This window comes from Ahaetulla prasina, chromosome 8, assembly GCF_028640845.1.
Source record: "Ahaetulla prasina isolate Xishuangbanna chromosome 8, ASM2864084v1, whole genome shotgun sequence".
NCBI lineage: Eukaryota > Metazoa > Chordata > Lepidosauria > Squamata > Colubridae > Ahaetulla > Ahaetulla prasina.
Window position 1 is genome coordinate 57769739 of NC_080546.1, and position 72089 is coordinate 57841827.

At 41.3% G+C, this 72089-nt stretch overlaps 1 protein-coding gene and 1 long non-coding RNA gene across 3 annotated transcripts; both read left to right on the plus strand.

Moving 5' to 3' along the window:
* The first annotated feature begins 6221 nt into the window (after positions 1 to 6221).
* Positions 6222 to 48271, plus strand: HPGD (15-hydroxyprostaglandin dehydrogenase). 2 transcript variants are annotated; one of them, XM_058192471.1, is made up of 7 exons: positions 6222 to 6544; positions 7569 to 7692; positions 20301 to 20419; positions 24946 to 25042; positions 40071 to 40147; positions 41336 to 41499; positions 47741 to 48271. In XM_058192471.1, the coding sequence occupies exons 1-7, from the start codon at positions 6452 to 6454 to the stop codon at positions 47856 to 47858; spliced, it is 792 nt and encodes a 263-aa protein (XP_058048454.1). In that variant the 5' UTR covers positions 6222 to 6451; the 3' UTR covers positions 47859 to 48271. The 2 variants fall into 2 exon arrangements, with proteins under 2 accessions (XP_058048454.1, XP_058048455.1); XM_058192472.1 differs by having other exon boundaries at positions 6227 to 6544; positions 20313 to 20419.
* On the plus strand, positions 11683 to 15646 carry LOC131202896 (uncharacterized). The gene is made up of 2 exons (XR_009156244.1): positions 11683 to 11782; positions 15183 to 15646. It is a non-coding gene; the product is annotated as an uncharacterized LOC131202896 (long non-coding RNA).
* Positions 48272 to 72089: the final 23818 nt, after the last annotated feature.

Here is a 72089-nt window from a genome sequence, read left to right on the forward strand (position 1 = left end):
TTCAGAGGTCTGATATTGTTCTATGTACAATTTTTGTTTTATTGATTTCATGTAATATTCTAAGATTGTGAATTTGGGGTTTTTATGAGCTGTAAGCCATAATCATCAAAATTATGATAAATCAAGGCTTAAACTATCTTGCTTTGCATGTAATGAGTGTATCTCATATATTAGTTTCACCTTTTAAGTTGCATTGCTGAAATAAATGAACTTTTGCACTATATTCTAATTTTTTGAGTTTCACCTGTAGATCATACGATCTACAGTTAAACTTTGTACCTGAATAGGTCAATAAAAGACGTATCTGCTAGGCTTAGCTTTTGGGGAATACAGGTTGGACTGCCCTATCCTACTACATACTGTTTGAAAGAAGCATATTCCAAAAGAAATAAATTGTCCTTCATTTTGCTTTCAGATCCTGTGTTATTTTTACAAATGTTGGGTGCAATGAAGAGCAAGAAAGATGATAAAAGGTCTGGAGCTAGATATGTCTAGTCTATAGAAGATATGTCTAGTCTATAGAAGAGAAGGATTAGTAGGACATGAAAAGTACTTGAGGAGTATTCTAGTACTTGAGGAGCTGTCACAGAGAAGAGGGGATTGACTCATTCTCCAAGGCACCAGAGGGCAAGACAAGAAGTGGTGGGCTAGATGATCCTGCAGATACTCAATCTTAAAACAAGGGGAGAAAAAATGCTTTTGCAGCAGCAATCCCTTACCTTGTAGCAGCTAATTGCCTGAGATCAAGCTAGCCCTCACGCTTTTAAATTTTAGAAATTAGCTAAAAACCATAATCTTCCGCAGTGCTTTGAGAGTTGGGTTTTAATGTATTATAGGAGAAAATTTTAAAAACTTAATAATTTCAACATATATGCAATAATCAATTGCAACATTGCAAGGAAGAAACGAGAAAAATATAGTGAGAAGTTTGCTTCTGACAAGGAAATTAATTTTGGCTGCTATCAAAAATGTTATTCTGGATTCACTTTCTCTTCTAAATTCCCATATTCCTACATGCTCTGGAAATTAGCACAGGAAGGCTTCTAGAAAAAGGGAGTGTAATTTTCTGTTTGTTTACACCATCTATCTGGGAATTTGAGCTCAAAATCCTTGACTTCACAAATAGAAACTGTTTATCTTGACTACAGAATCTGTTCTGGAGCAGCTTATATTTTATTTCTGGTTTTGTGGAAAAAGAGGATGTTAAGAAGCGTGACACAATTAAGTTTTTGGTAGGATCCTCAGCTTCACTGTCTCATCTGTTTCTTCACCCCTGGAACTGGGAACTTACAACAGTTCTGCAATGATTCAAAACATCCAAAATTGCTTTCTGCAGCTCTGCTGCTTCAGTACTTTACACTTTTGGCCAAGTTGGGAAGAAAAGAAAAGAAAAAGAAAAAGAAAAGAAAAGAAAAGAAAGCAAAACAAAAGAGAAGAAAGAAATCCAGCAGAGTATAAATCTACTCACATGCTTATCTCCTGATCAGAGATATAGAGAGTAAGTAACTTAATAGTGAATTTAGAGATGCTTCAACTCTTAGGGGGTTCCAATTCATTTTGACCATACTGTTTGTATGTTTGTCACATACTGAAATTGTTCATCCTCCTGGACAATCAAAAAGACCCTGCCTACCAATTCAAAGATCAGGTGCCATCCTGATATTGGAGTAGCCTTCATGAAGGACTGGACAAAAAGAGGGTTTTATTTTTATTTCTTTTATTTATTTCATCAAGCATGTATTTTATGACAGTACAAGTGTAAATATAATTATAAATACAAGTAAAGGATACTAATAAAAGAAAACATTACGACAGGGATGGTAGGCATGCTGGTGCGCTCATGCATGTACCTTACAGACTTCTTAGGAATGGGGTGAGGTCTACAGTAGACATTCTAAGGTTAAAGATTTGGGGATTTGGGTTTTGTTCCATATTGTTTCAAATTCTGGTATTTTGCAATTGATCTTTTGTTGTTGATGATTTCTCTTGCCAGCCATTAGACTTGAGACAGGCATTAGCTAAGAACATTTTAGGCCAAATTCTATCTCGTTACAAATAGTTTGAGCCCCTTGTTGAAGGAAGTTCTAATAAAGGAGAGGCAAGCATGTTCAGAGATTGAACGTAAGGGTGCACTATTGCTTTATGAAATGACATTGGTTGGGGTCAAAGATAAGCTTGGAGGCTGAAATTTCTTGATGAGACAATTTCTGCATATCAAGGCAGCCCTTCTTTCATCTAATTTCCTACAATAACTAATCTGTATTTTTAATTGATTTGTTAAGTAGTATTTAGTAGTGAGATTTCCATCTCTGCTTCATATTATCCTTAAGTTATTTGAATTTCAATATGTCCACCTACCAAATAAGACTGCCTTGTCCTAGACCTAGATAATTACATATATTGTGTGCTGGTTTGTACCACCAGAAATAAATTGAAGGTTTTCATACAACTGAAATCCCCTTAGAATAACCTCTTTGACCCATCAAGTTAATTACTGTCCAAACATTTTATATTACTATAAGGTCACAAGATATTACATTAGAAGCAATTCAGAATGATCAACCATCATGCTGGGGTTGTCTGCTCTAAGAATACTAAGGTAAAGGTTCCCCTCACACATACCTGTTAGTCGTTCTTGACTCTAGGGGGTGGTGCTCATCTCTGTTTCAAAGCTGAAGAGCCAGTGCTGTCCGAAGACGTCTCCGTGATCATGTGGTCGGCATGACTCAATGCCAAAGGCGCACGGAACGCTGTTACCTTCCCACCAAAGGTGGTCCCTATTTTTCTACTTGCATTTTTTATGTGCTTTTGAACTGCTAGGTTGGCAGAAGCTGGGACAAGTAATGGGAACTCACCCTGTTATATGGCAGTAGGGATTCAAACTGCTGAACTGTCGATCTTTTGATCAACAAGCTATGAGTCTTAACCACTGAGCTACTGTGTCCCTGTAAGAATACTAATACAATATTCTACAATGTAGAAATTTAGTAGATAATAACTAAATTTAACAAGAATACTAATACAATATGTTAAATTTAGTTACTATCTACTAAATTTCTACTTTGCAGAATCTAAATACTATGCAGCTTTGCTTATCCAGCTTTACACAGAATTCAAATATATGCATTGTCTGTGCGGCATTTCAAGCCATGTATGTATATATGAAATGTATATGCCTCCCATCACACTCTGAAAAGGAATTCTGAGTGGTTTACAATTAAAACACAAATATCAAAACACAAATATCAAAATACTAAGAACATATACACAACTTAAAAATCAAAGGCAAGGATGGTACCAAGGTGACATCATCCCTATTAATCCACCATTGGGGGAAATATCAGAAAAGTTTATATTGTTACAGATTTTGTTAAAATGAATCAATTGCTAATAGTTCTTTGCTGAACTCAGGTTTTGGTTGTTTTTGAAAACTATGAAAAATATACTGGTAACTGTTTTTCATAAGTTTGCTATTGGCATTTCAAAGCATTATTGTTAATTATATTCTTGACAGCTATGTCAGCTATTTTTTTAGCTTTGGAATGAAAAATGAAAAGACAAAGAAGTTATTAAAAATTGCCATTGTTCCCTATAGTAGAACATTAGAAATATTTGAAGTTTTCTTCCATTAGAACACAATCAACTTGAAACATTCCAATAGAAAATTTAAGTGGAGTTGTGCTGTTCTAAACTAAGGCAAAACTTGTTTGCTTTTATTTTCTGAACATTCCTACACCATTAATAAACTTTAATTCTGTAGTTGTTATGGAACTTTATCCTACCATTCACAATAATATATCCAAACCACAAGTTATTCATTAAGATAGGAAAAGCCTGTTTATACTTGAGGAAATATTGTTGAATTCGAAGATAACTTTTTGATGTTGTAAGAGTTTAACAGTAACAAAGTTGGAAGGGACCTTGGAGGTCATCTAATCTGCTCATGCAGGAGACCTGTACTAGGGACTTGAACCGCTGAACTGCCAACCTTTCTGATCGACAAGCTCAGTGTCTTAGCCACTGAGCCACCTAGTCAGGCTAATTTCCCAAGTAACCATTCAGCCAAGATGTATATATGTATAAAGCATATACCCCATCAAAGCAATTGAAAAATACTGTTGTGATTCCCAGATAATCCAACAATTAAAATTCATGCAGGATATAATAGTTTCAATGAGTGTGATTGCTACTTAGCAAAATCCAGGGATTCTCATAATGGAAACAAGCCCTTCCTTCAATTCTTTAATTCATTCCTCAAAATAAATATTTTGTGAAATAAAAAAATAAGGAAGAGCCAAAAAATATAAATTATATTACTCAAATGAAGTGGCTCTAAGTAATAAACACTGCCCCCGCCTCAAACAATTATTTAAGGGAGAAAAAGCCACTTTACTATTTTGTCACCCAGAACTGTGAATAATGCTTTAAAATATAATGGCATAGTTAGATTTAGAAAGCTGTGCACTTTACTATACTATTTGCCTAACTGCTGATCAGCTGTTGGTAGCTTTGTTTTGACTGCAAGTTAAGAACTGTTTTAAAATTTTGTGTGCTGGACAGCTGATCTATAGAATAATGAAGGTAGCACTTCTCCTATATTTTTAGCCCTACAGTAGCATTGTTTGGGTAGTAGATTTTGTGCCTTTTTGACAGAACATTATATCTGCCTGGCTTCATCAGACATTTGCTCTCTTCCCTCATCATCCTGTTCAATAGGCTTGGAGAAATATGGTTTTGATGGTGTGCTAAAATTGTAGAAGTGTATTCCTACCAGTTCATGTTCAGAAAAGTGGACAGCAACAGACCCAAAGAATTTAAGCAATACTTTAGTTGAACCATGGGAAAAGATTCTGAGTAGCACATTTGAACATCCAGGATTGCCTCTATACCTCTGATATTTTTTTACTATCCTGTGAAGTTATCATTTTTCTCCAGCATCCTTTTTATGACACTAAACTTGACTCTTCTATTGTTTCCAGTAGAGATGAGAGACTTAAAACCAAGAAATTTTCCATTTTATTCCATTTCATTATTTTTATTTCTATTTTAAAACAGTTGTGTTACCTTATAATTTCTACAGGAAATATTCTAAAACTGGACATTTGGCACCTTTAAAATATATCGTTTGAAACTGAATATGGGAGACTTAGTGATCAGTTCTTTTTCCAAATCTCTTTTTTCTTTCAAGAGATCAAAAAAGAGATCAAAGGTATCAGCTCTTTTGAAAAAGTATGCATATGGGAACGTGAAACTAAAAACAGCCCTGCTTAAGGCTAAGGCCCATCTTAGTTTAGCATTCTCAGAGTGCTAATTAGTTGTGTTGTGTCTAATGCTACTTGAAGGCATGCTGTTACCTAGAGGTAACACTGAAACTTTTAAGACCATTGATAGACATCTATGAATTTATCAGTGACCTCAGCTAAAGTAAAATTTGAGAAATTAAGCTTTAACTTGAATTATTAGAACATCAGTTCATACTACCAGTGGAACATGCTGACAGATAGCCCTATTTCCTTCCTAGGTTAATGTTTAAAAATGAACAGAATAAAGGGGCAAAATTATCAAAGAATGAAATTTTACATTTTCATTTGAATGATCCAAGCAGCCTTCTCTGTTTCAGGATCAAAGTAAGATTTCAAAACGTGGCATCCTCGATATGTACAAGTTGGTGGCCATAATGCTGTTCCAGAGCTATACTACCGCGATCAATCAGCAACATAACTTTACTTTTAGTAGCCCTCATTTGATTCAAAGGTCACTTTCCATGGTCAGCCACATAATGGTGGCTAATGGACTAATATCAGCATGAATTTTAAATCACAAAGAGCTGGCTCTAATTTTCTTCAGGACTATTTAATTTTTCCCCCCACAGAATCTATTCCTTGATTTATTTATCAGACATTTTTTATAACATTTGGAGATGGACCCGGGTAGGTCAATGACCCTTCTGCATGCTCTTTCATTTTTAGGGCTCTTCATTTTACATAAATGTCTTCTTTCAAAGCTTTGTTCTAACCAGATGGTTCATTCCTTCCTGGAGGGCAGGAATAGCCTAAGGCATTTGTTGGCTCATCAAAATGAGGCGTAGGAAGAGCGAGATGAAATGGGAAGGGGACGAGACGACAAAGATAGGCTGCTTCTTTATCTCCGGAAAGAAACAAAACACAGAGCCCGACACACGAAATTCAGCCTGGGGACAGCCAGCCGGACAGTCACCAGAAGGGGAAGCCGCGAGTGGAGGTGCAGGGAGGGAGGGACAAAGGGAGGCAACTTCAGTGCAGGTGACACCAACTTCGGCTTGCACGGGTTGGATTCAGTTTTCCTTCAGAACTCCGAGCCTGGAGGCTGTGGGGAGGTTAATACCAGCAGCCGAAGGAAATCGCCGGAGCGGCCGCGCAACTACAGGGAGCCGGCAACGACCCTCGTGGACGAAAGTGCAAAGAGAAGCAAAATGCACCTGAAGGACAAAGTGGCTCTGGTCACTGGGGCAGCTCAGGGCATAGGCAAAGCCTTCGTCGAAGCTCTGTTGGAAAAGGGTTGTAAGGTAAGGGCGCCAACTGCGCGCTGCTCGAGCACAGTGGAGGTGGAGTAGCTGGGGGGGGGGGGAGGGGGCAGAAAAGGTTCGCTATCACTGGCAGCCAGTCCACTCCTGCGTTGCTAGCCTTCTCACCCGCGCTGTGGAGCAATGATAGAAGTTCCTCTCGGAGTTCGTAGGATCAAACTGGCTCCTCCTTTTTCTTGAACATGCAAGTACCTCGGAGCTATTGGCTTTGTCTCTCCAGCACTGCGAGATCCGCAGCTGCTCTCTCTCTTTTTGGGGGGGGGGGAGGGAGGGAGGGAGGGAGGGAGGGAGGTGGAGCGGGTTAGAAGCGACAGAATGGATGGTGCCAGTTTCAAAGTGAAGCATATTTGTTGATATGTTCGGATAATGGATAAAATCTTCCTTTAATTCTCTTTCGAGAAGGGGCAATATAAAACACATTACTGTACTTTCCTGGGCCTATTTGAAGTAGGGTTTGGTGTTTGTATTCACAGTTTCTAATTTTAAAATTATTTTAACATGCATTGATAAAAATAGACATGCATGTTTTCTCCAAATCTCTGAAAACACTACTCTTCCATATAGATAGGCTGATAATGTATTCCATGTGCACTTAATGTCAAGCGAAATTCAACTGGCTGGCTTTCAGGAAACTTTATATTCCTTCATTTTTTATGTTGTAAAATCTAGAACTTCTAGGGAGTGACACATTTCAAACAGTTGAAACTTACTTAGCCTCCCTTTGAAATGCCTTTGAGGATTTATGTCCTCAAATAAGTTATATAATTCAAAATGGTGAGGTAATATGCTTCCAATTTCTACCACATTTGTTTCATATAAAGCTTCATGTTTGTACAAATGTAGATATTATATCAGCTAATCACTAGTCTCTAAAACAGCCCTTCTTTCTTTCTATCTCTCTCTGTTTTATGTCTATCAAAAGTATAACTAATTTTTTATGTCTTCTATGTCAGGATATGCACCTAATTTCAAAGGTCTGTGTGCAACACTGTTTCCTTTTTCCTAGGTGGCACTTGTGGATCTGAATGCAGATGCCGGCAAAGTCAGCAAAGATGCCTTTGATAAGCAGTATGATCCACAGAGAACTATCTTCATTCCTTGTGATGTTTCAAATGAAGAAAAACTTAAAGGTTAGAAGTTTTTTTCTAAAAGGATTTTAATGCCTTATTTTAAATGTCATGAAGCTGAAATAATAACAAGTCTTGATCTCCATCTAGTCGAACAGATACATGTTGTTATTTCAGTTTGCAAATACAGTCTGCTACCTTAATAAGCCAGGGAAAAATGCTGAAATCTCCTGCCATTTATTATATGGAAAATCTATTTATGATAAATAATTTTTGCTAAAAGGTCCAAAATTTATACACAGCTAATAGATGATAATCAAATTGAACAGGTCATGACCTTGAAGTACTTAGCAGTATAGTTTTATTTTTATTTCCAGTATACATGGAGGTGACATTAGAACATGTTACAGGGATAGTAAGAAGTTGTGCCATGTCAGCATTAGAATTCTGTACAGTAAGAAAATCATATAGATTTGTAGCCTTAAATATATTCTTTTAAAAAAAAACAAGGGGAGAGGGAGAAAGAGATGAGGGCTGGGGCTAGGGGGTTAGAATTTCAAACTATTAAAAAGAATGCAATCTAAATTCTAAACAATATTTTAAGGATATTCCCAATGCAAACACATTTAAAAAAAAAAAAAGGACCACCAAAGTAGACCAGGAAACAGAAGAAGCAAAATCCAGGACTATCTTATTGAAATGGACAACTAAAATTACTGTTTGATAGTAGTGTTTGTACTGTCCTCGTACAATATTTTGGAATAATTACTAATTTTCCTGGAACAAACTAATGGAGCGAACTCCACTGGTATGGTTTTACTCTAGTGCAGTCATGGTGAATCTTTGACACATATCACAAGTGACATGTCATGTCATTTTTGACGACATGGCTAGAAGCCGTACAAATTTTAGAGGTGTGTGGGAACAGTGCTTTCTTGTGTGATTTCCAGAGGCTTTGGAGGCCACAGAGAGCACATCATATTCTTGAGGAAGCTCTGCAGGATCCAAAAAGCATGTTAAATTCTCACACAAATTTTTGGAGTCTCCAGAGGCTACACTATATTGTGCTCTCTGAAGCATCCAAAAAGCAAGACCATTTTCCAAAGTTCCAGGCCTCATGAGACCCAGAGCTGACTTGCATATGCATTTTAGTTTGAAAGATGAAGACAAATAAAAAAATACTTACAATTATATAAGTATTTATTTATTTAATTTCATTATCCAAAGCAACTCTTTGTTATGAATTGTTTTGCTTTTGTCTGGGAAAGTGGGGAAAGTGACATATCAGCAGAATCAAGTTAGGCATTTTTCAAATTTTTGACATGCTAAACCCAAAAGATTCTCCATCAATGCTTTAGTGGCTATTACCACACTGAATAAAGTAATTAAAGAATGAATTAGAAATATTGGTATTTAAATGATGTGAAGCTCACTGTAAAACAGGAGTGTTGTTTCTGATCCTAGGCAGAGATTCATGATAGAATTTTTTAATGGTCTATAATCTGTTGGACCTGGAAATTTAAAGTACATGTACTAAAGAGTAATAAACTAATATAGTAAATTGTATAAAATAATATACTGTAGAACAGTATTGTAGAGCTGTTTCCAGGATAAATGGTTTTAGAATCAGTTCCAAAAGGCTCTCTGGAAAACTCAAGTCTTTGCAACTTTCCAAAAGGCTACAAAAATTGAGGTCATCCTCATTCTATGGGTATGTTGTTGCACAAAATGTGAGACTCTACAGAGTGTTACATGACATGCTTGGTAGGTGGGCAGTCTACCCATTTTCTGGCAGTCTGATTAGTTAGACAGAATTATCTGGGAAAGACGGTCTTTTAGCTAACCAGACACTGAGCCATGTAGAGTTTTAAACATGATGACCAACATCTGAATTGCACTTGAAAACACAGTGCATTTTAGATCAGTTAAAGCTTCTGAAGGATTCTGAAAGACAAACCCTTATACAGCAAATAGCAATCATCTTTGCAAATACAACAGGTTTGTTTTAAGTGCCTCCTGATCCAGATTTGACTATAACTGGCAAACGCTAAAGCAAAGACTCTGGCCGCGACTCCTACTTATTCAGGATCTATGAGCCCAGAAGGAAGTCCATATTTTGAGGAAGAGAAAGAGAAGGATGTACAGGCCAATGAGACTTGCAAGATTCTCTTATTAAAGCCAATCTCAATAAATGTAGTTCATAGGTTAAAGTTGAGGTTGATTTCCTAGTCTGATTTACCAAGTGAAGCTGACAATATGTCAGCCTCCGCTCTAATCTTCGTATACTTTTGAATAGTTTATAGCAGTAGATAGAATGTGAAATGTTTATGCTGTATTATCTAACAATTATAGGAATCAGATGTATCATATCACTGTACAGGGTAGGGGAAGGGAGCCTATTATGAGTGTCGGCTGACATAACCTTGTGGGGGGGGGATTAACGGCTGAGGATGAATAACGCGGGTTTTTCCTAACTGAAACTGCATTCCTCGAATGACTGACAACTAGAGACCTGTGGAAGAAGATTACCACGAGGGGCCGAGAAGGAGTTGGCATTGGACCAGACCAGCCTGACCTCCTGAAGGAGGAGGGACAATTGGGGGGGATATGATGTGTTAGCCTTATTCTGTTTCAGATCCAACTTTATACGCTGCCATCATGACTGTAGCTAGTAAAAGTACTTGTCTTTAATTCAAATGAAGTCAAGGTGTTTTCTTTCTTAGCTATAATCAGAGGTAGCCTGACATTAAGTTGGATCTCACAGCATGTCTTCTAACCAGGATTGCAACCGCAATACCGAGGGAGGAGAGTTTAAAAATGTGAGGGAGAGCCAGTCGCTGGCTGAATCGGGGGAGGCGTCCGGAGGAATTCCTGCTGCCACTTTTAACCCTGAGCTGGAAGATTGCAGAGATCGGTGGATGGAACAACTACAGCTGGAAGATAAAAGTTGGAAACCAGACACAGAAGAGCTTCCCTCTGGAGTGACAAAAAGGAAGAAAAAAGAGAAGTTTAGGCTTTCGGATTGGCAGGGAGAGCAAGAGATAAAGGACAAGCTCCAGTTAGAGGAAGCCTTGCGTCTTTTCCGTGAAGTGAAAGTAAGGCAAGCAGCCCGTCAAAGGTATGGAACCCCAACGCGGGCCTCCTGGGGGGAGGGAGAAGAGGAGGAAGATGACACAAGGGGGCCAGCTGGAGGGGATTCCCTGGGCAGAGAGATTTCCGAAGAGCCAGAGCCACGAACCCTCTCCCCAGAGGAAGCTGAATTGGATGTGGGTCGCGCGCCACCTGCTGACCAAGCAAGGCTGCGCAGGGGAAGGAAAAAGCCAAAATTCCCCATATTAGAAAAATTTGATGGAGATGCGAAGGAGCTGGAATTGTTCCTGGCGATAGTGAATGACCACATGTTAGACTGGGGAGATTATTGGTCACAGGCAGCACAAGTTAGAGCTGTGACCCACAATTTGACCGGAAGAGCAGCTGCATGGTTTGTGTCGCTGTATAAAAACCACTCCCCCCTACTGCAAAATTACGAGCATTTTATTACGGCACTAAGGAGGAGGTTTGAGGACCCCCTGGCGGAGCAGAAGGCCAAAGGTCGAATGAAAACCATCAGGCAAGGGAGGAGACCGGTGGCTGATTATACCCAGGAATTCAGTGATCTAGTCCCCTTGATGAGAGGGTGGTCGGAGGTGATCCTGGTCGACTTTTACAAAGAGGGCCTGAATGGAGATCTCTATGAACTGTGCCGGGCACGGCGTCTCCAACTACATTGTATGGCTGGTATACCCTGGCAGCAGAGATGGAAATTGAACTAGCGAAGGACCGTAGCAGAAGGCAGCGCACTGGAAGACCGTACCGGCCCATTCTCCTGGGTGGCCCTCAAGGGACACGCCTAGACCAGAGGAGGAGACAACGATCGACTGCGTGCTACAGATGTGGAAAAGAGGCCATCGGGCAGCCGACTGTCGAGTGAAGTTGGTTCCAAGCACGACCCTGGTGGTGGGAAGGAAGCAGTGAAACCAACTGCTAAGGCGCGAAAACCGGCCAAAGTGGAGGCGGCATTGCCAAGAAGGGCACGCCCATCCAGGAGGACCGCGAAGCGTCGACCGACACTGATGACAGCAAAACCACATCGGAGTCCGACGAAGACTTTCTGGTGAGTTGGGCACGGGGCCCCTTGGACATTCCAGTTAACCTGCATGTTCCCTCCTCGGGCAACAAGGGGGAAATGTTAGCATTATTAGATTCGGGATGTACTAGATGCATGATCAGTCCCGAACTAGTAGAAAAAATGGAACTAAGGTTGAGAACCCTAAGCAGGCCCATAGCATTTGCCCAGTTGGATGGCAGTGTGGCAGGGGGAGGACCCGCCCATTTCGTGACAGAACCCATAGAAATGGAAATTGGAGACCATCGCGAGATTTTAAACTTCATAGTAGCCCCTGGAATGGACCAACCTTTGGTACTAGGACTGTCATGGTTGGAAATGGAACCCCATATTAACTGGAGAACGGAGTCTAACGGTCCCGCCCAAGAGCGTTAAAAGGAGGAAAAGGGGGATCCAAGAAGAGTCAGACTATGGCCATGCCCCAAGATAAGTGGGGGGCAATGGTTGAACGGATAGATGGGGAAGAAAGGATACCTAAGGAGTACTGGGACCTGCGGAAGTCTTTAGTGAGAAAGCATCAGACGTTCTACCTCCCCATAGGCCTATTGATTGTGCCATCGACATCCTACCGGGGTAAAACTTCCAAAACCAAAAGCTTACCCCATGACCCAGAAGGAATTGGGAGAGCTGCAGTTCATAGACAAAAACCTAGAGCGGGGCTTTATCCAACCAGCTAGGCCTCGCGTGGCCGCACCTGTGATGTTCCGGGAAAAGAAAGACGGCTCATTTCGTCTTATAGTTGACTATAGAAATTTAAACGCAGTGTGCGCCAAAACATATACCCCATGCCGCTCATGAAAGATATGTTAGCACACTTAGCGAAGGGGAAGTTCTTCACCAAATTGGACCTGCGAGAAGCTTACTACAGAGTCCGTATAAAGGAGGGGGATGAATGGAAAACCGCTTTCAACTGTCCACTAGGGTGGTTCCAGTTTAGTACTGCCTTTTGGTCTACAGGGGCGCCTGCAGTTTTTATGCAACTGATAAATGAAATACTCCATCAGCATTTGTTCAAAGGGTTCTTGTCTACCTTGACGACATACTCATCTATACAGAAACTATGGAAGAACATATTAAACTAGTAAGAGCAGTTCTCAAAAAGTTATTATCTGCTGAACTGTATTGCAAGCTATCCAAATGTGATTTCCATCAAACTAAAATAGACTACTTAGGGTATCGCATTTCAGCGGATGGATTGGAAATGGATCCAGAAAAGGTGAAAGCTGTTTTGGAATGGGCCCCCCCACGCACCCGCAAACAGCTGCAAAGTTTTTTAGGATTCGCAAATTTCTACCGTCAATTCATCCCCTCCTTTGCTCAAATTGCTTTGCCAATCACCAACCTCCTAAAAACTAAAGGAGACACTAAACCCAAACCATCACTGCCCCTCGAATGGACAATGGAATGTCAAGCAGCATTTGAAAAATTGAAACGACTCTTTGCTGCCGAACCAATTTTGAAACACCCCGACATGAATGTTCCTTTTGTAATACAAGCAGATGCCAGTGATGTAGCAGTCGGAGCCGTTTTGCTCCAAAACAATCCTGATGGTAAACTACAACCCTGTGCTTTCACTTCTCGGAAATTGACTGAAACTGAAAGACGATGGGCTATTTGGGAAAAGGAAGCATTTGCAGTTCATTGGGCCCTACGAACATGGAGACATTTCTTAGAAGGTTCAAATCATCCGTTTGAAGTTTGGACTGACCACAAAAATCTAGAGGCCCTAAAAACTCCTAGAAAACTTTCACCTAAACAAGCCCGCTGGGCTCAATATTTTAACCGTTTTAATTTCACCTTACATTACATTCCGGGAGGAAAAAACTTCTTAGCAGATGCTCTCTCACGGTTGCCCCAATACAATTGCACTCGCTCCGAGGTAGTTCAGCCAATACTTCCCGTGCAACAGTTGGCAGCTCCAGCTATAACTAGAAGCCACTCCAAACCCGAGTCCTCTCTCCCAGATGAACTAACCAAGTCATTTAAAGACGCTTTAAACACCGATGACTGGTACTTAGCGCATTCCCATGAATGCACACTCCGTGATGGACTAGCTTGGATTGGAACAAAACTATACGTTCCTCTCTCACTCAGAGAAACCATCCTACTACGTTGCCATGATGCCAAAATGGCAGGACACTTTGGATTTGTAAAAACCTTACATCTTCTTAAAAGACAATTCTGGTGGCCAAGTCTTAAAAAGGATGTACAAGCATATGTAGCAAGTTGCCCTATTTGCGCATTGTCAAAAAGACCTCCTGGAAAGCCTCCTGGACTACTACAAACGGTAGCCAGGCCAGGAACCCCATGGAAAGAAATATCCATGGATTTCATAGTGGAACTACCTGAAAGCGCAGGCAATACAGTTATATGGGTTGTAACTGACCTTTTCTCCAAACAAGTCCATTTTATTCCATGTTCAAAAATACCCTCCTCAAAGACCCTAGCAAAATTGTTTGTACAACACATTTATAGACTCCACGGAGTTCCTGACCGCATTATTTCAGATCGAGGAGTTCAATTCACTTCTCACTTTTGGAAAGAATTTTTACGACTTATTGGCTCCGCCCAGGGATTAAGCTCCGCCCATCATCCCCAGACTAATGGAAGTTGTGAACGTTCGAACTCTGTACTAGAACAATATTTACGTTGTTATATTAATTACCAGCAGGACAATTGGGCAGACCTCTTACCCTTCGCTGAGGTTGCCTATAACAACTCAGTTCATAGTAGCACCGGATTTACTCCTTTTAAAATAGCTTCAGGTCAAGATTTTGTACCTATCTCTGAACTTCCAAAAGAAGAAACCACAGTTTCCTCTTTGTCAGAATGGATAGATCAAATACAAAGCACCTGGAAAATGACTTGCAAGGCAATTGACGATGCTCACCGTGCACATAAACAACAAGCAGATAAGAAAAGATCCCCTGAGAACAAATACAAAGTGGGTGATAAAGTTTACCTTTCCACAAAATATCTTCAAACCACCCAAAAATCTAAAAAACTTGGACCCAAATATGTGGGACCTTTCTCCATAGTGAAAATCATCAACCCCGTGACTGTACAACTGGACTTGCCAAAAACACTTAGGCGAATTCACCCCGTTTTCCATGTGAGCTTGTTAAAACCAGAGCATACTTCCACTCTTCGTGCAACCCATACACCCTCCTATACCTATTCTCATAGAGGGAGAACAGCATTTTGAAATTAAAGAAATATTAGATTCACGGAAACATAGAAATAAAATTCAATATCTCGTTGCTTGGAAACACTTCCCCTTATCCCAAGCTGAATGGGTAAACAAAGAAAATGTTCGGGCTTCCGAAAAGATAGCACAATTCTATAAAAAATATCCTGACAAACCCTAACTTCTCTTTTTCCTTTCTAGGACTGACGTCCTTGTTGCAGGAGGGCCGAATGTCAGCCTCCGCTCTAATCTTCGTATACTTTTGAATAGTTTATAGCAGTAGATAGAATGTGAAATGTTTATGCTGTATTATCTAACAATTATAGGAATCAGATGTATCATATCACTGTACAGGGTAGGGGAAGGGAGCCTATTATGAGTGTCGGCTGACATAACCTTGTGGGGGGGGGATTAACGGCTGAGGATGAATAACGCGGGTTTTTCCTAACTGAAACTGCATTCCTCGAATGACTGACAACTAGAGACCTGTGGAAGAAGATTACCACGAGGGGCCGAGAAGGAGTTGGCATTGGACCAGACCAGCCTGACCTCCTGAAGGAGGAGGGACAATTGGGGGGGATATGATGTGTTAGCCTTATTCTGTTTCAGATCCAACTTTATACGCTGCCATCATGACTGTAGCTAGTAAAAGTACTTGTCTTTAATTCAAATGAAGTCAAGGTGTTTTCTTTCTTAGCTATAATCAGAGGTAGCCTGACACAATACACCACTCTGAACCTAATAAATGACCTTACCAAGTGAACAGGAAAAAGAATGAAGCTCGATGAAATCCCATAACAATTAGAGGGCCCACTCCAATACCACTGTCACTACTGACTGGACTGCCTACTTAGGATGGAACAGAACCATGTGCTAAAATGATACCTCCAACTTCCAGTCATGGCAATCCATCCAAAGGGATACTATGGTGAACAGTATCCAAAATTGCTAAGAGATCTAAAAAAAAGATAGTTGTGTGCCCTCTTCATCGAATTCCTGTTGGAGTTCATCTAACAGCTACCAGCGCATTTTCTACTTCATTCCAAAGTTGAATCCAGATTGCCCTACATCTAGATCATTTATATTCTCCAAAGCCCTCTGAAAAGTAGTTTACCACTTTCTCAGCAATCTTGCCAAGTAGTAGAACGTAGAGATAACTAAAGTTATTCCACTTCCATGGCTGGACATTTTGCAGAAATGCTAGAATTTCATTGTCTCTCAAGCAAGTTTTATGTACAGGATGGATCCATTGCATTGGACTCTCATTGGCTCTTTTTTCTAGGAAGATGGGCCAGGATTCCATGCACAAGTGACAGAATTAAGATCAAACATTATTTTGTACATCTCATTGGGATCCACAAGCTCAAGAATCTCCTACTGTAAATGTGACTACATTTCATTTCATTTAATTTCATTTATTAAATTTCTATACCGCCCTTCTCCCGAAGGACTACAAGATGTATCTCCTGTCATCTTAAGGGATTCCATCCACCCACTTCCATCTTGGAATGAAAGCAAATAATTTTCTTCATGAAATGTTTGGACAAACAACTGATTGATTTATATTCAGTTGTTATTCCAGCCCATTCCTCCCTAAAAGGGTCAAGGACAATCATATATATATATAGAAGTTATTTCCAGTGTTGCATGTCTTCACACACTTGATTTCCTAAAATTTCTCAGAGAAGTAAGGAGCTGCTCAGAAGCAATGGGTGAGGAGAGACCACTCAGGAGCAACTCTATCAAACAACCTAGTCAACTTTATATTCTGAATCTAACAAGGCATCCTATAGAACTCTCCCTCAGATTGCTGGGTAAATCTACAAATGGCATTTGGAAGTATTTGAAATCTGTCAGCAGTCTTAATCAGAACCTTCTCATGAATAGGTTAGTGCTTCCAGTTAACCCCAATATCAGTTTCTTGTTGGTCCTTTAGTATGAAAGATTCAAAGCAGCACACTATTTGGATCAGTGTTTGCTATGTGGAGGTGATAAATTTGAAATAGGAAATAAAGTTGCTGGATCATTCAAATTCTAGAGATGACTATTGTTCCTGTTAGCCAGGCTTCCAGGAAGTCTGGGGCATCATATGTAAAAGTTTTATAAAAGCCTGCACAGCAAAGAAAATAGCTTTTGTGATAAAGTTTTGTTCTTTGTAATAATATGTAAACTAATTGTGCAGATATATCTGCACCAGTAGGTAGTAGAGATAAAGTGATATGTATATATTTTGAATCATGAACATATAAAACTTCACTAAAACACAAACGTTTTTTATTACTTACTGATCATAAATTGAAATGATGTTTTCTATGTCAATATGCAGTTATAGTTTCTAGAAAGAAGTTTGCATCTAACCAGGGTTTATAAATGCAAATTGTGAAATATTAGCAATATTGACATATTATGTAAATAACAAGTATAGGTAATTTCTGAACTTTGAATCAAAATTTGTGTATGAAATTTAAAACTGTTGAAATACAGTCTTTTCCAAATGTAGTATACTGTGGACATTGACATTTAAATGTTATTGTTGCATTATATATATTCATAAAGAAGAGACCATTTCTTTCAAATAACTTTTTTCAGGATTTGGTAGCTATAACATAAAAGTTGTATTTTCCCTTTTACATATCCCTTTGTCCCTATTTCACAAACTAGATTTGAACTTCTTCAAGTTTTAAAAATGGTTCAAAGCATAATTTAGGCAGCTCTGTAAATTGCAGAGGAGGGGAGGAATCAGCTTTGCTGACAACTGGGTGGCTTGGTATGATTTTAAACCTATTACACTTAGCAATGCCCACTGGCTTCAAAGGGTTTTTTAGATCCTAATGTATAAGAACAATGTATTCTCATGAAAAACTATTTAAAGCAAAGATAAAATAGGACAAGAGTTGAAATACATTTAGCCAAGAAGCTTTCCTTGAACCAATAGGCTGAATCTTTTCAAAAGTTACAAGTCTAATCATTTGTACTTCTTATCTTTCTGAGACACCTTTGTGAACAGTTTCCAGAGGAATAACTGTTAATCTGCTGGAGAAAAAACAAGAGACACTCTTTGTATATAATTTGTAGTATAAGGACAATAGTTTATTATTATTGGCTTACAAAAGTATTCATGAAAATAGAAAAACATTTTAAAAGGTTTCTCAACAGAGACAACCTTAAAATTAAATCTCGAGTTTACCGCCACTTTTCTTAATTGAGAGATCCTAATGTCAGTTTTGTGACATATGGAGAAAAAAATGATGTTCATTTTCTCAATCCATACTTTAATAATGCTTTACTCTATCCCTTTTTACTCACAGTTTTCTAAGTCAAATATCCCCAATGTTTTTTTCTTCAGTTCTAATTCAGCTTCATCATTTTGGTTCCTTTTCTGATCTTTTTCACCTAAATTTTAAACATATTGCAAACTAGAAACTGGTCAATCTATCCAGCCAGGTTTTCTTCAGTTTTCATTTTTCCAGTTTAAGTACTCAGAAGCATTTTTCATACTTCCTTTAATATCTAGATGTTTATGTATTTTTTAAAAAAGCAGTGGACTCTTGTGGATATTTTCTATAACCAAATTATAACTTATTTCAAACCAAATATTTTTTTTCTGCCATACCTTAAAAAGACCCAAAATTGCTGGCAATACTCCAAGAATAATCATTCCATGTATTTATGTGAAGACATTTTGATATTGATACTTTTTAACCTTTTTTTCATGATTTTCTGTCTGAGATTTGCCTTCCCCAGTAGTTACACAATGAACCAATATTTTCACTGAGCTTTTACTAGTGTCCCAACTCCCTCTTCTGGTTAGTCACAAACAGTTAATCTATGAACATTAGACCTCCCTGAAATGAAAGTCACACACTGTTATTTCAATACCCTTTCTGAATATATAGGAACTTCTTTTACTTCTTCCTTTTCCACCTTTAAACCAAACCTAGGGCATAAATAAAATATTTCTCACCCACTATTATAAAATACATAAGTTTTCTCCCAAATGAATTCAGCAAGGTAATATTTAGTATTTATTATATTAAATAGTACAATATTTATTTATATCTGGCCTTTATTATTTTTACAAATAATTGAAGATGGTGAACATATCCAGCATACCTTCCTCCACCTATTTTCCCAACAACAACTCTGTGAAGTGAGTAGGGCTGAGAGATTGACTGGCCCATAGCTAGGGCTAGAATTCACAGTCTCCCACTTTCTAGCATGGTGTGTTAAATATTAGACCAAACTCCCTAATATCTAAATGATAGCATTTTAATCCTGTCACACTTTCCAAACACTTTTCAACTAATCCCTTGAAATCCCTGCATTCATTCTTGCATTTTACTCTTTGGTACTGTAACAGACAGTAATTTTCTGTCATCAGATGTAGATGCGATCTTCACACTTAAAGAGTTTGCACAAGTTTAAGATCCTTAAGCAAACCTTAAGTTTTCTCCTTAAGCAAACCACTCCTGCATTTTAGCATTTCTTCAGCTGCTTTGTTAGACATGCAGCATTAGTATTTTTCAACATTTTCATGTTTATCACAACTTTCTCACTGACCTCTTTCTGAAATACTAATATTTATAACATCTTCTATTTCATTCATTGTTATATCACCAAATATCTAACTGATATTTCTAAAATCCTGCTCCTAGCATTCCCTCATTTCAGTTCATACAGCTTCTTTTCTTTCTTTCTTCCAAGTTTCATTTTTTATATTTTCCACTAATTCTGGATATATTAGTTTTTCACTTGAGTCCTTATAGGCTATCTAGGACTTATGGTAGAGTAATATCTTTGCCACACAGAAGTAGTTTGGGTTAAACTCAGTTGTATTTACTAGGATTTATATGTAGAAATACACACAGACAGACAGACACAAACACACACACAGAGACAGACACACACACGATGCATACCCATCATTCTATTTATTTTGGGGCTAATCAAGAGAACCATAGAAAAAGAGTGGGAAGTAGTAACCTAAGGTAACTAAAATTAAGTGATATGAGAAAAGAAAATGAACTCTATTCCTTACTTTACATCCGAAAATAATTCACTACAGTTTTTTCATAGCTTTCTATCTTTGCAAACCATTTTTACTTTGACCACATCCATTCACCAATATGCATAAATAAAATGTCTATATATTAGGGTATGCATTCCATTGATAAAAGTTAAATCAATATATATGATGAATGATTGGAAAAGTCATACTTATAACTATATCACTGTGGAGTCACTCGGTTAAAGCACAATCATAGTTCTGATGGTATTGTGTTCAATCATTACATATTATTCTATGGAAATAAATATCAGATTTCCTTACAGATGCATTTAAGAAAACAATTCAACATTTTGGAAATCTGGATATTCTGGTCAATAATGCTGGAGTGAATGATGAAATGAACTGGGAAAACACCATTCAAATCAACTTGGTAAGTCTTGTGCATATATTTTTAAAAGAAAAAAAAAGAAGTGTAGTTAAAAATCTAGAGGAAAAAATGTTTTATTTTTGGGGGGTTAATTTTTTTATTTCCAAGTATATATAAAATTAATAATAATTAGATTTGCTATTTTTTTTCTGCAAGCATATGTTTTTTAAACAACTGTTGAATGTGGATGTTTGAGAACAACTGAATATTTTTATATTATCAAGCTTCCTAAACTCTTAGTTTTCATGTAGAAACCTATTAGAAACTATTCTAGAGTTGGATTAACAAATCTGATAACTTTTCATTAATATGAAATTAATGTGCTGGTATATCAATTTGACCTTATTTCACTAGGAAAAACAGTTTAAGAAATTTACTTAGGTCATCTTGGCTTCTGTCTCTAAACCAACAAGCTCACCTAGCTCCTGCGTATTTCTTATTTTTTTTTCTTTTGTCCCTTTTTGTTACAACTAGAAAAGACTGGATTTCAGAATGAGTAAAGCCAAGTACACCTTACTTCTCATTTCTGAATCTGAACAGAATAAATTTGCAATTGTATTAAATCCATACTTCTGAATCATGAATTAAGCTTGTTATGCTGAATGTAATTTTAATGAAGTGTGTGGTGTGGGTGGGTGGGGGAGAGAGGGAGAGAGAGAGAGACAGGAGTCAGTTTTGATCCTTGCAAGTGCTTAGATATGTTTTCTTGCAACATTTTTAAAAGTAGTTTTGTATTTCCTTCTTTCTGTAGCTGACAGAGAATGAATAACCCAAGGTCACTCAGCTGGCTTTGTGCTTAAGAAGCTACTAGAACTCATGTGTCCATGCCTCTTGCTCGGTTCCTTAAGTTTTACACCAAACTGGCTTAGTAAGATTAATTGAACATACAATAAATATAACATAAAATTAATTTTATGATTAAAATAGAGTCTAGCTGGATTCTAATCAAAAGCATTCATCCTAAACTCACACTTGCTTTAGTTTAATATGTTCTTTAAAAATAAAATGAATTATAAAATATTTTGTTAACAAAACTGTTGGTGCAAACCTGGCATTATTTTATTTTTGGTTTATTAAAATTCCTGACTGCAATTAGAAGACCTCTCTCCTCTACCATCCCAAAGATCTAGTTATGATGAATGTTTTAAATCTTCCTTCAGAATCTAATATAATTATCTCCCTCTTTTGTGCTAGGAATAAATACCAGAAATAACTTCAAAGTGTATGTAATATAATTAACATTATATTAGATAAGTGCCATATCAGCAGCAATCATGATAAATGTCACTATTTGTCTAAAACTCCCTTTCCAAGACCTCAAGTGTTATATCACTTCAATATAGTACTACTTACAAAATACTGCTAACGGTTAACACTGTAAGCATGTTTGCTTTCTTCTTCCTTTTAATAATATAAAAGAAGTGTACCTTTCAATACATAGATAAATATATATCTTTATAAGTACACATAAAGTTCCTTTTGGGGAGGAGGGATGGCCATATAAATTTGATAAATAAATAACTGCAAGCAGGTGAAAAAGAAATACATAGATCATAATTTAAAAACTATTGTTAATAATACTGATATTAATCAATAGTGAGAGGAACAAGGGCAATGAGGACAATCACGATAATGTTTATAATTCTTAAATGAATGAGGAGTAGGAGATACACGTAGTCCTCGACTGAAGGCCACAATTGAGCCCAAAATTTCTGTTGCTAAACGAGGCAGTTATTGATTGAATTTTGTCTCATTTTACAACCTCATTGTGCATTAGGATCATGTGATTATAAATAGGTCTCTGTCTTAGTTCATACCATATCCATATACCACATTCTGCTGTCCAGAAAGTATATTTCAGGGACACAGCAAAGTTATATACAAAGTTTGTACAAAAGAAGTCACATATGTGGATAGGGTACTGTAAAACATGGGACCAGGATAATGTTCTTTCACCTGTGGTTAAAATCCTGAAAGGATGTTCAAGTCCCACAGCCCCATTTGATATTGTTTTGGAATGAACAGCAACAGCAATAGAGACCTAATTAGACTAGACAGATAGTCTAGTCTTGTAGTAATGGTTATAAATAATTTCCACATGGCAACCATTTTGTCAAATCACTTCCAAATGTTGTCAAGAAAATTTCAGGTACTTGTGCTGAAAGTCATCAGAAATCAAGAATGTAAAAAGGCACATCCATGCATGTGGGGAGAGAGGGTGGGGGGACAGAGAGACATAAAACTTATACTAAACTGTAATCAGACTTAATAATTATTAGTATTAATAATAACTATTTATTATTTCTCTCCTGAGTAGTTATAAAAATGCATATACAGACACGCACATTTAGGTTTGTGGTTATGTAGATGTGATTGTGTGTGTAAAATTGAAATATTGCTATTCCAAGTTAAATTAATGAACTATATATATATATTTCATGAAAAATGAAGAATGTAACTATTTACAACACGTTAGCATTGTACTCTGAATAATAGATTGCTGATTCTCAATACCTTTGAGCTAGGAAATCAGATTTAAATTAAGGCCATCTGAATTTATTTGTTTTCTGCTACTATGATATTGTTAGACGACTTAGATGAGGTAATAGAAGGAGAATTTACCAAATTTGTGGATGATACTAACCTGGCAGGAATATCAGGGCTGTCAAACTCGTGTTGTCATGGTGGTGTCACGTGACATATTGGGACTTTTCCCCCCTTTGCTAAATTGGGTGTGGGCATGGCCAATGTGTGATGCATCTGGCCCCTGGCCACGAAATTAACAACCCTGCCCTAGATGATAGGCTCAAGATCCAGATGGATCTTGACACCCTTGAACACTGGGCCCTATTTAACAAAGTGAAATTCAGTGTAGAAAAAAGTAAAGTCTTGCACTAGGCAAGAAAAACCAAAAGTACTCATATAGATTGGGTGAAACCAGGTTTAATAGCAGTAACTGTGAGAGGGATCTTGGAGTCTTAGTGGACAACCAATTGAATATGAGCCGACAGTGTGCAGCAGCAGCCAAAAAAACCAGTGCAATCCTAAATTCCATTACAATCAAGATCAAGTGAGGTACTAATATTGTTTTATAAAGCCTTAGTAAGACCACACCTAGAATACTCAATTCAGTTTTGGTCACCACACTATAAAAAAGAAGTTGAGACTCTAGAAAAAGTGCAGAAAAGAGCAACCAAGATGATTAGGGGACTGTAGGCTAAATCATACGATGAACGGTTGCAGATATTTTGCATGGCATGTCTAGTGAAGACAAGGACCAGGGGAGACATGATAGCAGTGTTCCAATATTTATGGAGCTATCACAGAGAGGAGGGGATCAAGCTATTTTCCAAAGCACCTGAATGCCAGACAAGGAATAATGGATGCAAATTAAGGATAAATTTTCTGAGAGTGAGAACAGTCAACCAATGGAACAGCTTGCATTCAGAGGTTGTGAGAGTGTCATCACTGGAAGCTTTCAAGAAGAGACTGGACTGCCATCTGTCAGAAATGGTGCAGGGTCTCCTGTTTGAGTGGGGGGTTGGACTAGACTGTTGTCCCACAAAGACAATTTCATTTTTAAAAGATATTCATTTTCAGGTTAATTATTTCCAGTGCTGACAGTTGACTTATATAGGTCTGCTCCTCCCAATACATACTTCCTTTTGCTTGCTTATTATTGCTATTGTTATTTATTATGACAAATTATAATTGCATCAGAAGGATTATCCAATCCATCCAAAATGATTGATGAGAGAGTATTATACTGTTTGATGACTAACTACAAAGAGTTCTTCCATGTCTATTGTTAAGAACAAACTGGCCCAGAAATAGTCATTATGCTACTAGCTCAGGAATGTCAGCAGAGGGAATAAAAAGTATGATAGATTAAATAATTAATTCCTAGAATAATATACAAAATGTGATACATTGAATCTCTGACACTTTCAAAATAACTTCCTCAATACATGCTTGGTTTTAGCTGCATGTCCACCTGTTGATATATTTTTTTTTATGTGTGATCTCCCAATCATGAAACCATTCAGTTTTGACTGAAACAAAAATTATACCATAAAAGTGATAATAGTCTTCAAGACTATTTTAGTTGCTTATCACAAGGAACTATTGCTTTAAATGAAAGAATAACATGTGGTAACAGATAGTGTGGGGACATGGGGGAAATTGATAAAAAGCTTGAAACTTCTACATGATAGCTACAAGTGCCTTGGCAGTTTGAAAGGTGTAGCTAACTGGCAGTTATAAAAAATGCCTCTGGCATCTATTAAGCAATCAAAGAACACTCAGAATCACATATATATTAAAAAGAAATATATATTACAAAATTGGAAGGAGATCAAAAAAAAGATTCCGCATAGAATAAGAAATAATATTAAACGGGTCACATAAGAGGAAAGAAGCATTGGAAAACCGTTCTTAAAATTATTCAAGATGCACAGTGAAACATTATTTTAAAAAACAGCTATAAGAATGAAATATACTTGATAATTCATTTGTATTTTCTATATCAGATTTCAGTGATTAGAGGAACATATATTGGACTAGAGTACATGAAAATTGAAAATGGTGGAAGTGGAGGGGCTATTATTAATACCGCATCATTAGCAGGTAAAAATATACTTTATACCTTATTTTTAAGGGCATGAGTTAAAATTTAATTCCCAAACACAATGTAAAATCTACATCCAAACCATTGCAATCATCTACAGCAGCATTAAAACCTGCAATAATTAAGATTTGGAGGGCCCCCTTTCTTTTCTGATGCTTTTTCTAATATAGTTTAAGTAGACTGGTAAGTTCCATAACCATCCATTATGCATTTAGCTGGCCTTTATTTGTGAAATTATCAAAGGTGGAAAACGGGCATTGGTCTTACCTGATATGCTCCTTCTCAGGGTTTGGGGAAGATCATCCAGATACGGGTAATACTCTGCTTCATACTTGGAGACCGAGTTAATTTTCTTTGGCCCGAAATGAGGAACCGGTTATCCATAGGTATCGCCGGAATCAACAGTCACTCGGTGCTGCAACCGTTTCCGGAACGAGGTGTGTGTGTAAAACTACCTGAAGTCTGTACGGTGGGAAGACACTGAACAGAAGGCGAAGCTCTTCTGCCGTGCCAAAGACGAACCGTATCCCTTTCCGACTTAGGAAGCCATGCCAAAGCTGGAAAGGAAACCATGGGCCTGTGAGGCCAAATTCGAAAGCCCTGTTACCTGTGTACCAGACAGCCCTCTAAGGGCGGAATGTTTGAAAACACCCCAAAGGGAACTGCACCTCCCAGGATCCAGATGTACAGGTGGGCAGTACAAGCCCTATACCACGAATGGATCAGGCATCCCGTGGGCTCTTGGCGATGGAGTGAGGCACTAATAGCCAATTAGCAGGAGTAGAATCTCATGAAAGCGTCGCCACGACTGCCTCCCCTTGCATAGCCCCTAGAAGTTGTGACATGCCGTGGGGCATGTAAGGTTAGTTTGGTTACTTTAATATAATTTAGATGTTCTTGGTAAGTAAGGTTTTGTTTGTTTCATCATACACCAGAACAGTGGAGCCCAAGTAGACCAGGGTGATGCAGGGGTCAAAGGAAAACTGTTATCAGGATCCAGACACCTCCTAGGGAATGGGACAATGGAGATTGAAAGGACCATCCTGGGACTGTGGAAGTTCTGAGGCCCAAGGGCTCTACAAGAGTTAAAGCCCTCTGGACATGTCGAGACATGGGATGACCATCTGTGATGGCGATGTCTAACCAGCCAATTAAGTCGAGAGCCAGCCTTGGAAGGCATGGTCCAGGCCCTAGGGTCACAGCTGTATTAACCCGGGAAACCACCACACCACCCCCGCGGAGGTGGGATTAGAATGACTGGTAAGCCCTACAGCTGGTCAATATGGGAATGTCATTGTACCCCCGAAAAGTGGGCCACTAGAGACCCCAAGGGAATGGAAACCAAGACCCTCTGTCAAGTCTAGCAAGGGTAAGGCCACGGAACCACAGTATGTACATCCTAGGTAGTCACATTGGCTCCTAAATTACAAGACCAGAACAAATACCTTGTGCTAGTATATAATTGTTAGATGATTCCAATAGCAGTGTAACCTAAGTCAGTCTTTAAGGTTATGTTCTGACTTGACTACGGAATCAAAGCTATGTTACTCCCCATAGCAACTGGGCGGGGAAGGTAAAGGACCGAAGCCTGGATTGTTCACAATTGAAGAACCTCATTTCTACTGTTTCAATGTAAAATGATGAAGTGAACTCATTGGGAGCTGCAGAGGAAAGGATTAAAGCTGACAAGGTAGAAACCAAAAGTTTCCAGGTTATAAACCTAGTCACGTCTCTGTCGCAGGTGAGATCAGCCAAACCACCCATGTTGATCTGTTCTCAGTGACCTGTCCTGCACACATTAAAGTGAAGGAGTAGGGTGGATGACCTTGTCCCCGACACTGTGGACAACTAGGGAGCTGCCAGGACACCAATAACCTGCCAGTGCCTGAAGTGTTATTCATAGAAGGGCACTGGGACCTCTAAACTAAACTGGAGAGAGTAGAGGCACACTCCAACCCCTGGAATTTAGGGACCCTGAATAGGGTGACTAATTGTGCCGTATACGGTCCCAAACCACTGGAACCACCTCCCCCATCAGGCAAGTGGTGCAAGCATTTGCCGAATGCCATGGCAGCATATAAGCCTAGTACTAACTGAAAGACTGAGGCCCCTTGGTTCCGACGAATCTACCACATTAAGGGACAGATCAATTTCAACATCGGTCTGCCAAGAGGAAGGACAGGCTTGCCAGGCAATTAATCTGTGCAGCCATGAAGGTTAACACCAGGATGTCAAGTACCTTCTCCTCAGAGGCGGAGAATTCCTCCTGTCAAGGGCTGCCAGGCCAACTATCACTTACCCCCCTTTCCAGCAAGAGCCGGCCGTGGGATTATCGGAGAGTAATGGTCCTTCCCGGATATACAATGGAAATGGGCCTAATGCAAGCAGTATCGATGCCAGACAAGCAGCCATATAGAACGACTGAATATATCATGGGGCAAGGCAGCCATACACTGATAAAAAAGACCAGTAGGTCAGGAACTCTCCATCATATGGATACGTCGCCCGTAGAAGGCGGATCTGGCCAGGGAATGGAAGGGTAATACCAGGAGTAGAACCTCTGCCATGAGGCTAAACAATAAGGCCGAGGGGCATGTATAACTAGCTCACCTGTGCGTGACAGTGCGAGTGGCTGGATGGACCCTGTGGTCCAGAGGAACATGGCCTTACCTGCCCCTGTGATGTAATTGCGGTTGAGCCCTTCTTTCGTGGAGTGTGTCCTCTGTTATCATGCCAGACTGACTGGAGTCACCACTGGTGTGGTCTGCTACTACAAAACTAAAATGTAGTTAAAAGGTCATGCGATGGCCAATGGCCCACCACACACAGTGATTGAAAGGGCTCTTGTATATCTGCCAGGATGGCTGGTTTAGTGTCTAGGCCAGAGGAAGTCAGGCCCTATAGAGACTAGATCTGTATATGACAACAACGACTGACTCGAGAGGTCAAATGGTCCTGATCCACATTGTTCTTAACAGTAAATGGACCTGGGAGGTCATCTAGTCAAACCCCCAGCCCAGGCAGGAGACCTGTACCAGGTATTCAACCACCAAACAGGCGTTCCGTCCAATTGACAAGCTCAATGTCCAGCCTATGAGTTAAATAGTTAGGCCGTCCATAAACTGTCCAGTAACTGATCTGATCCATCGAGCCAACCCATAAATAAGTGAGGGTATAATGTCATAAGGCAGCTACAGACCAGGCGTTGCGTTTCCCTGAAAGGAGGCCCTCATTTTGGCTGGGCAGGTGCGCACAAAGTGTGACCTCCTATAGAAGTCAGGTTCCTGATGTGAGACCCGATAACTGCTTTGCAGCCTAAGGGAACATAATGTCCCCCATAATTTAATGAAGGTCTGCTGCCGAAATTCAGATGCGATAAAGGCCAGGTGTCCACAGGTAAAATACCCTGCACGATAAGGAAAACCAAACGCCATGGATGGGAGAGTGCTCTTAGAACTATCCCTGATCACCATGTCAGGTCCATCTATCAGTCTTTTTTTAAAATTTATTTATTTATTTATTTATTATTTTTATTGAATTCTATGCAAATGTCCCTTGTATTCTTCGGCAACCCATGCTCGAGGTCAATACCAACTTGGCTGGAGGCAGAAACACTGCTTGAGATCACTAGGGCTCTAAGTATGCCGGGCAGAATGCCCACAGGAAGTTATGACCTCAAGGAGGTAGCTGTTCTGTTTCCCTCCCCCCAATACTCCCAGCAAAGAGTCAGTCAGAGGCCTTCTTTTCTCCTTTTATTTACATAGATATATGTCCTGGCCACGTCTACCCACGGGCCTGCCAAGTTTCTGGAGATAACGAGGAAATTATAGATAAGGCCAGAATTACTCACGAATATATTCTTCCCTCCATTGAGACAGTTTGCCCGCGCCAATTCATTGCTTTGTCCAAGACAAAAAACCAGGAAGTCCCGCCTCCTATTTATAGTCTCTGCAGATGTCACTGCATGACAATTATGACTTGGCTTTCCCCCAACACTGCTTCTGCTGCGCACGCCAGTCACGCCTGCGCAGCCTTGCATCACTCCAAAAGTGTTCTTGGGGCGTTGCCAAATCAGAAGAAGGCTCCAGGGAATCAGGTCTTGCCGGCCCCTCCTCCTCCCTTTGAATGGGTGCCAGGGAGGGAAAGGGCTCAAGAGAAGCAGGGCTTGCCAGGTCTTCTCCCTCACTTTCTGAATCATCCGAGTCCAGGAGTCCGGGTCCAGGAACCTGGGTCACAACAGTAGCTAAAGGAAATTGAATCTGCCGCTATTAGCGATCGCTGCCCTGTTAATGGCTGGATTTAATAAGCAGGTATGGAATAGGCGCTAATGTCTAAAAAGTTCCCAAAGAGTGGGAATGTGCCATAATAACCGTCAAAATGACGTGTAGAACTGGCCCCATATCTGACGAGGTGTTGCATACGTCACCGTTAAGAAAAAGGGCGACAATATTCCCACCGTTTTCCTGTCTTGGAGGGAAATTCGGTTTAAATCCAACCATCCCGCTTCTGCCATACCTGACAAATTGGTTGAAGGAAGCTCCCCTGCAACGCTGTAACAGTGATGGCTAAATAACTCAAATTAGCCCAATAAGCTCCACGGTGATGTTGCCCTGTGGAAAGCACCACCTGAAATGAGACTGGCTCAAGGGGCTCCCCTACCATTGCCGAAATGGCGTTGGCGCTGTGGATCCATCCCCACTTTTAATAGGCAGATCGGCTCTAAAAGCTCTCCTACCACTTCTGTTGGAGCGGTGAAGTCAGCCTGTGAAGTGCTTAGGGACTCACTCAAGGGGGCCTTTCAGCCTCGGCTGTCAAATTTTTGTGACTCCAAAGACATTTGTCCTTGTCCTTGTCGAAGGGGAGCTCAGCGATTAAGGCTGCAATGGCACGTTAGCGCAGTAACTTCCTGTAACACTTGGAAGATCACAGCCCTCCTAAACAAACGATCCAGTCACTTTTGCGATACGTCCCGGGCTCATTACCTGTATGGTTGGGCAGACTGGCTCATGAGAGCACTCCTGCCATGGCTGCTAAATCGCTGAGCGTCGACACCACTGAGGTGGCAGAAATAGGCAGACCGGCTTGAATAGAGCGCTCCTGCCGCGGCCATGCAGTAGCTGATCGGCGACGCCACTGAGGTGGTGGAATAGGCAGACCGCCTCGAATAGAGCGCTCCTGCCATGGCCATTAAATCGCCAAGCATCGACGCCACTGAAGTGGCAGAATTAGGCAGACTGGCTCAAATAGAGCACTCCTGCCATGGCTAAAAAGGTTGAACTCTCCCCTGCTCATGAAGCTGAAAGGAAGGTCCTCCGTCGTGGCTGCAGGGAGCCGAGTGCTGTTGTCACTTCTGTCAGTGGAAAGGGGCGGTCTGGCTCTCAAAGAGCACTCCTGCAGTGGCGGTAATGGCGCCATTCTCCTCAACCACTATCTACTGTAATTCAGTGGATTACAGTGCAGACTGGCTCGCTGTGAGCACTCCTGCCGTGGCTCTTAAATGCACTCACACGCTTGCCGTCATCAGTATGCCTGGATGATACCAGCAGGGACTGAATCCCACTCTGCCTTCGCAGAGTATGCCAGGGGTAGCCCATTAAAGGACAAGCCCCCTCTGCTAAGCGCAGGATCGGCAGGGACCTCGGCTGATTTTAAGCCGGTAGGGAGTAGTACAGTGACTGGTAACCTCTAATATCGCTTTCTGCAATCTTCAAGCCTCGCTCGGTAAAATATTTCCATTAAGTTGATTGAAGTAGCTGAGCCTCATTTTTCTCAGTCTCACTTGTTGGAAGACCAAGTCGAACTGGGGAGGACCCGGGCAGAGTAGGCATGGCCAAAGAAAATTAACTCGGTCTCCAAGTAGTGAAGCAGAATATTACCCGTATCTGGATGATCTTCCCCGACACAATGGAGAAACAATATTATTTGGTCTACACACCCAGAATTTCAGACTGTGTGACTTTGCATTTATTGATTTGATTTGATTTGATTTGATTTGATTTGATTTGATTTGATTTGATTTGATTTGATTTGATTTGATTTGATTTGATTTGATTTGATTTGAATTGATCTGATTTGATTTGATTTGTGTGTTGCTCATCTCATCTATAGGCAGCTCTGGGAAACTTAAAAACATTAAAAAATAATAAGCATTAAAATGTTAAAACAATAAGTAATAATAATGATAATTTATAGTTGAAAGATGGGGAGGGGAAGAGAGCACCAAATACACTGGAAGAGATGGGAGGCTTTTCTTAACCCAATAGGCACTTCCAGAGTGTTGCACCCCTGTTGGGGCCTTAGACCAATTGGTAGAATCAGATCTTCAGACCCTCACGTAGATGGGTAGTTCTCACTTTGGGGGGAGAGGGATGTATACTGTTCCAAAGGGCAGGAGGCTTGGCAGAAAAAGCTTTTCTCTTGGATCCCACCGGCTAAAATGCCCTGACCAACACCCTCAGCATGCATTTTCTGCCAGCATGGTAGGGTGAACCAATCTCATTGAAGTGAAATGATTCCTCTGATGGCGTATATCTTGTTCTCTTATCTTCTCCCGCAGCAGTTAATATTAACGTTTTCTTGCTCTTGGCCAAGCATCTCTTTCTGATTTATTAGTCCTTCGTTGTTTCTCTGAATCTTGACTTTGGTTAGAGCTTACTTGTGCATATCCAAAGATAATCATTATGGAAAATATGCTTGTAAAGAAGAAGTTACAGCATTAATTATGAGATTAAAGATATGAAACAGTAGAACATTTCAAAGCATTAAAAGATTTTAGTGGGGAAATATAGTTTTCTGATTACTAGGTTTATGCAGAGCTTCAAAGGAAAAAATATTGATTTATAAGGCTTTAAGAGAAGCATTCTTTTGAAACTGCTTTTAAAGCAATTTCCCCCTCTATGTTTAACAATAAATTCCAATCAAAAACCTTTATAATATTTAAGCCAGTAAACACTACAATAAAAATATATAAACCTATAATTAACAAAACTAGAAAGTAGACATAAGATGCAATAAAATACATAAAATAAAATAAAATGAACAATAATAAAGTGACAATCACCAACATTTGTACTAAACTTCATTCATAAACTGAAATGATAGCACAAAATCAGGCAAAAGTGGGAAATATATGTCAGGGTCCTGTTGGACAGAAGCAGTGAAAGTTAAGCCTTGTGTTCTCTACCAGGATAGTTCTTCAAAATGAGATCTATATGTTCCCCTGTAGAAAGAGTCACAAAGGAACATGAGGCTGAGGGATTCCTACAGTCATCTCCAATGGGCATAATCGCTGCTGAAAAGGAATGTGGAATTCTGGAGGGTAGTGCATACAACCTGGACAAGGTGAAAGCCCAACAAAATTTCAGAATTAAAATTGAGGAGAGATAATATGATTATGCTGCTTCACTTGGCCTGTCTAGTGTAGCCTACTCAAAAAAGTTACAACAATCAAAGGAAGAAGCTGTATTTTTGCATGACTACTGTCTAGAAACTGATAATCAAAGATTAAAGCACATTTAAAAGCACATTATTATGGCAATTTTTGTTTCTTTGCTTTCACTATTGGAACTGCTAGTTAATAATTAACTAGGCAATGCAGAGGACTTTATCAAAATTAATCAAAGCTGCCTCAAACAAATCTAATGAACTTTTGCCATCTGCACTTCCTTCCATTAAATTTGTAAATTTTAAATCTGTATTACTTTTAACATTGAAATTGCTGAACAGTTCCCTCCTGTGTGAAGTTATCTAGAGCCTAAGAAAGGTCTCATCTAACGTTTCTCTTAAGGTTATACCATTAATAATTTAAAAAACATAGGGGAAAAATGAAATAGCTAAATCCAATTTTTTTAATGGAGACACGGGTATCCTAGTCCTAAACCCTTTGAGGTGCATGGAATCTCTGAAAATGCTGAGTATGTTCAGGTGATTTGCGGTTCAGATTATCCATCTGAAGTACATAAAATATATTGTCAATCAGTGAGTTAAAATATATACTGTACATCAGAAATTAACTTATTCCAGTGGTGGGATTCAAGTAATTTAACAACCGGTTCTGTGCCCTAATAATTTCTTCCAACAACCAGTTTGCTAAACGGCTCAGAAAGTTAACAACCGGTTCTCCCGAGGTGGTGCGAACCACTGACTTATTCATAATAATAATTTCCCTCCCCCACCTGTAAGTATTAGGTAGAAACTGTTTACAAATGTAGCTAAAATTTGTAAATCAAGTTTATATTTGCACTGGACTTTTGGAATTAATGCATAAGATGTAACAGTTTCTAGAACACTACAACTTCTATGTAAATATAGATCCACAAGAGACCCCTAATTTTTCTGTTGATAAATTGTTCCTTGTGCTTTGTAGCTTATAGCTTTAGCAGAAACATGTTTTTACCATTTGGTTGAGCCATTTTAATGCTGGACAAAAGGTCCCTAGTGAGCTCTCTTCTAGCAATCACTTTAATTACAAATGCCCATGTTGAATAGAATATAACAAATTAAACTATAACCTGTTGATCCCATGATAACCTGTAGATTATGATTCTCAGGCATAATTAACTGTCTGCTGTTTAATTTTATATGGTTGTAGGACACTCCAGGTTTTCTTACACAGCATGAGAATGTAAATATGACCTAAATATGAACACTTTCTGTTATATAATATAGACTGCTGTTCTAAACAAAACTGTAACAAAACTAAAAGTCAGCAACTTCTCATGAATATTATAGGCTATATGGATCTCTTATTTTGGCTTCCATTTGTCATTGAATAATGTTTTTCAGTGTTAATTAAAATAAAGAGGACTTGTTGGATCTTCCCTTAAAGTTTACGTAATAATAGTTTCTCCATTTCATATATTAGTGGTACGCTCCATCGAGTTGCCCCATCTCTAGCACGAATTAAGGTTCATAAATGGGGCATAAATGAAATATAATAGTAGCATAGTATAGTATAGTATGGTATGGTATAGTATGGTACGGTACAGTACGGTATAGTACGGTACGGTATGGTATATATATAGTATATTATATATAGTATATTGTATAGTATATATAGTATATAGTATATATAGTATAGTATGTAGCAACACAGCCAACCAATCAGCTTGCAACCGCTAGGCCATCATTTCAAAAAAAACACCCCCACCAGTATTTATAGAGAAACAGCAGTTAAAACCACACTTTGCTCACATAAGAACAAAGCCAAAAACTCCAGCCTGAAGATGATGAGTGAGACCTCATCGAAACGTTGCCTAAATACTTTCAACCTTACACGGGAAAAGACCCGAACATACCAAAACCTGCATACATACATACATACATACGTATATATATTTGTAGGTTTTCACAGGTATAAGTATATAGGACTTGGCGTATTCGGGTCTTTTTCCGTCTAAGGTTGAGAGTATCTTGGCGATGTTTCGACGAGGTCTCACTCGTCATCTTCAGGCTGGTGCTTACGGCTTCGTTCTTTGCTTACACGGGAAAAGACCCAAATACGCCAAGACCTACATTTTATGTGTGTGTGTGTGTGTGTGTGTGTGTACGCACCAATGCATATCTATATAGGTTCATATAATAAAAATAATGTAAAATTAAACATCAAAAATTTTCTACAGTTTTCCATATCCAAATTATAAAATCTCATAGCTGCCTAATTGTTATATATGCTTTGTTTCATAAATTTATAATCTTTTAGTGATAGTGACAGCAGAATATACAGTTTAATAAAAGAATACTATTATAAAGAGCTTTCATTTTTATCCAAATTATGCACAAATTTCCATTTGAGTGATGAGATTTCCTGACATTCACATAGACTGTAATGGTAATGTGAAACACCTCAGGAGATGGGTTGTAAGACATGCTGGATATGGAACAGTCAGATAAGAGACAGCAATAACCCACAGCTGCAAAATGGGCAGGAAAATGTGATCAGAAGGGACTCTTCCTGTAAACGAGCCAGTGAGAAACTTGTAGTTTCCAATTTGCAAGATTCTATTAATGTACAGTAGCTTTACAATGAAGTACAATTAGCTTACTTGGTTATGTTTCCTGTGTGGTCTTCCTGACGTACAGTTAGAAACCTGCAAACTAATATCCATACACCTGCAATAAATTCTGTTGAGGTCAATGGTATTATTTTGAGTATACATTAATACGATTCTGCATTAGGATATGAAGTGCAAAGAGGGCTGAAAAACCTTATTTTTTATCATTATGTTTCCTGACTTTTGAATGAGGTATTATTTAAAACTTGAGAATGTGTGACCATTAAACATTATTATTTGCAGTTTAAGTAAACAAGGGAAGTTATACTATGAAAGGAAAACTGTACATAAATACAAAAAAACTAATAATACCAGCCACAGAGAAGTGAACAGGATATGGTTTAGTCAAGCAATTATAGATGAAAATAACAATCAAGTCAAGCAAAATAAATGGCCTGAAAAAGGACTAGAATTATTTTTCCCAATTCTCCTTTCTTCAAAGATAACTTTTTAAGATGATTCACTGTTCACTAGCCATTTCCAAATGTGTGTCTTCTAGGGTAAAGACTTACAGAAAGTAAAATCCAGAAACTTCAGGGAAGTCAAACTTGAATAATCTATTTCTGCTTAATATTTCTGCTACCAAATACCATCACTTTTGTTCTTCCCTAGTTAATACCCTGAGTTTCTGTACTTGAGTGGTTTGACATTCTGATCAGCATTGTTTTTAAACTTTAAGTTCCCCTCAAAAATAAACTTATAACCAGCATACATCAAAGTCATGAATCTATAACTATTAAATAGTAGAGAACAGAAATAGCATATAGTTTATTTAGGAAAAAACAGAATGCTATCTATAAATAGTCTCATAGAAGTCTTTTATTTTTTTAAAAAGAGACTGATGGCCAGTTATCACTTTGTTGATATTTTGGAGTGGATTACTAATGAAAACTTCACAAGGTAGCCACAAATGTTTGTATACCTTTCCTATAACCTATCTACCAACTGAGTAAACTATTTATTGTATCAAAGAAATGTTCTTTTAGGACAGGGGTCTCCAAACTTGGCAACTTTAAGTCTTGTGGTCTTCAACTCCCAGAATTCCTCAGCCACAAGTGCTGAAGTTGAAGTCTACCAGTCTTAAAGCTGTCAAGTTTAGAGACCTCTGTTTTAGGACGAACATTCTGTTGCAATGATGTAAGTATTAAATAATGGTCAATTGTACTATGATTTTTCTGAAACCCTTTTTGCTATTAAGTAATATAATAATAATAATAATAATAATAATAATAATAATAATAATAATAATAATAATAATAATAATATTTTTATTTTAATTTAATATAAATTAAAATAACTTCTGATCATAAAGTTTGGAGAAAATATTCAGAAATATTGATAATCAATAAAACGTATTTAAACATTGGAAAATAATAACCCTTTTTCTAGTCAGATAAATAGATTTTATTGCTCAGGTTTTTGCCAAAAGCTTTAAAAGAAAAGAAAACTATTATTGGGTGCTGAGCCTGAAGGCTCTGTAAGACTTCATTCTTTGTTTTCCTTCAGAGTAAGTCTAGAATTAGCTACTTGCTCCCTGATTCCAGTATTGTGGGCATCTTGGATTGTTTTAAGGAGAGGATATACTGTTAGACAACCCTGAGAGAAATTACAGATTAATGAGATTATTAAGAAGCATCAGATCTAGAATGAAAGTTGAACATTTGGAATAAACGTACTGGATTATGACATCAGTTTCCAGAATAACCTGTCACTTTTGTTTCATTTTATGAAGAGTCTAGGTTCTCTCTGTTGCTTAATATAATAAGATTTCCTTGAACTCAACAGGTTTTAATTATATTGACAATGAATTATGAGCAAACTTAACCTGAGTCCTGAAATTCCTCAGACCCTTGCATTTTTGTTAAACCTTCCTTTCTTTATGTAAATCTTTTTGATTTTGCCATTGTGAAAAGATGGACAATAGTAAAGCTAGCATAGCATAGCGTAGCGTAGTATAGCATAGCATAGCATAGAAAATTTAGCTTAAGCATATTTCCTATTAAGGCCAAAGTCCCATTTTTTTTTATTTTTTTTGTTTACATTTATACCCCGCCCTTCTCCGAAGACTCAGGGCGGCTTACAGTGTATAGGGCAATAGTCTTTGAGATAATGTTCAGAGTAGGGCCTTCCATATTGTAATATAATGTGCTGCAGAGCAAGTACAATTAGAAAAAGGGGAAAAGGTCACCAAAAAAAAATGTATTGCATGAAAGAAAATGTATCGTTAGAATGACAGGTATGATGGAATATATATATAGAAATAAGGAATAATGGACAAAAAGATAAGTATAATTAAAGAAAACGAGAGGGGAAAATGTAAATAATAGAGGATTACTGATACGAAGCTGATATAAAGAAGGCGTGTATGTTTTATGTTTAAATCCTCTAAAATAAAAAAAGTATTTTTTTAAAAAAAGGAAAAGGTATAAAGTGATAGCTCTCTTCTATATTGCATGTGTCAAAGAGGGAGATCTGAGAAAGAGAAAAATGACAATATTCCTCATTATATCCAATGCATATATTACAAACCCATCATTAGAAATAAAAATTTTACTCTAATTTTGTTTAATTAATGAAAAGTTGGTCTTATTATAATTTGAAACAGTTTTTATTTTATTTTCAATGAACCAATGATTTTCTATTTAATGATGGACAGGGGGAATATATCAACAGGATCAAAGCTTATAAAGTGCATTTTATTTATTTATTTATTTATTTATTTATTTATTTATTTATTTATTTATTTATCAAACACAACAGTATATATAAGTATAAGCATGAAATAACCATACGAATTGGATACAATCAAAGGGAACATTAGGACAGGAACGGTAAGCACGCTGGTGCTCTTATGCACGCCCCTTACAGACCTCTTAGGAATGGGGAGAGGTTTTGTACAGATGTAGCTGGGATCAGACTAATTCAGGACATATTTTACAAGGAAAAGCAGGAAGCTCTTATCTAACATCTATTGATTTAAAATTGTCCATACTTCTAGATCAAGGCAGCAAAACATGCTTCCCAGCTGTGTAAATTTACATTGTGGATTGCTATGGTGGGGAAAATCTACATAGAGAGGAAGTATTTTCTTTTTCATTACTTCACCTATTCTATTTCTTTCTACTTCTGTGATTTCACATCCTACAAAGTTAACATTAATGTGATTGCTTTTATATTGTAATATTATTCTTCTACTCATTGACATGTTAGGGCTGTTTTTTACAAATTAATCAGTTAAAGTTATATATCTTTATTTATTTATTTATTTATTTATTTATTATTCATATTTATATACCGCCCTATCTCCCGAAGGACTCAGGGCGGTTCACAGGCATATAAAACACTTATATACAATTTAAAATAAACATTAAAAAACTTATTCTAATGCCCAAATTATTAAAACTAGAAATATAAATATTAAGACCAATTTAAAACCCCTATAAAATTTAAAATCTATGCCAGTCCTGCACAGATGAATAAGTGTGTCTTGAGCTCGCGACGGAAGGTCCGGAGGTCCGGAAGTTGACGGAGTCCTGGGGGGAGTTCGTTCCAGAGGGTGGGAGCCCCCACAGAAGGCCCTTCCTGGGCGTCGCCAGGCGACACTGTCTAGCTGACGGCACCCTGAGAGTCCCTCTCTGTGAGGCGCACGGGTCGGTGAGAGGTATCCGGTAGCAGTAGGCGGTCCCGTAAATAACCCGGCCCTATGCCATGGGCGCTTTGAAGGTGGTTACCAAAACCTTGAAGCGCACCGGAAGGCCACAGGTAGCCAGTGCAGCCTGCGCGGGATTGGTGTCATCACAGGAGCCACGAGGGCTCCCTCTATAACCAGCGCAGCCGCATTCTGAACTAACTGCAGCCTCCGGATGCCCTTCAAGGGGAGCCCCATGTAGAGAGCGTTGCAGTAATCCAGGCGAGACGTCACGAGGGCGTGAGTGACCATGCATAGGGCATCCCGGTCTAGAAAGGGGCGCAACTGGCGCACCAGGCGAACCTGGTAAAAAGCTCTCCTGGAGACGGCCGTCAAGTGATCTTCAAAAGACAGCCGTTCATCCAGGAGGACGCCCAGGTTGTGCACCCCTTCCATCGGGGCCAATGACTCGCCCCCAACAGTCAGCTGAGGACTCAGCTGACTGTACCGAGATGCCGGCATCCACAGCCACTCTGTCTTGGAGGGATTGAGCTTGAGCCTGTTTCTCCCCATCCAGACCCGTACGGCCTCCAAGCACCAGGACAACACTTCGATAGCTTCGTTGGGGTGGCCCGGTGTGGAAAAGTACAGCTGGGTGTCATCAGCGTACAGCTGGTACCACACACCGAAGCCACTGATGATCTCACCCAGCGGCTTCATATAGATGTTGAACAGAAGGGGCGAGAGGATCGACCCCTGCGGCACCCCACAAGTGAGGTGCCTCGGAGCCGACCTCTGCCCCCCTGTCAACACCGTCTGCGACCGATCGGAGAGATATCTATAGACAATTATCTATAGACAATTTGCAGAAAACACTGTCATGTGTATATCTAAAGTATCTATAAATGAATTTTTGGAAAAATAATTATTGTGAAATAAAAGTACAATCATAGCATTAGAGCTACGTTTCTCCTCTACTTCTTTTCACATGAATGATACATTTTTGAAATGTTCTTCATAATTGCTTTTTTGAGTGGTAGTCAAAATGGCTGTAGAGTTTAAGATTCAGATTCAGTGTCCAAAAGGCACTGGTAAAGATCCGTCTATTTTAAAATATTGCAAACAATTATCACTTTCATGTTCCAACACATTTTTGAGATCGAATTCAAAGAATGCTAGCTTTAATAAAAACGAACCATTTTTAAATCCTTTCTTTTAACGCCTAACTATTGTTGATTCATGGAATAATATAAAGAAACCATGTAGTTTTACAGTTTTCTTCATTTTTTTCCAAATAGTTACATTAAAGTTCTTTTTAAATTTCTGATTTTCTTTTTACCACTGAAGGGCTATGGCCGGTTGCATACCAACCAGTGTATTCTGCTTCAAAGCATGGAGTAATTGGATTTACACGTTCAGTGGCTGTGAGTATAACTAGTGGAAAAAAAGGTCTTGCTCTCTTCTTGATAAACCCCATATTTCCATTTCCTTCACAAATACACACACACACAATCACACACACACACACACACACACACACACACACAATTCAGATTTGGTTAATTGAAGATTTACTGAGGTTCTCATTAAAATAAAATCAATGTTAAGAAAAGCTTTTCCTTTAGCAGGAACATAACTCACAAATGATAGTTTTGTGTGTGTACATGACAGCATATAAATAAAAAATAAAGTGCAAAAACATAAAGAACAGTAGAATTCCACCAAATGTAGGATTATAGTATGTCAACAATCAGTGCTGGTGCAATAGTCCATTGCAAATAGGTAAAAAGAGATAACTGTAACAGTGTTTATTTTGCTAGGCTAAACATTTACAAGTACAATTACTGTAGCTATGAAATAAAGAGACGTGTATTGTTTAGAAGAAAGATTGTGAAAGTACTGAACAAAATATTAAAGGACATCCAGCTGACAACAAAGGTCATGGTTTCCTGGTTGTAATATGTGGTTGTGAAAGATGGATCCTTAGAAAGAATGAAAAAAGAAAAGCTGATGCCTTGGATCACAAAGAAAACAAATCTTCAGTATGTGATGATTAGACTGCTTACTGGAATAATGAAGCTAAGTTTTACCTATTTTATATGCATACAGTAAAGGTAAAGTGAATGCTCAATGGAAATTGCATTACATTCACATTATGCTTGTAAAAATAGAAGGCAATTGGGAAAAGGCCACAAAAGTCTATGTGGTTCTATATAATCATTGATGACAGAAATATGAGCTTAGAAACAGTTACTGATAGAAACTCCTGGAGAGATGAAGTCCTTTAGATCAAAAGAATCAGGAGTGACTAAAACACTACATGGTAACAGCACAAAAATATAAATGATAAAAAATATTATGTTATTTGGTTGAATGAAACTGTATTTGTAAATTCAGTAGACAATATAAATTTAGGAACTGTTTTGTATTTTATATAAGATTATTTATTCTTCTGATATTTCCTACTGTGCTCAGCATAGTTTCCTACATGTTTGTTTAATGTTCCTTTGAATTAAAGATGCCAGAGACAGAATCTGATTTTTTTTCTATATAAAGAATGTTTTCTTACCATATCTCAATAATAGTACATAATGTAGTTTCCTGTTTTGCAGCTGGCTGCTACAGCAAAAAATTATGGTGTACGAATAAATGCTATCTGTCCTGGTTTTGTCAACACACCAATTCTTCACACCGCTTTCCAGGAAGAATATATGGGTTTATATTATTCATTCAAAGAAGAAATCAAAGATAAAATGGAGTTCTATGGCATTTTGGAGTGAGTAAAAATTATGCAGTTCTACTTAATGTCTGTAGTTCAGTGAAAATTATATACTTCCGTAGTGCTGTCAAGAAAACTATGTGGACATGTCCATCTGGTTTCAGGCTACCTACATTGATTCAAAGGAAATTTTTATTTTATACTTCTGCTTGACTGTCTCAAAGTAATTACATGCATGACAGGGTTTTTTTAAAGCAACTAAATCAGCACCTGGGATAATATAGAATATAGATCAGAGCTTAACAAAAGGGCTTTGCATTCACCTGCCAGTTATTAAATCATAGTCCATAAGATCTGAACCAAGCATATATATTTTGTTTGTTTATTTAGTTTAGTATTTTGTGTGAGCTCAACTGTTGTATTTTCTACACTAGCTTTTTCTTGGAATGTCCTTGGTTCAAATGGTGTTTTTCACTTTTTCAGATACTTCATTTGAAAGTATCATGGTTTTAAAAAGAATAAGAAGAAATTAATAGATATATGGAATTTAAACTTGGAATACATCTTTAAATTGAAGATTAGATTAAGTGATTGCAACTTCAGACGCTCATACATAACAGGTTATATATATGGGAGGTATAGCTTTGACAAATCCTTAAAAATAATATACTTAGCATCACCCTTACAGTTCCTTCAATAGCTATAATAGTCCAAGGAGCAAACAATACATATTAAGCAATGTAAGATTGTTTATCACAAGGTTACTTTATATAACAAGCTTGTAGTTTGCAAGTTTAGCTAAAGTTAGGAAATCCACAAAGCATATCACTATTAAAGTCCACAAAGCATATTATAAAAACATGTTCAGATGGAAAAAGTTGAAAGCCTAAAATAGTCACAAGTTTTCTGGTGTATCCAATATCATCTAGTCTCTACAACACCTTCAATAGGATTTTATTTATTTATTTATTATTTTATTTATTATTTAAATTTTTATACCGCCCTTCTCCCGAAGGACTCAGGGCGGTTCACAGCCAATTAAAATACACAATGATACAATAAATACAATTAAAATACAGTTAAAAAACTTATTGAATTGGCCAAGATTAAAATTTAGAATAAAAACCCATTAAAAAACCCATAAATTTAAAACTAACCCAGTCCAGCGCAGATGAATAAGTGAGTTTTAAGCTCGCGACGAAAGGTTCGGAGGTCCGGAAGTTGACGGAGTCCTGGGGGGAGTTCGTTCCAGAGGGCGGGAGCCCCCACAGAGAAGGCCCTTCCCCTGGGCGTCGCCAGGCGACACTGGCGCGCCGGCGGCACCCTGAGGAGTCCCTCCCTGGTAGAGCGCACGGGTCGGTGAGAGGTATCCGGTAGCAGCAGGCGGTCCCGTAAATAGCCCGGCCCTATGCCATGGGCGCTTTGAAGGCGTTCACCAACACCTTGAAGCGCACCGGAAGGCCACAGGTAGCCAGTGCAGCCTGCGCAGGATAGGTGTCACCGGGAGCCACGAGGGCTCCCTCTATCACCCGCGCAGCTGCATTCTGGACTAACTGAAGCCTCCGGATGCCCCTCAAGGGAGCCCCATGTAGAGAGCATTGCAGTAATCCAGGCGAGGCGTCACAAGGGCGTGAGTGACTGTGCACAAGGCATCCCGGTCTAGAAAGGCGCAACTGGCGCACCAGGCGAACCTGGTGGAAAGCTCTCCTGGAGGCGGCCGTCAGGTGGTCCTCAAAAGACAGCCGCTCATCCAGGAGAACGCCTTGCGCACCCTCTCCATCGGGGCCAATGACTCGCTCCCAACAGTCAGCCGTGGACTCAGCTGACTGTACCGGGATGCCGGCATCCACAGCCACTCCGTCTTGGAGGGATTGAGCTTGAGCCTGTTTCTCCCCATCCAGACCCGTCGGCTTCCAAACACCGGGACAGCACCGATAGCTTCATTGGGGTGGCCCGTGTGAAAAGTACAGCTGGGTGTCATCAGCGTACAGCTGGTACCTCACACGAAGCCACTGATGATCTCACCCAGCGGCTTCATATAGATGTTGAACAGAAGGCGAGAGAATCGACCCTGCGGCACCCACAAGTGAGGCGCCGCGGGGCCGACCTCTGCCCCTGTCAACACCGTCTGCGACCGGTCGGAGAGATAGGAGGAGAACCACCGATAAACGGTGCCTCCCACTCCCAATCCTCCAACCGCGCAGCAGGATACCATGGTCGATGGTATCGAAAGCCGCTGAGAGGTCTAATAGGACCAGGGCAGAGGAACAACCCCTATCCCTGGCCCTCCAGAGATCATCCACCAACGCGACCAAAGCCGTCTCAGTGCTGTAACCGGGCCGGAAGCCGGACTGGAGCAGGTCTAGATAGACAGTTTCCTCCAGGTGCAGGGGAAACTGATATGCCACCATATTTCTACAACCTTCGCCAAGCGGGTTGAGACCGGACGATAATTACCTAAAACAGCCGGGTCCAGGGAAGGCTTGAGGAGGGGCCTCACCACCGCCTCTTTCAAGGCGGCCGGAAAGACTCCCTCCAACAAGGAAGCGCTCGTAATAGCCTGGAGCCAGCCTCGTGTCACCTCCTGAGTGGCCAGCACCAGCCAGGAGGGGCACGGGTCCAGTAAACACGTGGTGGCATTCAATCTACCCAGCAACCTGTCCATGTCCTCGGGAGCCACAGGGTCAAATTCATCCCAGACAATATCACCAAGACCGCCCTCAGCCGTCCCGTCCGAATCGCCACAATTCTGGTCCAGACCGTCTCGAAGCTGAACGATTTTATCGTATAGATAACCGTTAAACTCCTCAGCACGTCCCTGCAACGGGTCATCCCGCTCCCCCTGGTGAAGGAGGGAGCGGGTCACCCGAAACAGGGCAGCTGGGCGGTTATCTGCCGACGCAATGAGGGAGGAGGCGTAGCAACGCCTCGCTTCCCTCAATGCCACTAGGTAGGTCCTAGTATAGGATCTAACTAGTGTCCGATCAGCCTCTGAACGGCTGGACCTCCAAGAACTCTCTAGGCGTCTTCTCCGGCGTTTCATCCCCTCAGCTCCTCGGAGAACCAAGGGCGGTTGGGATCTGCGCGGGTCAGAGCCGCAGAGGTAGTCCTTGACTTACAACCAAAATTGAGTGCAACATTGTTTATCACAAGGTTACTTTATATAACAAGCTTGTAGTTTGCAAGTTTAGCTAAAGTTAGGAAATCCACAAAGCATATCACTATTAAAGTCCACAAAGCATATTATAAAAACATGTTCAGATGGAAAAAGTTGAAAGCCTAAAATAGTCACAAGTTTTCTGGTGTATCCAATATCATCTAGTCTCTACAACACCTTCAATAGGATTTTATTTATTTATTTATTATTTTATTTATTATTTAAATTTTTATACGCCCTTCTCCCGAAGGACTCAGGGCGGTTCACAGCCAATTAAAATACACAATGATACAATAAATACAATTAAAATACAGTTAAAAAACTTATTGAATTGGCCAAGATTAAAATTTAGAATAAAAACCCATTAAAAAACCCATAAATTTAAAACTAACCCAGTCCAGCGCAGATGAATAAGTGAGTTTTAAGCTCGCGACGAAAGGTTCGGAGGTCCGGAAGTTGACGGAGTCCTGGGGGGAGTTCGTTCCAGAGGGCGGGAGCCCCCCCCGAGAAGGCCCTTCCCCTGGGCGTCGCCAGGCGGCACTGTCGCGGCCGCGGCACCCTGAGGAGTCCCTCTCTGTGAGAGCGCACGGGTCGGTGAGAGGTATCCGGTAGCAGCAGGCGGTCCCGTAAATAGCCGGCCCTATGCCATGGGCGCTTTGAAGGCGTTCACCAACACCTTGAAGCGCACCGGAAGGCCACAGGTAGCCAGTGCAGCCTGCGCAGGATAGGTGTCACGGGAGCCACGAGGGCTCCCTCTATCACCAGCGCGGCTGCATTCTGGACTAACTGAAGCCTCCGGATGCCCCTCAAGGGAGCCCCATGTAGAGAGCATTGCAGTAATCCAGGCGAGGCGTCACAAGGCGTGGTGACTGTGCACAAGGCATCCCGGTCTAGAAAGGCGCAACTGGCGCACCAGGCGAACCTGGTGGAAAGCTCTCCTGGAGGCGGCCGTCAGGTGGTCCTCAAAGACAGCCGTTCATCAGGAGGCAGCCCAAGTTGCGCACCCTCTCCATCGGGGCCAATGACTCGCTCCCAACAGTCAGCCGTGGACTCAGCTGACTGTACCGGGATGCCGGCATCCACAGCCACTCCGTCTTGGAGGATTGAGCTTGAGCCTGTTTCTCCCCATCCAGACCCGTCGGCTTCCAAACACCGGGACAGCACTTGATAGCTTCATTGGGGTGGCCGGTGTGGAAAAGTACAGCTGGGTGTCATCAGCGTACAGCTGGTACCTCACACGAAGCCACTGATGATCTCACCCAGCGGCTTCATATAGATGTTGAACAGAAGGCGAGAGAATCGGCCCTGCGGCACCCACAAGTGAGGCGCGCGGTGACCTCTGCCCCCCGTCAACACCGTCTGCGACGGTCGGAGAGATAGAAGGAGACCCACCGATAAGCGGTGCCTCCCACTCCCAATCCCTCCAACCGGCGCAGCAGGATACCATGGTCGATGGTATCGAAAGCCGCTGAGAGGTCTAATAGGACCAGCGCAGAGGAACAACCCCTATCCCTGGCCCTCCAGAGATCATCCACCAACGCGACCAAAGGCGTCTCAGTGCTGTAACGGGCGGAAGCCGGACTGGAGCAGGTCTAGATAGACAGTTTCCTCCAGGTGCAGAAACTGATATGCCACCATACTCTCTACAACCTTCGCCATGAGCGGGTTGGAGACGACGATAATTACCTAAAACAGCGGGTCAGGAAGGCTTCTTGAGGAGGGCCTCACCACCGCCTCTTTCAAGGCGGCGGAAGACTCCCTCCAACAAGGAAGCGCTCGTAATAGCCTGGAGCCAGCCTCGTGTCACCTCCTGAGTGGCCAGCACCAGCCAGGAGGGCAGGTCCAATAAACACGTGGTGGCATTCAATCTACCCAGCAACCTGTCCATGTCCTCGGAGCCACAGGGTCAAACTCATCCCAGACAATATCACCAAGACCGCCCTCAGCCGTCCCGTCCGAATCGCCACAATTCTGGTCCAGACCGTCTCGAAGCTGAACGATTTTATCGTATAGATAACCGTTAAACTCCTCAGCACGTCCCTGCAACGGGTCATCCCGCTCCCCCTGGTGAAGGAGGGAGCGGGTCACCCGAAACAGGGCAGCTGGGCGGTTATCTGCCGACGCAATGAGGGAGGAGGCGTAGCAACGCCTCGCTTCCCTCAATGCCACTAGGTAGGTCCTAGTATAGGATCTAACTAGTGTCCGATCAGCCTCTGAACGGCTGGACCTCCAAGAACTCTCTAGGCGTCTTCTCCGGCGTTTCATCCCCCTCAGCTCCTCGGAGAACCAAGGAGCCGGTTGGGATCTGCGCCGGGTCAGAGGCCGCAGAGGTAGTCCTTGACTTACAACCAAAATTGAGTGCAACATTTCTGTTGCTAAGCAAGACGTTTGTGAAGTGAGTTTTGCCCCATTTTACGACTTTTGTTGCCACAGTTGTTAAATGAATCACTGCAGTTGTTAAATTAGTAGCACAGTTGCTAAGTGAATCTGGCTTCCCCATTGATTTTGCTTGTCAGAAGGTTGCAAAAGGGGATCATGTGACCCAGGGCAATGCAACCATCATAAATATGAACCAGTTACCAAACTTCCAATTTTTGATCACATAGATCATGGGATGCTGCAATGGTTGTTAAGTGTGAAAAATGGACATTATTCACATTTCCAGTGCTGTTGTAACTTTGAATGGTCACTAAATAAATGGTTGTAAGTTGAGGACTGATTACCTGTAATAGTTTCAGATGAATGAGTGAGATATGTATAAGCTTAATAAAAGCTTAAGACTTTTATTTCAACTGTTGCAAGATCCCAGAGACAAATATCAGAATATTTTATCCAGTGTTAAAAGTACTATATGATTTGTTATATAAAGATCCCAGAGACAAATATCAGAATATTTTATCCAGTGTTAAAAGTACTATATGATTTGTCATATAAAATATCTGCTTTTTTATCATTATGATAGGAAAATGAATAAAAATCTTAGATCACACCATTATTTAACTGACTGGTCCTCAAGTATATTTATCCTTGCAAAGACAGAAATTTGTTTCTTTTCCCTTTTAATAGTTTAGGAAATATGAAATGATTTCTAATATTTATAGTCAGCCTTATCTAATTTGTGTCATATGAATTTATTTGTAGCCCATCACTAATTGCTGAAGGACTGATAAAAATCCTAGAAGATGATTCATTAAATGGAGAAATTATGAAGATTACAAAGCAAGGAATTAATTTTCATGAATATTGTACAACGCCATAGAAAATAAGCCTTACTATTTTTTCCTGGAATAGTTCATAATATTTCCTTCCCTAAACTCAGAAATACTAAACCGTTAGAAGAAAATCTTGATAATGTTAATACTTCATTTCAATAGAAAACTTCTGCCAGTACGTGAAGGATTTTTGATATAAGAAATTACTTATATTTTCATTAATTAATATTTCAAATGCTGTAAAAATATACTATATAATTTTAATTATGAAAAGTATAGTTATAAATGTGATGTTAAGTAAGCGATGGCTTAAGTAATTTAGAGTTTTTATAGATTTAAGGTAAGAGAAGTAACATTATACGCTGTGTTATTCATAAATGAATCCAAGCAACATGACAGAATTTCAGGATCTGATTTACATAGTATAAGATTGCATATTTAAGATTTCATTCAAATTAAATAATTTTATCTTTGTAATGAATTTTGCCAAGTCTTTTTTCACCACTTCTACAGACCTATTTAACAGTATATACCCATGATGATGAACCTATGGCACGCATGCCACATGTGCCACACGGACCCATATTGGTGGGCATGCAAGCTCAGCTCCAGCTGATTTTTGGGCCTTCTGGGCCCACCAGAAATAGGGAAACAGGCTGTTTCCTGCCTCCGGAGGGCGTGGGGAGGTGGGGAAGGCCCGTTTTTTCTTCTCCCAAGGCTCCAGAGCTTCTCTAGGAGCCTGGGGAGGGCACCCCACCCCCCGGAGGCCCTTTGGAGGCCGGAAATAGCCCGTTTGCTGACTTCCAGTTCCACCAAATGATAAAGACAAAATGATAAAGACTAATGATGAAACCGTTAAAGCCAATCTGTTTAGCACATTATTTGGCTCAGTCTTTGTAAATAGCAAAAACACATACCCAATATTTCCCAGTCGTACTATAAACAATTACAATTACTACAATGATCTAATACATATCAATTTACAAGAAGACAACATTGAAAATGCACTACACAGTCTAAAACCATCTCTATCTATTGGACCTGATGGACTATGTGCCTACTTCTTAAAAAAGGTTTCCACTGCAATAGTAAAACCTCTAAGCATAATTTTTGAAAAATCTTTCAGTACCAGCTCCCTGCCCAACCAATAGTCACAAGCCAAAGTCATCCCTATCTTCAAAAAGGGAGACTCCAGCCTAGTTGAAAATTACAGACCAATCTATGCTGCATCACTTGCAAAGTCATGGAATCAATCATTAACCCTCCACCTAGAAACAAACAACTCACTCTCCAACAAACAATTTGATTTTAGAAAAAAATATATCCTATAATCTACAACTACAACACTGGAAAAACATATGGACTACATATCTCGATCAGGGCAAACCAATAGATGCAATTTACATAGACTTCTGTAAAGCCTTTGATTCAGTAGTACACAACAAACTACTTCTAAAACTAAAATCCTATGGCATTTCTGGACTCCTACATAAATGGATAGCTGCCTTCCTGTCAAATAGGCAACAAGTGATCAAAATAGGAAGTGCTCTATCAAAACCTGTACCTGTTAACAGCGGTGTTCCCCAAGGCAGCATTTTAGGTCCAACACTCTTCATACTTTACATAAATGACCTTTGCAATCATAATAAAAGCAACTGTGTTCTCTTTGTTGATGATGTAAAACTATTCAACACCACTGACAATGCAACTACCCTTCAAAAAGACCTTGACTATGTGTCAGATTGGTCTAACAAGTGGCAACTTCAAATCTCAACCAACAAATGATCTGTCTTGCACATTGGCAAAAAAATCAGAACATAAAATAAAAATTAGATGGACCTGACCTTGTAGATGACCCTCATTCTGTCAAGGACCCTGGAGTACTCATTTCTAAAGATCTAAGCACCAGAGCCCACTAACCCTAACCCTAACAATATTGCCAAAAAGGCATTAAGAGTTGTTAACCTAATCTTGTGTAGCTTCTTCTCTGGTAATATTTTACTATTAACTAGAGCATAAAAAACATTTGCTAGATCAATTATCGAATACAGCTTATCTGTCTGGAACCCACCCTGCATATCGGACATTAATACAATTGAGAGAGTCCAGAGATATTTCACGAGAAGATTCCTCCATTCTACCCGCAATAAAATACCTTATGCCAGACTTGAAATTTTGGTCTTAGATAATTTAGAACTACGCTGACTTTGGCCTGACCTAAATGTAGTACATAAAATTATCTGCCACAATGTTCTACCTGTCAATGATTATTTCAGCTTCAACCACAACAATACATGAGCAAACAATAGTTACAAACTCAAGGTAAACTGCTCCAAACTCGATTGCAGAAAATATGACTTCAGTAACAGAGTGATCAATGCCTGAAATGCATTGACTCACTAGTTTCTTCCTTAAACCCCCAAAACTTAACCTTAGACTGTCTACTGTTGACCTCACCCCGTTCCTAAGAGGACTATAAGGGGCGTGCATAAGCACACCAGCGTGCCTACTGTCCCTGTCCTAATGTTCCTTTTCACTCCTATCATTTTCATGTATTCAAATTATGTTTATACTTTTACCTGTTATCTTATATATGATTGACAAATAAATAAAATAAATAAAATTCACCTTCTATTCTAATCCCCAAAGATCATGGTCAAGAATTGACATGGCCTGGATAAATGGAGACTTAGTTAAAGAAACAGTAGAGATTACTTTTATAAGTTATGTTATATATGCTTGACAAAATAAATAAAATAAAAAAATAAATAGAATCAGATGCATATACAATGTGAAACCATCCACTCTTACCTCCTGCTACAGCCGCCAATTCGCAGAGCCAGAAGCATTGGTGGCTGCTGAGATACAGGGCACCATTTGTTTGTAAACAAGTCCTTTAAAAAACTTGTAGATTGTCTCTTTCTCTCTTATACATATACTGCTGTGTTACATCTTTATTATTTTAACACCTTGGCTGAAGAATCCAATGAAAGACAACATAGGCAGACACCAAGAAATCTTCTAGATGACTGGAAGGCTGCCAAATATGAGAAACGTTTAGGTGGCCATAGAGGGGTGAGGAACTAATTGTTTATATATTTATTCCACTGATTAAGGGAGTTGCTTCCATGGACCTGCATCAACATGCAAATGCCTGCCTGATATCCAAACCATCACCTAACCTGCTAAGCCTTGAGGGTAATTTATTCAAACAGAAATTACTGGTATCTTCAAGAATAAAATATTTGGCATAGAAGAGAGACCAAATATACCACAAACCAGCAGGAAAATTCATTATCCATATTCATATCTGAATTCAAGAATGCATACAAACTATGAGTCTAGCTTAAGTAAAATCCTTGATTTCTGATTATTTTATTTAACTGAATCAGAAACTGTTTGGACTTAGTGTCCACATATGGCCTATTCGCATCATGTGGTCCCATAAATTAGTAAAAATAAAAAATGGTTTGTTATTTATATACATTAAATATATTATATATTTTATATGTAGCCCAGGACAGTTCCTCTTATTCAATGCAGCAATGCACAGCCAAAAGGTTGGACAACCATGGTTTAGAGTATGCATCAATTTTATGTGACACACACACACACTCACCAAAAAATAATAATAATTGGCAAAGCTTCAATTGTACCATTGTGGCCATTGTCTTGACTTTTTTTATTACACTAGAGACACTCCTGATTGTCAGATTCAGTCACCAAATTAGAATGTGGGCAGCTTTCTTGTATTGAAATGGAGAAAAGATATAAAGTTGGGTGTCATCAGAATTCTGACAAGTCCTGAAATATCTTCCTCAGATTCACACATATATTAAATACAAAGACAAGATAAAACCATAAGAGGCCAACAGTTATATGCCTAGTTAACATAGGATATTACTCTATAATATTTGTTTATTACTGTAGAACAGGTAAAGGAGTCCCTGCAGATTTTACTCCATTAGCCATTGCAATTATAGTGGGTGGTGCTCATCTCCATTTCAAGATCACTGAGCCAGCATTGTCTGAAGACATTTCTGCAGTAATGTGGCAGCATGATATCACGCCGTGCCACTACCTTCCCACCAAAGTGGTACCTACTTATCTACTCATATTTGCTTGCTTTCAAACTGCTAGGTTGGAGGAACTGGTGTGAGGACAGGAGCTCATCCATCACATGGTGCTCGGGCCTTGAAGCTGGGCTGCTGGCTTTCCAGCCGACACACCCAGCATCTTAACAGATGAACCATCACACCACCCTTTCTGTCTTTGTATGATGTATTAATCTAGTTTTCATGTTTTAGGATTATACACAGACCAGAGTACTACAGTTTAACAAAAATCTAGCTTAAAGTTAATGTGTGAATTTAGCCATAGTGCCAAAAATAAATCTCCCAGCACCAGCTTGGAATTCAAAGTGGTCTCAAGAACTGAAATAGCAAAAGGAAAAATGCATCAAAGTCTAAAATGAAGAGATAAAATGGCTGTGGCAACTAAGAAATTATACAAGATTGTGAGCTGAATCAGTGCTTTGGCTACAGATTTCTGGTAGGAGTAAAATTCTCATTATATGAAACTATTTGGAAGTGAGGAATTCCCTCCCCAACCCTGTCCAACCCCCACGTGCCCCTCACATGAGCAATGTCAAGCTGGTCATGCCACCCCCAGACTACACCCAGTCAGTTGCAACCACCCCAGCTATGCCCCTCACCTTCCAGCCCCCCAAGGACAACCACAATGTTGAGTTTGACATCCCTGGTGTATGATATCCAAAAGATTAGGAAAAGAAGCTGACAGCAACAGATACTGTACATTCAAGCGTATTTGAAATATCCAATGTTTGTAGAAACAATTAAGAGATCCAAAATTGAAGTATAATAAAGAAGATAGTATAATTGGATACAGACCTGAAATACATGTCAATTTTGCTCTTGATGTGTTCTAATCAAATACATTTCTGCAAATTAATTCCTATGACTGGATTTACAAAACAATTTGATATAAAACATGTATAAATATGTATTTCTAACGATATGTACAAACAATAGGGTACAATCTAGAGACCTGTAGAACTCAAATCAATTAAGGGAACCCTTAAAATCAGGCCCCAAACTGATTAAAAAAATAGAAGAATTTGGCATAGTGGCAGGTTTAAAAATTAATAGGAAGAAATCCAAATTACTAACAAAAAACCTTACAAAAAACAAGAGACAGAATTAGAAAATAGTAGAACATTCACACAACAAAAAAAATATCTAGGGATTTGGCTAATAGCAAGAGGTTCCTCAATTTAAAAAGATAATTATGACAAATTAATACTGCAAATTGGGAAAGATTTGGAAAAGTGGAAAAATTTACAGATTTCATGGAGGGGAAGAGTGGCAGCAATAAAAATGAATATCTTTCCCAAAATCTTTTTCCTCTTCCAGGTTATACCGATAAGAATAGGAAAAAATTACTTTGATTTATTAAATAGATTGACCTCATAATTTATATGGCAAGGAAGAAAGCCTAGAATTAGATTAAAAACCCTACAGGATACCAAAGATAGGGGAGGAGTAGCCCTACCAGATTGGGTAATTTATTACCAAGCAACATGCCTGACATGGTTAAAGGAATGGATGGAGTTGAGAAACAAAAGAATTTTAACAATAGAAGGCCACAACCTATAGATAGGATGGCATGCATTCTTGTGGGGTGAAAAGTACAAAATCCATGGGTACTTTAGAAGACACATAATTAGGAATTCATTATTAATAATTTGGAATAAAATTAAAAAACAACGCTATATGAATATACCATCTTGGATTTCCCCCAATGAAACACTAACACATCCAAATTTAATAGATTGGACCAAAATAATTAGGTACAGGGATATATCAAATTAATTGGGAAAATTAAAAACAAAACAAGAATTGGAACAGGATTTGAATAGGGAAGTCGAATGGTGGACATACAGTACTTCCAAATTAGATCAAAATATATAGAAGATACAAAGACTAATTAGATACAATTGGAGCAAAATGAATTGGATAAAATAATATATGGGAAGGACCAAAAATTAAATGGGCAAGAAACTTTAATCATACAATAGAACTAGAGAAGTGAGAAAAGATGTGGAGAACAAACATGAAATTGACAGTATCGACAGCATACAAGGAAAACCAGATGAAGATGTTTCACAGATGGCATCTTCTGCCAGCTAGAATAGCAAAAATGTTTACACAAAAGACCTGGGTTCTAAAATGCATTAATAGGATACTAGAAAGTGAATACTGGTGTAGAAGGCTTATTAAAAGAGAATAGCTCTTTCTGAAAAACTAATACATGATAGTGAATTACTCTAAGATACTATTACATTTAATTTATGAAAACTGGACCCCTTCCGTAATATTTATGATTACAGAATCTACAGATTAACTTCCACTGTGTTATCAGTTCTGTTTGGAAAAGGTATTATAAATAGCTAAGACTAATAGATAAAAATTATTTCCCCCCTAATAATAGAGATTAGGTGCCTGGAACAATTATTTTCAACAATATATTTATATATATAAAACATTTTGGGTGCTATTTTGAAATGGAAATTTATTTATTATCTATTTATAAAATGTATAAATTGTAATGTATCTTTAAATGGTTTTGGCGGGAAACAAGCACGTTGCTGATTGGTTAAAGCCGCCGGTTGAACTGTATATAAGGAGAGGTTTTTCCCCAGCCTGGTTGCTGGGTTCACCATATATTAAAGAGCTGTTGTCACTACCCTGGTCTCCAGCCTCGTTACTTCCCGAACTTAACACTGGCGGCGAAGGTGGGATCTCGAGGCTAAGAGCACCAGGAACGAGCTGAAGCACGGAAGAACCGAACCCAGCAAACTCAGGGCAGAAACGCGGAGATGGCCAGCTACACTCCGCCCGCGCCGTTTGACCCAGCCAGGGAGAAATGGGGAACGTACATGACCCGTTTCGAAAGCTTCCTAGAGGCAAGCGAACTGCAAGGAGTTCAGACAACCGCAAAGGGCATATTTCCTGAGCCACTGCGGTCCGAGGTCATCGACATTGCGGAAGCCCTGGCAGAGCCAACGCCGGTACAATCGGTATCGTGGCAAACTCTGCAAAATCTATTGAAGAACCATTTCGCGCCAACACCGTCCAAATACGTACGGCGTTTTGAATTTGGAGGCGCAGACAGCAAGAGGCGAATCCATCAGCGATTACATGGCCGCCCTGAAAAGCCTCCAAGGACTGTGGGTACCGAGACTTGGATGAGGAGCTGTTAGAGCAACTCATCCGTGGGGTCAGAGACATTCGTTTGCGGGCGGCTGCTATCAAAAAGCAATCTAACGCTGGCAAACGCTCTGGACGAAGCCAGAGCTCATGAGATGTCCACCCAAGCGGCGGAAACCCTACAAAAGCCACTCACGCCAAGCAGCGGCGAAATCAACCCGGTCCACAACGAAGAAATCCAGACCGAATCAGGCGGCGAGGATGAGGAAGGAGTTTGCCTCACCGAGAAGGGGCAAAGAAGACCGGGATGAATGCGGAAGTTGCGGAGGGCAACACCAGCGTCAACGATGCAAGTTCAAGGGCGCTACATGTCGGCGGTGCGAGAAGAAGGGCACCTGGCTCAAGTCTGTCGAGCACCCCAACCTTCCCGCCGAAAATTCAAACCAACCAATCAGAGCGCAGGATCGGCAAGGCGACCCGCGATTGGTCAAAACAAAAGGGCGCGAATTCAAATCGAGCGACCGTGATAATAGGCCGTGCAGCAACCCGCCGAGAAGAAAATCTTCACAAAACCGAAAATCGAAGGAGTGCCGTGCCGACTAGAAGTGGACACAGGGTCAGCGATCACAATCATGTCCTGGGACACTTTTGCAAAGCTTTGCCGAGAATCGCCAAACGCAAACTGCAAACACAAGCGGCTACGAGTTCACGACTACCAAGGGAATCGCATCCCTGTTCGAGGACCACCTCCGTCCGCGTCAGTACGGACCACACAAGAAGACCCTGCCCATCACGATAGTCGAAGGGACCCTGCCAAGTCTGTTGGGACTAGACTGGTTCCGTGCATTGGGCATGGGAGTGACTGGCATCTACAGAAGTGACTTTAACCTAAAAGACACACTCATGAACGAGTTCAAGATGTCTTCAAGGACTGCCTGGGCAAGTACAAGGGACCCCTATTTCCTTCAATTTAGACCCCAGGTAGCCCCATTAGGTTAAAGGCAAGGAGAGTCCTTTGCCCTTAAACCTAAGATTGACAAGGAGATAGACAAGCTCATCAGTCAGGGATTCTGGTGCCAGTCGATCACGCAAAGTGGGAGGCAATCGTCACCCCAGTGAAACCAGATGGGTCAGTTAGAATCTGCGCTGACTACAAGGCAACGTTAAACAAAGCCTTGCAGAAAGCGCTTACCCGGTCCCGTGGTGCAACACTTGCTGCACTCGCTGGGGCAAGGGCACGTTTTGCCAAGTTAGATTTGGCTCAAGCCTATCAACAACTGCCTGTACGCCAACACAGCGAAGCCCAGACGATTGTGACTCACAGAGGTGCTTTCAAGTGTACCCGGTTACAGTTTGGGGTGAGTGTGGCACCTGGTCTATTCAAAATTTAATGGGCGACTTCTGCAAGGGCTCCCGGGGTAGTCCCTATTTCGATGATGTATTGATATCAGCGAAAATTTAGAAGAATTGGGGAGCGTTTGAGAAAAGTTCTGGGCATTTTCCGGTCAGCGGTCTAAAGGTTAAAGTGAACAAATGCCAGATAGGGGTAGAATCCGTAGAGTTCTTGGGCTACAGAATAGACAAGGAGGAATTCACCCACTGAAAGCAAGGTCAAGGCAATAGAAAGGCTCCAGCGCCCAAAAACAAAACAGAGCTACAGGCATTCCTGGGTCTAGTGAATTTTACGGTCTTTTTAAAAATAAGGCAACCGTTGCCGAGCCGCTACATAAGTTACTGGGAAAGAATACTGCTTGGTCTTGGGGAAAGTCGGAAGCTAGGGCTTTGAGCAGTAAAAACCTACTCTCGGCGATAGCTTACTGATTCAGTATCATAGCTCATTGCCATTGGTATTAGTCTGCGATGCTTCCCCTTACGGGTGGGGCTGTGCTCAGCCACAGGTTTCCAAATGGCACAGAAGCCCCAATAGCCTTCTACTCCAGAACGATGTCCTCGACAGAGAGGAACTATAGCCAGTTGGATAAGGAAGCGCTAGCTATTGTGTCAGGGTAAAAAGTTTCACGAATACGTTTTGGTAGAGACTTTGAAATTGTGACAGACCATAGACCACTGTTAGGGATACTGGCTGGCGACCGCCCAACGCCTGTGGCACTTTCGCCACGATTGACCCGATGGACTATCTTCTTAGCCGCCTATTCCTACAAACTGCAGCATCGGCCGGAAAAGAGTTGGGGCATGCGGACGCATTAAGCAGATGCCCACTACCAGGGCGATCAAGACCCCACTCCGGGACGCCCATACTGTTAATTGACTCTCTGGACTCTGGCCCAGTCACATCTAAGGAGGTGGCTCGGGCATCATACCGGACATTACTTTGAGAACTGTACTCGGTTGGGTACAAGAGGGTGGCCCGCTGCGGGCGGCGTTTTAAAGAATTTGTAAAAACGGGGAACTTTCGGCTCAAGGGGGGTGCCTGCTATGGGGGGATAGAGTGGTGATCCCAGAAAAATTGAGGAAAAGGGTGTTGGACCTCCTCCACGAGGGTCACCCAGGGATCGTTAGGATGAAGGGTCTAGCGAGAAGCTATGTGTGGTGGCCCTTAATGGACTCAGAAATTGCTGAAAGGGTAGGGAAATGCCAGGCCTGCCAGGAGTCCCGACCGCTACCGCCAACGGCCCCGGTTCGGGAATGGGAGAAACCCCAGGGCCCCTGGTCTAGAATACACATTGATTTTGCCGGCCCCTTCCACGGCCAAACCTTCCTGGTCGTAGTAGATGCCTACTCCAAATGGCTGGAAATCATTCTCATGAGATCCATGACAGCCGAGGCCGTGATCTCAGTCCTACGGCACCTATTTGTAACCCATGGGTTGCCCGACACGCTAGTTTCCGATAACGGCCCGCAATTCACGGCAACCCAATTTGAGGAGTACTTGGCAGAAGAGGGCATCCGACATGCCCTCTCGGCGCCTTTCCACCCTGCGACGAATGGCCTTGCAGGGCGTTCCGTCCCGGGCGCAAAAGAGGCATTGTCCAGACTTAAGCCAGGCGACTGGCAAACAAAAATCGATGTTTTCCTGGCCGTCCAACACAGAACCCCCTGTGTCACAACCGGCAGAAGCCCAGCCGAATTATTAATGGGCCGAAAGCTCAGGTGCCCCCTAGACCGTCTAAATCCAAACTATACGCCGGAGGGTTACAAGGGGGAAATAGGAAAAACAAGAGAAATGGACATAGGCGACCGAGTGTGGGCACACAACTATGGTGAAGGCCCAACCTGGATAGCAGGACAAATCCTAAACAGAACAGGTCCAAAGTCATACTTGGTGGAGTTAAAGGACGGCCGAGTATGGAGGCGCCACATAGACCAAATACGAAAACGAATAGCCGAACAATCTGAATTAATAGAAACGGGCCCTGACTACACAATGTTTGATTCCACAGCTGACTCAAACCCGGAGAACTCGCAGGACTTATCTGAAATTCCGGAGGTCCAGCGACGCCCACAGGTTCCAGTAGAAAACAGCAGGGACGACTCTGCTAATAATCCAGGGCCGGATGGCCTAGAGAAGGAGCTGAGAGGAGCAAACAGCCCCTCCGGTCAGCTCGACCCACTCCCAGGGAATGTACTGCGCAGGTCCGAAAGAGTCAGGAGACGCCCAGTCTATTTGCGTGATTACGTTGAAAAATAATATGTAAATATCATGTAAATATGGGTAAAGTGTTTTCTGGGGGGAAGGAGTGTAATGTATCTTTAAATGGTTTTGGCGGGAAACAAGCACGTTGCTGATTGGTTAAAGCCGCCGGTTGAACTGTATATAAGGAGAGGTTTTTCCCCAGCCTGGTTGCTGGGTTCACCATATATTAAAGAGCTGTTGTCACTACCCTGGTCTCCAGCCTCGTTACTTCCCGAACTTAACATAAATTGTATGCCTTATCTCAAGGTAACTCTTGAGGTAATATTTGCCTTTTAGCCAAAGTATAGCTTAAATATTCACAAACAAAATTGCATACTCATATAAAAACAAAAGATGATGCACTCAAAATATACTATATATTTTTCAGAAAAGGTCACAAAGAGGGTTTTATTAATCCATTTCAATCACAGTTTCATGTGGGTCATTTGACTTAATTGGCTATTGCTAATTATTTCCTGCTGGCTAAAACAAATGCCCAGTTATTTATTTTAGAACTTCTGATTTGTGGCATTTGACACCCTGTTATCTTATCCAGGTTCATTAGGCACCATGCCTTTTCTCAGGTTTTACATTTTTTGCTAAAGAGAAGATGTCTCCTCTTAGTCCTTCCAGTTATCTTTGAACATCATTTTAGTGTAGATTTAAATCTATGATTATTTATTTTGTATACTTCATTTTTAGTTTTATGTCCAAACTAGTACAGCATGTATTCTTAGGTTGTTTTTAATATATCCCCATTCTTCTTTTATGAATTTCTACATTATCCACTATCATGTAGTGCAGCATAGATAGCCTCAGCTGCAAAAGTTGAAAGGAAAGAAAATCGATTCATTGGAGCTGTGATGTTAGAAAAACTGTGCATTCCCTAGACAGCAGATGACAAGAAAGCACTGGAGTGCATAAAGCAGACATATCACTGGAAGACAAAATCACAACATTCTACTTTACTTATTTGAGCAGTGTCATGTGATCAAATTCACTGGAAAAGGCACTTATGCTTGGAATGGTCAGCAGCAAAAGGAAATGAGACTGCCAAAAACCACAGCAGCTAGACATCAGCAAAAGTGACACTAGCCAGAGCATAAAACAACTGAAAGAAGCTATACTAGATTGAAAAATGTGGAGAGAACTGCCTAGAAACAGATACAATTGAACAGACCATCACATTGGTTAAGTGTTCAGGAAAATTAGCAGTTTAAATATCAGGTGTTCACTATCTGAGTTATTTTAAAAAGTAAATTATATTTCATATCCTTGGTTCAATAATACAGTCATGGTTAATTAGTTTTTCCCCCTCATATTAATTTGCCTCACAAGTTTTAAAGCCTTTTCCCATTTGGCTTTAATACTCTAGAATCAATAATATTACTGTTATTGGTTTATACTTTGTGCAACTGTTAGAGAATTGTTTATATTAATTATCACTTTATAACTACCTTAAGAAATGGGTGTCATTGTATATTATACAGTTGTATTGAGATAATTATGCATTTAGAGTTATATGAAGTGGGCTTAGTGCTTTCCATCATCCAATCTTTCTGAATCCAAAACACATCCAAGATTAAAAAAAGATGTTTACGCTGATCTTTGCAAATACTATAATTTTTTTATTTTATTTATTTTATTAAATTTCTATACCGCCCTTCTCCCGAAGGACTCAGGGCGGTGTACAGCCAAAATAAAACACGGAATATATACAATTAAAAGAATTTAAAAAGAACTATTACTATGTGGCCGATTATTAAAACATTTAAAAATTTAAAATATTATTAAAACCCCAATTTAAAACAGCTATTTATGCCAGTCCTGCTTGAATGAATAAATATGTTTTAAGCTCACGACGAAGGTCCGAAGATCAGGCATAGCGTAAGCCAGGGGAGTTCGTTCCAGAGTGTTGGTGCTCCCACAGAAGGCCCTACTCCTGGGGCCAGCCGACATTGTTTGGCGACGGCACCCTGAGAAGGCCCTCTCTGTGAGCGTCTGGTCGGTGGGAGGCATAAGGTAGCAGCAGGCGGTCTCGTAAGTACCGGGTCCTAAGCCATGGGCGCTTTAAAGGTGGTAACCAGAATCTTGAGCGCACCCGAAGACCACAGGAAGCCAGTGCAGACTACGGGCAGTGGTGTTACATAGAGCCTGAGCGGCTCCCGTTACACTCAGCGCAGCTGCATTCTGGACTAACTGTAGCCTCCGGGTGCACCTCAAGGCAGCCCCATGTAGAAACATTGCAATAATCCAGCGAGGCGTAACCAGGCGTGGTGACCGTGCATAAGGCATCCCGGTCAAGGAAGGGCGCAACTGGCGAACCAAGCAAACTTGGTAAAGGCCCTCCTGGTGACGGCCAGATGTTCATCAAAGGACAGCCGACCATCCAGGAGGACGCCCAAGTTGCGAACCACCTCCTTTGGGGCCACTAACTGCCCCCAACAGTCAGCTGCGGGTGCAGCTGACTGTACCGAGTGCCGGCATCCACAGCCACTCCGTCTTGGAGGATTGAGCTTGAGTCTGTTTCTCCCCATCCAGACCCGTCGGCTTCCAGGCACGGGACAGCACTTGACCGCTTCGTTGGGGTGGTCCGGGGTGGAAAAGTACAGCTGAGTATCATCAGCGTACAGATGATAACTCACCCGAAACCACTGATGACCTCACAGCGGCTTCATATAGATGTTGAACAGGAGGCGAGAGAATCGACCCTGCGGTACCCACAAGTGAGGCACCTCGGGGCGACCTCTGCCCCCTGTCAACACCGTCTCGACGGTCAGAGATAGGAGGAGAACCACCGATAACGGTGCCTCCACTCCCAACCCCTCAACCGGGCGCAGCAAGATACCATGGTCGATGGTATCAAAAGCCGCTGAGAGGTCTAATAGGACCAAGGCAGAGGAACAACCCCTGTCCCTGGCCCTCAGGGTCATCTACTGTGACCAAAGCCGTCTCCGTGCTGTAACCGGGTCGGAAGCGGACTGGAGCAGGTCTAGATAGACAGCTTCCTCCAGGTGCGGGAAGCTGCCATGCAACCACTCTACAACCTTCGCTAAAAGCGAAGGTTGGAGACTGACGATAATTACCCAAAATAGCTGGGTCCAGGAAGGCTTCTTCAGGAGAGGTCTCACCACCGCCTCCTTCAAGGCGGTGGGAAAACCTTCAACCAAAGAAGCATTTATAATCCCTGGAGCCAGCCTCGTGTCACTTCCTGAGCAGCCAGTACTAACCAGGAAGGGCACGGGTCCAGTAAACACGTAGTTGCATTCAACCTCCTCAGCAACCTGTCCACGTCCTCGAGAGCCACAGACTCAAACTCATCCCAAATAACCTCAACAAGGCGAGTCTCTGCTGCCTCGGCTGAATCATCGCAATCATGATCCAAACCATCACGGCTGAGCGATTTTATCGTATAGATAACCGTTAAACTCCTCAGCTCGTCCTGCAGGTCATCCGTCCCTCCTGTTGAAGGAGGGAAGGTCACCAAACAGGGCGGCGGGCGGTTATCTGCCGATGCAATGAGGGTGGAAGCGTAGGGCGTTTCGCCTCCCTCATTGCCACTAGGTAGGTCCTAGTAAAGGACCTCACTAGTGTCCGATCAGCCTCGAACGGCTGGACCTCAAACACTCTCTAGGCGTCTTCTCCGGCGTTTCATCTCTCTCAGCTCCCGGAGAACCAGGAGCCAATTGAGATCTGCGCCGGGTCAGAGGCCGCAAAGGCGACACGGTCCAAAGCCCCAGCGGCCCGTTCCCAAGCCGCAACTAGTTCTACAGGCGTGCCGTGGGTAAGATCGTGAGGAAGCGGCCCAGGCTGCGGCAGGAACCTCTCCGGGTCCATCAGGCGCGTGGGACGGAACCAACGCATCGGCTCCGTCTCCCTGCGGTGGTGAGCAGCGGGTCGAAAGTCTAGGCGAAGGAGAAAATGATCTGACCATGACAACGGTTCTTTCACTATATCTCCTAAATCCAGATCATTTACCCACTGACCAGAGATAAAATCAAATCTAGCGCCTCCCCCGATGTGTGTAGGGCCATCAGTTACTTGAATCAGGTCCAAGGCCGTCATGGAGGCCTGGAACTCCTGAACCACTGTTGATGACAAGCCCCCCGATGGGATGTTGAAATCTCCCAAGTCCAAAAGTCTGGGAATCTCAACCGCCCCGCCCGCAAGCACCTCAGTAGTTCAGGTAGGGCTGTGCCACGCAGCAAGGAGCCAGGTACGTGATCAACAACCCCATCTGATTTCGATGGCCCCACTTCACAAGGAGGATTCACAGCCAGCTATCTGAGGAACAGTGGACTCCTCGGCTCCAGACTTTCCTAATCACAACCGCCACCCCCACCCCTACCCTGGGTCCTCGGCTGATGGAATGCACGGAAACCCGGTGGGCACAGTTCAACCAGGGTACACCTTCTGTGCCCAGCCAGGTCTCCGTAATGCCCATAAAGTCCGGACTCCCTCTGAATCAGGTCACAAATCAGGAGCCTTATTAACCACGGACCGGCATTGCAGAGCATCAGCCGAGACCCAGGCTCTGAGGATCCTGACCATCCAGGAGCAGTAAGGACTGGGGGCGGAGCACGTGATCGCCTTTAAACATCGACCACGTGCTCCCAGCAATCTGACCCCTGCCTCCGCCATGTCTGCCCCTCCCACTTACCGTACAGATGGAATAATGCTCTTTGCTCTGTTCAGACCCCTCCCCCCTGTCTTCGGACCAGCTAAAATAGTGTCGTGAGCACGCGCTAGGACTGGACATACCCTCCCCGACGGGTTTCCCCCAACACCCGCCCTTGCCCTCCCCCCCTTTAAAAATTCCCTCTCTAAAAATCCCCACAGGCTCTTTCTCTTCGCATAATGTTATGAGGACAGACATATTCTGTTCTTTTTCTACTGTATTTCTGCCATCAGTGTGCTGACAGGAACTACCTGTCACTGAAAATGCTGGTATAAATAACTACCTTAGCTGCCTTCTTTGCTATTGCAAAGAAAGAATGAAGGCTTCTGTGCTGGCAGGGGGAAAACCTCTGGTCTCTTAAAGTTATAGGTAGGCTGAGATTCTTACATTTGTATTCCTTTTCCAAGCTAAAAGCTGATAACGGGAGGCAACAGAGCACTATGTTCTTGATTGAAAAAGTAGCAACTCTCCATTGAAATAATTTTTCCATCTGTCAAAAAGATCAAAGAAAGTTTGGAATGTATAATAGCCTTCAGCTACAGTGTCTGATCACTGGATCGGTTGATTTCAATAAATGATTAGGAACAGGTCTATTAGTCAGCAGCACTTCATTTGAGCAACTCTTAATTTTTGTAAAACTCCTGAAACAATCTAAGCCACTCCCCTACCAATTCATATTTAAAACATGTTTATGATGTACACTCCTGCATTATAAATTAATGCCCATAATGTAATTACCACTTCAATTTTAGGCATCAGATTGGCTCCTAAATGGAAATCAGGTGATCCTATAGCATATTACAAGGTGGCGGTGGCTCAGGGGCTAGGATGTTGAGCTTGTCGATCTAAAGGTCGGCAGTTCGGCTGTTCGAATCCCTAGTGCTGCCGTGTAATGGGGTGAGCTCCTGTTACTTGTCCCAGCTTCTGTCAACCTAGCAGTTTCGAAAGCACATAAAAATGCAAGTAGAAAAAATAGGGACCACCTTTGGTGGGAAGGTAACAGCGTTCCGTGCGCCTTTGGCATTGAGTCATGCCGGCCACATGACCACGGAGACGTCTTTGGACAGCACTGGCTCTTCAGCTTTGAAACGGAGATGAGCACCGCCCCCTAGAGTCGGCAACGACTAGCATGTATGTGCGAGGGGAACCTTTACCTTTTATAGCATATTACACAGGTATCTAATTATATCTCATCTCTAGGGAGGGACAGCTCTGCCCCTCCCATGGTGGAAATTTATACTAGAAATAGATAAAGATCTGGGAAACAAAGTAAAAGCCAAATATTAGAGAAAATGATCAAACTGGCTATTTCTTGATTTGCCCACCCATGAGAAATGTAGAGCAACTTTAAATCAGCTTTATCACAGATCAGGCAATGAATGGAAAAACTAAACCTAAAATTAATAAAATTAGAGGACATACATGAAAATTACTTCTCTCTATCTGCATAATTGTGTTGATCTCATGGAAAGAAAATTTCTAATGATTATATCACTACTGGGATTAGAGGTAGTAAGTAACACACTGTGTCATTAAAAAAAAGAACCTTAAAAGGTTGCACAGGAGACACCAGTATGGTTCCATCCTTGAATGAAATATTGAAACACCAGAATGATTCAAACCATTAGTGATAATTGTGTATAGTCCCAATACTTACCTAACAGGAAAATTGAATGATGCCCTTCTATTAGTATCTGGATAGTCAGAATTCTTGCTCAAATGCCTTACTAACAGAAACTATGCTAGCTAATTTGCGAGCTGCTTTTTCGCCTTTCTGTCTCCTGTGTTGTTTTTCTCTGTCTCTTTTATATTTGTGTATATATTGTGCATACAGATGTCGTAGAGTAAGCTATAACCATAAAGGCTTTCTTTACAATTCATCCCTAAAATCGGAAAATAATTAATTAATAGAATTATTATGTAATCATAATGTCTATAGGATGTTACTGTATATCAAAGACCTGGAATGAATTTTAAACCTTGTAGCCTTCTGTAAATAGAATGGATCACCATTCCTTAACTATTCATTCCTTAACAATACATTAATGAAAAGAAATGCTTTCTGGGATTTCTAAGTAGCAAGTATTCTGCAAACTAAATCGGCTGGCATGCATCCAGTGAACAAAATGAAAAGAAATTGAGTTTGCGTTGTCACTTAAAGAACAATCTGATAGTATCTCAAATTAAGTATATATTTAACATATCACACAATGAAGCCTTGACCTTTCCCTAAAATTCAAATGCTACCTAAAACACTAAAGACAAAATACTCTGTTGAGATACAATATAGAGCTATTTAGCTACATTCTTTGAAAACGACAAAAAAGGGAGATAATTACAGATAGAAGCAGAAGACAACAATGTCAACAATGTCACATCAATATCAATTCACAGTTCTTAAAAGAAAACCAATATTTTACTAACCATAGAAGAATACATAATATATTTGTTGGACTTAATGGCTTTATATTTCTCCAATGTCGCCACTATCATTCAATAATCAGACATGTTAGTTATGGGATTGACTCCATTTTTTTATAGAGAAGAATGTCTATTTCTAAAATCAGTTACCAATGTTTAGATCTCTCTCTTTCTTCCATGGCATTACTATTACTTTTCCCTTTTAAAAAAGTTTGCAATGAGCATTATCAGTTCTATGGAAATTTAGTTTGCCCAAGTCAATCCATCCAGCCCTCCCTCACCTCTCACACTATAGAACAGTGTTTCTCAACTTCGACAACTTTAAGATGTGTGGACTTCAATTTCTAGAATTCCCCATCCATCATGGGCAATTCATGTCTGGCTGGGGAATTCTAGGAATTGAAGTCCAAACATCTTAAAGTTGCCAAGGTTGAGAAACATTGGTTTAGAACACAGTTGTCAAACTCACTATGTCACATTGCCGTCACATGATGTTTTGTGATGTTTTTCCCATTTGCTGGGGTGGGTATGGCATGGAGCCTGTGGGTCGCCACTTTGACACCCCTGGTTTAGAAGATCATTTAGACCCAGAGTAGGATGTAGAAACCAAGTATCTGCTCTAAGCTGCTACACTGTGCTTTCATCTACAACTTTAAATTAATTTGAAATAATGGGTTTAAATCAGCTCTTGAATTATAGCAGACCTTACCATTTTTATTTTTCTATTTTTCATGCTAAATTCCCACTAGTCTCTGAAGTATCCAGAAAATATGGCACTTCAAATTATCAGTGTTTAATGTTTTATTATTTTAAAATGAGATAAGGATACTTTTGATCTATTTTACTGCAAATGTTCCTTCTACAACTTGTCCATTTATCAAGAACCTTTTTAAAATGAAAACATATGGAAACAACATTTATTCAATTTTAATTCCTATGTATTCTCTTTTCTTCTTTACTTGAAGGTTCTCTTCTTGTGATTCTCTTTTTCATAATCTTATTTAGACCATATTTAAAATAATGTGGAATCTAAGACTCACAGTTTTCTTTCCAATCATACCTGTCATTTTTATCCATTTATTTGATATTTGTACCATAATTGAATTACTTCAGCTGGTCATGAATTACTCAGAACAGAGGCTGCTCTATGTTTGCAAAGGGCGTCTGTCACTCTCGCCCTCTTCTCGCCCCTTGGCGTTTGACACACTCGCCCTTCTTTCACTCGCCCTCCTTTCGCCTTTGGAGGGGGCGGAGGGGGCGTTTGTCACTCTCGCCCTCCTCTCGCCCTCTTTTTAGCCGAACTGAAACTGCAGAACTGACCAGAAGCGACCAGCAGATGACGGCAGCCGGTGGGGGGGGCATTTTGATGTCATTGCCCCCTCGTCGGCGGAACAGATAGCTTGCTGGTCCACGGGTCTCTTTGGACAGTTTTCTGGGGGTGATTGTTTCCCGATGGCAGTTGACGTCGTAATGAGGGCGACGACAGCGGGGATGACTCTCTACTTTCACATAACCATCGAATCATCTGGCCCTTTCTCCATCACCTGGGCCGTTGTCTACCTCTTTTGTCGTCGAGGATTCCTTTCAGCCGATTTCTGTCCCGTGTATTACACCATCTTCTTGAACAACTTGACCGACCAGGACTGCTTTTCCACCATTTCTCGTGATTTCAATGACATGACATATTTGTGGACGCAACCCTTTGGTTTACCAGATTATTGTTATGCGAACATTTACAGCGGCCGACCTTCTTGCCCTGCGAGATTCCCCTCTCTCGCGGGTTTGGCCCTCCACATTATCGAGGGCCCATCTTGAGGACGGGTTTTGGAACCCCGAGAGGTGGCATGCCAAAAATAGGAGACTCAGGGGATTTTTAATTAACTGTTTTAATCGGTTTTTTAAGGGGAGTTTTAATGGGAATTTTAAGGGGAGGGTGGGAACTGACGGGTTCGGGTTGGGAGGGGTAGGGGGGGTGGATGGGTGGGGGGGGAAACCCGTCAGGGAGAGGGCTAGGTCCACCATGTGTTCGCGGCGGTAACTTAATAGGTCCTGGGGTTATGGCGAGGGGCGTCGTTCCAGTTTGTCAGGGTCGAGCTATTACTACGGTAAGTGGGAGAGGCAGATATGACGGAAGGGGGGGCACATCAGGTTTCGGGGGCTCGCCCTCGCTGTTTACGAGCGATTGCGTGCTCCGGCCCCCCAGAAATTTCCCGTGACCCGAGTGGCCAGGGTAATCGGGACCTGGGCCTCCGGCTGATGTTATGTAATGCCAGGTCCGCGGTTAATAAAGCCCCCCTGATTTCAGATCTTATTCAGGAAGGGACCGCGGACGTTATGGGCATTACGGAGACCTGGCTGGGCACCGAAGGGGGGGTTCCCCTAGTGGAGATGTGCCCACCAGGTTTCCGAGCATTCCATCAGCCGAAGGCCCAGGGTAGGGGTGGAGGGGTGGCGGTTATCATTAAGGAGAGTCTTGAGCTGAGGGAAACCACTGTGCCTCAGATAGCTGGGTGTGAATCCCTCTTCGTGAAGTGGGGTCGTAGAACTCAGGTGGACTTGTTGATCACGTACCTGGCTCCTTGCTGCATGACTACAGCCCTGCCTGAGCTGTTGGAGTTGCTGGCCGGGTTGGCAGTTGAAACCCCCAGACTGTTGGTCATGGGGGATTTCAATTTGCCATCAGCCGGCGTAGCATCCTCGGCAGCTCAGGAGTTCATGGCTTCCATGACGGCCATGGACCTGATTCAGTTAATTGACGGCCCTACCCACGTCGGGGGAGGTACCCTAGACCTGATTTTTATCTCTGGCCAGTGGTCTAATGATCTGGTTTTAAATGATTTAGTTGTTGAACCTTTGTCATGGTCAGATCATTTTCTCCTTCGTCTAGACTTTCTGACCGCTACCGACCACCGCAAGGAGACGGAACCAATGCGTTTGTTCTGTTCCAGGCGCCTGATGGACCCAGAGAGGTTCCTGATGGAGCTTGGGCCGTTTCCCGAACACCTGGCCCACGACTCGACTGAAGAGCTAGTTGCGGCCTGGGAACGGGCCGCGGCTGGAGCTTTGGACCGTGTCGTGCCTTTGCGGCCTCTGACCCAGCGTCGGTCTCAACCAGCTCCTTGGTTCTCTGAGGAGCTGAGGGAGATGAAGCGCCGGAGAAGACGCCTAGAGAGTGCCTGGAGATAGTATAGTGTAGTATACTAGTATAGTATATATAGTATACTATAGTGCCTATAGTAGGACCTACCTAGTGGCAATGAGGGTTACGAAGCGTTCCTACGTTTCCTCCCTCATTGCGTCGGCAGATAACCGCCCGGCCGCCTTGTTTCGGGTGACCCGCTCGCTCCTTCAACAGGAGGGGCGGGAGGACCCCCTACAAGGGCGTGCCGAGGAGTTTAACGGTTATCTATACGACAAAATCGTTCAGCTTCGGGACGGATTGGATCAAAATTGGGTAGATCCAGGCGAGGGTTCTGAGGCCCGTCTTGTTGAGGTGGTTTGGGATGACTTTGATCCTGTGACTCCCGAGGACATGGACAGGTTGCTGGGTAGGCTGAACGCCACCACATGTTTACTGGATCCGTGCCCCTCCTGGTTAGTACTGGCTACTCAGGAGGTGACACGAGGCTGGCTCCAGGGGATTACAAATGCTTCTTTGTGGGAGGCGGCCTTGAAAGAGGCGGTGGTGAGACCCCTCCTCAAGAAGCCTTCCCTGGACCCAGCTGTTTTAGGGAACTACCGGCCAGTCTCCAATCTTCGCTTTACGGCGAAGGTTGTAGACAGTGTGGTGGCGTGTCAGCTACCCCAGTACCTGGATGAAGCTGTCTATCTAGACCCGTTCCAGTCCGGCTTCCGGCCCGGATACAGTACGGAGACAGCTTTGGTCGCACTGGTGGATGATCTCTGGAGGGCCAGGGATAGGGGTTACTCCTCTGCCCTGGTCCTATTAGACCTCTCAGCGGCTTTTGATACCATCGACCATGGTATCCTGCTGCGCCGGTTGGAGGGGTTGGGAGTGGGAGGCACCGTTTATCGGTGGTTCTCCTCCTACCTCTCTGATCGGACGCAGACGGTGTTGACAGGGGGGCAGAGATCGACTCCAAGGTGCCGCAGGGGTCGATTCTCTCACCCCTCCTGTTCAACATCTATATGAAGCCGCTGGGTGAGATCATCAGTGGCTTTGGGGTGAGATACCAACTGTACGCTGATGACACCCAGCTGTACTTTTCCACCCCGGGCCACCCCAGTGAAGCTGTCGAAGTGCTGTCCCGGTGTCTGGAAGCCGTACGGGTCTGGATGGGGAGGAACAGGCTCAAACTTAATCCCTCCAAGACGGAGTGGCTGTGGATGCCGGCACCTCGGTACAGTCAGCTGCAGATGCGGCTGTCTGTCGGGGGTGAATCATTGGCCCCGATGGAGAAGGTACGCAACTTGGGCGTGCTCCTGGATGGTCGGTTGTCCTTTGAAGACCATTTGGCAACCATCTCCAGGAGAGCATTTTATCAGGTTCGCCTGATCCGCCAGCTGCGTCCCTTCCTGGACCGGGATGCCTTATGCACAGTCACTCATGCTCTCGTTACCTCTCGCCTGGACTACTGCAATGCTCTCTACATGGGGCTCCCCTTGAAGAGCACCCGGAGACTTCAGCTAGTTCAGAACGCGGCTGCGCGGGTTATCGAGGGAGCGTCTCGGAGCTCCCACATAACACCTATCCTGCGCAGACTGCACTGGCTACCTGTTGTTTTCCGGGTGCGCTTCAAGGTATTGGTTACCACCTTTAAAGCGCTCCATGGCTTAGGACCGGGCTATCTACGGGACCGCCTACTGCCGGCTTCTATCTCCCATCGTCCGGTACGCTCCCACAGAGGGACTCCTCAGGGTGCCGTCAGCCAAACAGTGTCGACTGGCGGCCCCCAGGGGGAGGGCCTTCTCTGTGGGAGCTCCGACCCTGTGGAACGAACTTCCCCTCGGACTTCGACAATTACCTGACCTTAGGACCTTTCGCCGCGAACTTAAAACTTATTTATTTCGTATGGCTGGACTAGCCTGATTTTTATTTTTATTGGATGGGTTTTTAAAATTTTGTTATTTTATGGGGGAGTACGTTTTTTAACATTTTTGGGCATTTGAATTAGTTTTTTAAGGGATGTTTTTAATTACTGTGTGTATTTATATTTTATCTGCCTGTTCACCGCCCTGAGTCCTTCGGGAGAAGGGCGGTATACAAATTAAAATATTATTATTATTATTATTATTATTATTATTATTATTATTATTATTATTATTATTATTATTATTATTATTATTATTATTATATTAGAATTTCTTTCTGCTACCAACTAATGTTGTTACCTAGTATTTATTTGGAAAGAACCTTGTTTCCCCAAAAATAAGATCTCCCTGGATAATAAGCCCAACCGGGCTTTTGAGTGCTTGCGCTACGCTAAAATAAGCCCCTCCCCCAAAAATAAGTCCTCCCCAAAAATAAGACCTAATGAATGGGTGGGCATTTGAGAAGCTGGAATTAATTGCTTGAACTCGCGAGAAGTGTTTTTTTACAGTACAACTTGTTTCCCTGCACACAATAGCAAGAAACACAATGGAGCTGGAAATCAGGTAAGATGGCAAGAGGAGCCCCGTCTTGCTTCATGCACCACAAAATAATAAGACCTCCCTGAAAATAAGGTCAAGTGCTTATTTTGGGATTCAAAAAATATATAAGACAAGGTCTTATTTTCGGGGAATCACGGTATATTTACAAGTTTTGTATTTTGTGCAACTGTAGTTTCCTGCATACAGTGTATTTAATTAAAATTAAAAAAAAAAATTAAAAACTTTCTAGCAGAAACCTAGAGTTTATATCAGGTTTATGAACCACCTGATGTGCAGCTTAGCCAAATTGCAAAAATCTCACAATTTTCCAGTCAAATTGTCATTGTTTTCATTTTAATTTTGCAGTACTGTAGAGAGTGGTTTGGTAGAAAATTTGTTCTAAGACAGTCATTTTGAAGTGGGAGGAAAAATAATCCTACAAGTATTGAATTTGAATCTTATGTTGAATGAGCTGAATAAGTCCAGAAAGTCACATGACATTCTAAGAACTATTTGAGTATTTCCAGCCAATTATAATCTCAGTCTGATGGGAGAAAGCCAAGCAACTTTTCCCAGCTGCCATTCATAATTTAGAAGTACAATATAAGTTTAGTAGTACCATAGAAATCTGCTTAAAGTCAATTGACCCTTTGCCGGGAAATTAAATTGATCCTGAAATTAAACTTCAGTTTGTATGTCCATATCTACTAAGCCTAGACACATT

Excerpts from the sequence above, each read along its gene's own strand:
- HPGD (XM_058192471.1), top strand. The coding sequence starts at position 6,452 with ATGCACCTGAAGGACAAAGTGGCTCTGGTCACTGGGGCAGCTCAGGGC. Across the intron at positions 6,545-7,568 it reads TGTTGGAAAAGGGTTGTAAG|GTGGCACTTGTGGATCTGAA; the intron begins GTAAGGGCGCCA and ends CCTTTTTCCTAG. Across the intron at positions 20,420-24,945 it reads ACACCATTCAAATCAACTTG|ATTTCAGTGATTAGAGGAAC; the intron begins GTAAGTCTTGTG and ends TTTCTATATCAG.